The 72,089-nt window shown below is 37.8% G+C and overlaps 1 protein-coding gene and 1 long non-coding RNA gene across 3 annotated transcripts; both read left to right on the top strand.

The window, feature by feature from the left end:
* The first annotated feature begins 9,958 nt into the window (after positions 1-9,958).
* Positions 9,959-13,041, top strand: LOC111900268 (wax ester synthase/diacylglycerol acyltransferase 5). 2 transcript variants are annotated; one of them, XM_023896151.3, is made up of 6 exons: positions 9,965-10,907; positions 11,586-11,658; positions 11,759-11,826; positions 11,904-12,116; positions 12,502-12,639; positions 12,736-13,041. In XM_023896151.3, exons 1-6 carry the CDS (start codon positions 10,167-10,169, stop codon positions 12,880-12,882), a joined length of 1,380 nt encoding a protein of 459 aa, XP_023751919.1. In that variant the 5' UTR covers positions 9,965-10,166; the 3' UTR covers positions 12,883-13,041. The 2 variants fall into 2 exon arrangements, with proteins under 2 accessions (XP_023751928.1, XP_023751919.1); XM_023896160.3 differs by lacking the exon at positions 12,736-13,041 and having other exon boundaries at positions 9,959-10,907; positions 12,490-12,627.
* A 19,843-nt stretch (positions 13,042-32,884) lies between these two features.
* Positions 32,885-67,652, top strand: LOC128127058 (uncharacterized). The gene is made up of 3 exons (XR_008225103.1): positions 32,885-33,115; positions 36,376-36,451; positions 67,442-67,652. It is a non-coding gene; the product is annotated as an uncharacterized LOC128127058 (long non-coding RNA).
* Positions 67,653-72,089: the final 4,437 nt, after the last annotated feature.

The following is a 72,089-nucleotide window of genomic DNA, read 5'->3' as shown; positions in this document are numbered from 1 at the left end:
GCAAGATGCAGCCGTTAGACATTCCAGTGTGGAAATGGGAAGACATCACCATGGATTTCATCACGAAGCTTCCCAGGACTGCGCGTGGAGTAGATTCTATATGGGTTATACTGGATCGGTTGACGAAGAGTGCTCATTTTATACCGATCCTGGAGAGTATATCAGCAGAGAAGTTAGCCGATATTTATGTGAGAGAGGTGGTGGCACGGCATGGAGTGCCTATTTCAGTGGTGCCAGACCGAGATGTCCGTTTTACTTCCAGATTCTGGAAGCGGTTTCACGACGAGATAGGTACTCGTCTCCATTTCAGCACCGCTTTCCATCCTCAGATGGACGGGCAGAGTGAGAGAACGATTTAGACTCTCGAGGACATGCTGCGGGCATGTGTTCTAGACTTTGGTGGCAGTTGGGATACGTATCTTCCGTCAGTAGAATTTTCGTATAACAAAAGCTACCACACGAGTATTGATCAACCTCCTTTCGAGATGCTCTATGGGAGGAAGTGCAGGACCCCGATTTGCTGGGGCGAGGTCGGTCAGCGAGTCATTGGGAGCACCAAAGTGGTGCTCAAGACGACAGAGTTCATCCAACAGGTTCGTGGCAGACTGCAGACTGCGCAGAGTCGGCAGAAGAGTTACGCCGATAGGAGGCGTTCAGATTTGGAGTTCCAGGTGGGCGACATGGTCCTCCTGAAACTATCGCCCTGGAAGGGTGTTATCAGGTTTTGGAAGAGGGGAAAGTTGGGCCCCAGGTTCATTGGTCCTTTTAGGGTTTTGGCTCGGGTGGGTCGGGTTGCTTATTGATTGGATCTTCCGGCAGAGCTTAGCCAAATCCACAACACTTTCCATGTTTCTCAGTTGAGGAAGTGTTTGGTGGATGAGTCGGCAATTGTACCCATTGAGGATATTCAGGTGGATAGCATCCTGAATTATGTCGAGAGACCAGTTGCGATCTTAGATCGGAAGGTGAAAACCTTGAGGAACCAGGCGATTCAGTTAGTGAAGGTGCAGTGCCAGCACAGGAAGGTTCAGAGTGGACGTGGGAGTCCGAGGAGGAGATGCGGGGGCATTACCCAGAGTTGTTTCCAGATTCATCGGCAGCAGACTTCGAGGACGAAGTCTAAGACAAGTGGGGGAGAGTTGTAACGCCCCAATTCTGATATATTATTTAAATAATTATTTTTCAAGTTTTCAGAAGGAACTCGACGAGTCAGTAGCCAGACTCGTCGAGTTGAGTTGGGACTTTGAGCACGTGTAAGTTGGCAACTCGACGAGTCCATATTCCGGACTCGGCAAGTCCGCCAGTCTGGATGAAACCCTAATTTCAAGGGTTTTCACCCTATTTAAACAACTTTTGGGGCCTCAAGTCAGCCCCCATCACCCCTCAGAGCACCATACTCGAAACCCTAGAACCCTTTTAGCATTTTGTGTGATTTGTTCGGTTTCTTTGAAGATTTTGAGAGAAGAAGGATGGTAGATCAAGAGGAGAAGAAGGGGATTCAGGATCTTTGTGGTATTTCAGAGAATAGTGAGGTATAACTTGTCCCTTTTCTATTTTCATGCTTTAATTCCCTTTGGAAAGCCATTAAAGCTATTCTTGAACCATTTCTTGGCTTGGTAATAGTATAGAGGACTCATTGTGATGAATAGCCTTCGGATCTAGCTAGGTTTGAGTTCCAGAAGCTTAGATCTAGTACCTTTTTGGAGCCATTTTGCATGAAAGCTCTAGATCTACTTTTATAGTGTGCTTTGAACCCTAAAACCATCATTTGATGTTATTTACACGTAAAGTTGGAAACTGTACATGTTAATCAAGCCCCAAGAACCCAGATCTATGAATGGAATGGACTGGTTTCAAGCAGAATCGAGTATATAGTGTTTGCATGCATGTGACTCGGTGAGTCGTTCTTCAGACTCGGCGAGTCGAGTCGCGAGTCCCCTGTTTTCCCCGTTTCGAGTTATGCCGAGTGGAACCAGTGAGTGAGAGAAGGACTCGGTGAGCTAGAGGATTAAACTCATTCGTGGAAGAACTCAGCGAGTCAATACCCTAACTCGGCGAGTCCAAGGCAATCTTCATGCCTCAAGAACAGACTCGACGAGTTGTTCATACAACTCAGCGAGTCACAGCTAGTGTGTTCATCTGATGAAGGAGAACTCGACGAGTTGTTCATACAACTCGGCGAGCCGGATGCAGATTGTCGGAGTGTTAGTAACAAAGAGGAACTCGTCGAGTTGGTGCCAAAACTCGACGAGTAGTAGCGAGTAGAAGCATAAAGTGAGAGTAAGGACTCGACGAGTTGGTGACCCAACTCGACGAGTCAGGTCAACTGAATGTTGACTTTGACCTTGGCCATGGGTAAGATAGTCATTTTACCCTCAGTGTTATTATCAGTGTTTGATTGATGGTACTTATGGAAATTATAGCCGGGGTGAAACCGGAGCAGCAACAGACAGATTCCGGAGCAGTTTTTCCAGTAGCTAGGCTACGAGGTGAGTTCCCTTCCAGTAGGAATGGGTCTAAGGCCACAATGCTGGCCCGTTTAGCTAGCAGTAGTTTCTGGACCTCGGTCCGATGCAGTAGTTAGTATTTTTGGTGCCTTCGTGGCACAGACAGGATTTATGTGATTGGGTGTTCCGGGCCACGATCTGATGTAGTATGCAGTTATGTGCTAGTTGATATGTTTATGTTATGCTATGTTATGTCAGTTTCCGGACTTCGGTCCGATGCAGAGGGCAAGGCCCTGGTTAGTTCCGGACTTCGGTCTGATGCAGTTAGTTCCGGGCTTCGGTTCGATGCAGGGGATGCGGTCCCAGTCACTTCCGGACTTCGATCCGATGCAGTTTCCGAGCTGCAGTTCGATGCAGAGGGCAAGACCCTGGATAGTTCCGGACTTCGGTCCGATGTAGTTTCCGGACTTCGGTCCGATGCAGTAGGCAAGGGCCCAGTATGTGTTTTATGTTATTGTATGGTATGTGGTAGTTTGGGGGGAGCTCACTAAGCTTTGTGCTTACAGTTTCAGTTTTGGTTCCAGGTACTTCCGCAAGTAAAGGGAAGAGCTCGGGATGATGGCATTGCACACACCACAGCTTCAGTCTTATTCCTGGGAGTTGTTGATTCATAGTTTGATTTGACACAAATGTTCATGACATTTTATTATGGGTTGAGATATTTGACACATGGTTTTATGATGTGACGATCAGTATATGATTTTTATTATTATTAAAACAAAAATTTTTGGGTCGTATTTTTGGTTGTTACAGTAAGAGTGTGATAAAACAAAATATAACACAATGTCCATTAGATTGTTTCGTTCATCCTGCTTCAACGGTTTCCTGAGAATACAAGTTATTTTGAAAACGGTCAACATATATAATGTTGGTGAGCTCATAAGCATGTTTGTGAAAATGATTTGTATAACTTTAAAACCACCGGAAAATCCGATATTTTCTACAAACTGTTTAGTATGTTTGTGTCAGATCTTGTATTAATGCATGTGTGTTTTTGTTTATTTGACTAAAAGGGTAAATAGAATGTAGAGAGAATGTAATGAGCATGTAAAGAGAATGTTCCCAGACAACCCGATGTTGTATGTAAAAGAGAAAGCTTCCATACCAACCCCCGATGTTGAATACCAGTACGATAATGTTTCCGAGTCGTCATAACCATACTAAATAAAAACAATTTCGTCTGTCTTGGCGTTGTTGGACGCCGGCATTGATTTTTGATTTTTGATTATAAGGTTTTCGTCACCCTAGACTAAGTTAGTCTAACTGTAGCGAACAGCTCAGGTGTGGGGTGTCATCCCCGTATAGATCTATACACAAATCGTCGCTCTCCCTCCAAGAGACTTTGGTTATAACTACAGGCTACGATCGTACACTTAATAGATGCCAACCGACAAAACCCACTAGATCCTTAATCGAATTTACACGAAGAAATGTATAATCTTATTCCAGGCCCAATGAACCATGTAAGTGAACCACTAAGGCATCGCTAAACATGTAAATCATTTAAAGGCCAAAATTGGAATGAAATTATATAACATGGGCCCGAAATATATATATATATATATATATATATATATATATATATATATATATATATATATATATATATATATATATATATATATATATATATATATATGAAAGGACAACTAAGGCCCATTTCACATGTAAGGTATTTACAAGTCTAAATAGCACACAAATAGTATCCAAGGTCCGTCGCACATGTTAATGGGTCAATGAGACCCAATAAACATATAAATAATATACAGGACCTATCACACATAAAAATGGGCCACTAGGGCCCAATAACCTAGAAAAATGATCAAATTAATATGTTTGTTAGTTATCGTTGGTATTGGTTTACGTATTCACTAAAATAGCATAAAAGCCCATTTTTTGTAAAAATGACGTTCTTGGCCCAATAAGCCAAAAATTTACAATTAAAGCCCAATTTTTGTAAGAAATACACTTTAGTCTCCATTTTGTTCAAAACTTGTGTTGATGACTAGTTTGTGGTAAAAATAACATTTTAAAACCCATTTTTGTCAAAAATATCATTCTTGGCTTGATTTTCGAGAAAATAAACATTTTCTGGTTTTTGAGCATTTCCGACCTAGTTGTTGTAAAATTTGTAGAAAAATCATCGTAAGTCAAAATTTGGATTCGTAAATTCTGGAAGTTTGGAAATTTTATCTACTTTGTTCACAATTTTTCTCATAATTGTTGATGGCCTAAAACTAGTGTGAAATTACTAACATTCACAGGTTGTTCCGAAATTATTTCAAATATGATAGGCAGTTTTGTAAAATTCGCCAAAAATTATAGAACAATCGTATGAAAATGTGAGAGTAGTCATTTTAAAGGTGTAAATCTGAAATTTATCCATGTAAAACAGTTTTGAAAAATACTTCCATTAAGAGGGTCAAAACAGTTCGAGATTGGGCTAAAACTTTCCTGTCAAAAGCTGATTTTTGAGTATAAGGTATAGATCTTTGAGCACAACACTCATTTTTGCTATTTTAAGTGTATAATTCTAGATCTTCAAGTTTACATGTAATATATGTGATAAAACATACTTTTCTCAAGGTTCTTATGAAGATCCAAGTGATAAACTTCAAGTTCTTAACATATTTTTAGATTAATGAAGTAATCAACACATAACCACCAAATAATTCATGGAAAACACACATAGCCATGCATATACACATAGATCTACACAAATCAACTTGTATTCTCCCCCAAAAACAAGGGGTATGAACTCACCTTGGTGTTTGGATTTTGGTTTTGATGAAGATTAAAGAGAAGAATTCGTCCTTAGCAACTCCTTGAGGGGGTTTTCGAAATCAAGATTGAGGAACTTTGATGAAGTGTTCTTGATCACACACATAAAACTCATGAAATTTGGAAGAGAATTTTGGGAGGATTTCTTTGAGTCTTGAGAGGAAATGTTGGATTTGGAAATGAAGAGTGAGGGTGGAAAGGCCGTATGTCCGTGAGCTTAAAGAGGGGAGAAGGAGAAAGGATTTTCTTATCTAGATACATGAACTTACCTTGTTGTATGGTGGTTATTGTGCATGGATGACCACCATGCAACATTGAGGCGGCAAAGTTAAGATAATTCATCTCTTTTCCTTTTTTTGTATAAATATGAGTTAGGCCGAGATTTGGGCTAGAGTAATAAGAATGAAATTATTTGGGCCCAACCTTGGCCTTTGTTCGAAATTTTGTGAAGCTCCAAGCATTTTTCGGCCCATTGGGCCCTTAAGAAGGTTCACGACCCACTAGGGAAAATGGAACCATTTATGGCCCAACAAGACCTATTAGAGATAAAAATGTTTTATTTTAGGCCTACATGGCCCAAAATGCTAAAGTTTTAGGAATGTGGTCCATTTGGAATCCAATTAGGGTTCCTAGTACCAAAATACTCAAATTGAAAATTTATTGGTCCATTAGGCTCAATAAGGGGATCCTAGTCCATAACAAACTTGAACCGGGATTTTTAGGGTTTACAATCCATATGAGATGTATTGTATTAGGTTTTGACTTTAAATCAAGAGTTTTGAATTCAAACGAATGGTTTTGATTTAAGCATAGAGTATGATTTTTCGCTTAGATTACTTTCCTTACAATAGATGATGTTTTCATGAGAATAGAATTTCCTAGCTAAAATGCTAATTGTGACATCATCCCCCCGTTAGAGGGAATTTCGTCCCGAATTCTTTCGAAAGATAGGATCATGAATGAGAATAGGTGAGGGTACTTCTGCTTCATCTGGTGCTCGCGTTCACATGTGAATTCCGATCCACGCTTGGCGTTCCATCAAACCTTCACAATCGGAATGCGGCTTTGTTTTGTACGCTTTACTTCCCTATCGAATACCTTGACTAGTTCTTCAACGACAGGAGATTCTCGTTTATTTCTATCTCTTCTAAAGGAATGATAAGAGTTTCATCAGATAAGCACTTCTTCAAGTTCGAGGCGTGGAACACGGGGTGTACGCTACTGAGCTCCGAAGGTAGCTACAGCTTATAAGCTATTGGACCAATTCGGGCAAGAATCTCGAACGATCCGATGTATCGCGGGTTCATTTTTTTTCTATTTCCCAAAGCGAATTATTCCTTTCCAGGGAAAGACTTTCAATAGCACCCAACCTCTGATTTGGATTTCCAGAGGTTTTCATCATTTGTCAGCACAATTCTACTGTCTATCTCGTGATGCTCGAAGTCGAATTCTGATTTGGATTATCTTCTCTGTCGTTTTGTGAATGGTTTCCAGTCCCGTGAGAGTACTGGTGAGCGATCTGTATTTTTGACCATAAAGAGCCTCGAAAGGAGCAACCTTGATGCTCATGTAATAGCTGTTATTGTATAAGAATTCAGTATTTATCTAATTTTCATTTATCAGTTGGATGCCTCCAGAAACCCTATCAAGGGTGTAGATAGCCTTCTACACGCTGCATAGAAGAAAACTTGGAGATGGATCTTTAATGATCTACGTATGGCATAGATCTTAAGTACACAGGGCGTACGTGGACAGAGTCCAAACCCTAATTTTGTGAATAGTTTCGCCGTCGAAGAATCGTGTGCGAAGGGGTGGCGGCTGGAGGCTCCATGGTGGCGACTAGAGAGAAGACGAGTTAGGGTTAGGGTTAGGGTATGGGAGTAGTTGCCTTAAAACGGGAGGGAAGATCGTCGGGTTCAAGTCCCATGCTCAATATCAAACTTTCATCCTTTTTAACAAGTTTAGTCCCTCCCCCACCAAGCCTTTCCAACTTGAGTCCAATATTTACCCTTTCTACCCTGGCTTTGGAATTCTTCTTCAAATTAAATCCGAGAATTACCATTTAAACCCTCAGCATTAAAATCCTTTACACCTTAGGTACAAAATTTACCAAACAGCCCCCAATATCTTAATTATGACATAATCAGCCCTTCCACCTCATTTCCTTTTAAATTAAATCCAAATAATTACCACGGAGTCCTTGTCTTCATAAATATTTACAAACTGAGTCCGGAACTCACACGTTTAACCCCTGACTTCTAAAACTGTGACAATTAGCCCTTCGAGACCGTCCTTTGATATATAATTATTTATTTTAGGGCTACCATTTGTTCATTAATTAATTTATTTATCTAATAAATAAATAGGGTGTTACACTTGTAAATTGACAAAATGTGTGAAGGGAAAGCGTGTGTCGTTTAATTCTAAAAGGTAGGGGTTGGGAGAGATTTTTCTTTTAATATTTATAAAATAAAATAAGAGAAAATAATAACAATTATAAATTTGAGGATGAAATAATTACTTTAAACATATTTAATTTTTTTTTCTGTTAATGTTGTTACTTGTAAGGGTGGATTTGGACCTTAATAAAAAGAAAATACAAACCATATGGACCATTTTTGCATTTTTGTCATTTTGACATTTTTTGCCACCTATAATGATCAATTTAAGTATGTTCTCAACAAGCAAAGTTGTTTTGATGTTTTTGCTGATGACCCGCTCTTTTTGCAGATACCCTAATTTTGTTTGTAGATGCCCTATCTATTTTGCAAATGACATTTGCGTAATTGATACACTACCCGACACAATATTATGTTTTTTTACTAATATGAAAACAACCCGATTAAAATAACAAACACCAAAAAGATAATACAAAATAAAATTTTAAGTTATTTAGTTAAAAAATAGATCTTACAAAACATAACAACACGCAAGACTTGACAAATACATGCATTTTTATTGTGTACAACAACAACCATCAAGAATTGAATGTGGACCTAACAAAAACTAAACGTATGCACCGAATCTAGTCTCTAATCTATTAGAATGTTTGAAAAGGTGTTAAATCAAATAAAGTATGTTTGAAAAACCTAGATTGTGACTAGTTACTGAAATAGTAATGATATCAACTGTAGAGTTATTAGTAACATCATTCACAATGATTAAGTATTTTTTAAAAAATTAAATTGTTTCTTATTTTTTATGTCTATAAATATTTCTATCCAATAAAATGATTACAAGTGTCATCATTTCATATTTTTAACTAATTCATTAAGGCTATATTAGAAATATATCAAATAAAATTAAATTGAATGGTGATTTGTCATAATTTTAAGGACTATAAATAATTGTAGGCATAAAAGATAGGAGGTAGTGTAATTTATCTTATTTTTAAAAGCTTATTTTTCCATTTTAAATCAATAAAACAGCTTTTTTTTAAATCCTCTCTAATGCACAAGCTTTTTTGAAAGTTTTTCAATTAATTAAACATTTATTTTCATATATTTAAAATGTTTTATATAACCCCATCTTATAATTGTATGTTTTTAAGCACATAATGTTATTTTATTAAGTTATGTAGTTAAAAAAAACACAATAAAAAAAATATTATGATTATAATTTGTATATCCAATAAATTAGACTAATTAAGTAAAAAATAAAAAAGTAATAAAAATAATATATACTTAAATAAACTATAATATTATTATTAATAAATAATTTTAAAATAAATAATAGAAAAATAAAAACGTTTATATCAATGAAATTTCAATAAGTCATAGATAAGTCCCTCTCTCCCTGAAATGCTTTAAAAGTGTATTGCAATATTTATCTGACAACTTAAAAAATAATATAAAATAAAATAAAAGAACAAACTAATCCAATATTTTTTATTAATAAATGTTTAAAGTTCATATTTAACTAAAAAAACAAATTGAAGATATGTTTAGTAAACTAATTAGGCTGTGGGGTGTGGGTGCGGTCTTTACAGCACCTTTTGCCACATAGGCAGAGGAACACCACTGCGGTTTGGTGCGGTTTAGACCGCAGTGCGGTACTCCCTTGCTGCTGCTGCTCTCTCTCTCTCTCTCTCTCTCTCTCTCTCTCAACTAATCACCACCTTCTTTTTTTTTCTTTTTCTCTCTCTTTACCATAATCTCACTCCCTTGATGTGACATTAAAACCATGCTTGTATGATAAAAAGTGACGTGACGTTTATGTGGCAGGGAAGGGAGTGCGGTTTCGGTGACACCACTCCCTCAAACCTTACAAGTTTAGTTATTATATGAAAACCGTAACTTTTATTTCTATATATATATTTGATAAAATAATTAAAAATGTTTAAAATATATAAAATTATATAAAAGAAAACATTCTTATAAAAATTATATAAAAAGCAATCTTTGTAAAATATAAAATAGATGAAATTTAAAAAAAAAAAAAAAAAGCAATTAAATTAATTTATAAAAATATAAGGAAATCTGTAAGTAAGATTTAAATTTGAAATTGAATTTAAAGTTTTTGTTATAACAAGATGAAAACACTTCTTAATAATAATAGCTAAAAAAGCTTTAAAAAACTGCTTGCTTGTCGATGACACCATAATATATATTAATTATAAAAACGTCAAAATATAGATATTTTGGAAAGGGCAATGATTCACTTATTTTTATCCATCCACAGAAATTTTATTATTAATTGACAAAATTGCCCCTGTGACTTCCCTGTATCTGTGTCACTCATTGGCTTCTTCTTTCCTCGCCGGCAATTCCTTTTCCTACGCCAAACCTTCTCTGTGTGCTGTAAATCCATCCTCACAAAACCGGAAGCAAAAAATCCATCCTCACACATCGATCGATGACCCTCTCCTCTCTCTAAAAAATGAGCATCGAGAACGATGATGAACCATTAACGCCGGCCGGCCGGTTGTTCATTCAGCCGGCGACTCACCAGATCATCAACTGCGCTCTCGGCCTTGAGCGTCCGATTGGATTTGATGAAGTCCTTTCCGTCGTCTCCGATTCTCTCATGATCAAGCACCCTAGATTCACCAGCCTCTTAGTCACCGATAATCACGGCCGTGAATATTGGAGAAAAACCGACCTCCAACTCAACCGCCACATCATCCTACACTCCGATCCCGTCGGAGAAGCTGATAACGATGAGGCCGCGGTCAACGATTACCTCGCCGACCTCGCAGTCTCCACTCCTTTGAGCCACGATAAACCGTTGTGGGAGATTCACATTTTATCGGCTCATAAATCTCTTGTGTTGCGTCTCCACCACGCGCTCGGCGACGGAATCTCTATCATGTCATTGATGTTAACTCTGTGTAGAAAATTAGATGATCCTGAACAAACCCCGACGATCGAACCTCTGATTTCATCCACTAGATCAAGCCCTAGACGATTAAAAACAGGGGAGAAGTTTTTGAAAGTGGTGAAAATGATTTGGTTTACTTTGATTTATCTGTTTGAGTTTTTATCGAGGTGTCTATGGGTGAAAGATAGAAAGACAGTGGTGAGAGGCGGAGAAGGGGTGGAGCTGTGGCCGAGAAAACTCTCCACCGCCACGTTCAGCCTTGAAGACATGAAAACGGTGAAAAACGCCGTCAACAACGCGGTAAGTTTTGAATTTCTGTTACATTTTCCGTTAGATTTAAGCATGCATTAGATATGTTTTTCCATTTTGGTATTCAGTTTCAGTTTTGTTTAACGATTATTCAACGAAGACCTTCCTTATCCGTTAATGGCTGGCCAACCAAACACTACCTAAAACACGGAAAGCTTATTTGTACAGTACAACTCGTCTATGCATCGTATGACAAAATAAGTTCCCAATGTTAGTATTTTCGTAAATTTGCGAATCAAAAAAGAAAGAAAAACAAAACATTATGAAAATAAATATTGGTTCGACTTTTTTTTTTATGTTTATTAAAGAAGAAAGAACTATGCACATGAGCACGTTGAGGCTATGTATCTATTTTAAATGGTCCATGAATAGAAAGCAATTTAAATTGTTAGGTAAAAGATCTGAGTGTTTCTTATTTGTAGGACATGGGCCATAAATGTGAAAGTAACAATGTAGCAAATTATTCAAAAGTTGTAAAAAAAAATTAAACTTTACAAGATAAAAACAAAATCGTAAACAATTGAGATGAACATGTAATCAACGTTGAGCCATATTTGTAACAAAAATTATTTGCGTTAAAATTTGTCACATGGATTTATTATTATTATTATTATTATTATTATTTGGCTTAGGCAAGTTGATTAAATTTCGTAACATATTGTAATGCAGACGATAAACGATGTACTCTTTGGTATAATATCATCAGGGCTATCAAAATATTTAGACAAAAGATCACCAAACTGTAAGATTTTTTTTACGTTTTTTTCTTTAAAATGCAACAAATTAAAATTAAAATTCATATTCAAGTTTATTTTATTTATTCAACCGGTTGTATTTCCTAGCTCTTGAAGAGGGGCTTCAAATCACCGGTGTCGCCTTGGTTAATCTAAGACCATCACCGGGACTTCAGGTAATTATTATATATTTTTATACAAAATTCAAAAATACATGTTTATTAAATTTTATATAATCTTATAATTTTATCAGGATATGAAAGAGTTGATGAAGAAAAATGCAAAATTAGGGTGGGGAAATAAATTCGGTATTATGCTTCTACCAATTTACTACCATAAAAAAGGATCGGATCCTCTTCTGTACTTGAAGAGGGCCAAGAAAATGATTGATCGCAAGAAATTGTCAATTGAGGCATTTTTGTCGTATCAGATTGGAAATTTTGTTATGAGTTGGTTTGGACCAAAGGTGAAATTATATGATTTTTTTTTAATATTTTTATCCACATATTCAAAAAAATACTTTATGATGTGACATTTAAAAATTGAGCATTTTTTATCAAACACAAAATGTCAAAAATAACCACCAATTTCGTTACTAGCCACTTACCAAATTAAAAAAAAAAATGCTTCTAACCACAAAATATCCTTATAACTTCTTTTTAATAAAAGAAACTATTTCATAATTTAAATTTTTTATGTTCTTTTTAATTGTGGTGAGCAATTTTGTATTTCACAACTTGAGAAATTACATTAGTCACTAGTCATTTATAGGAATATCTCTAAGGTTATTACTATTTATAATATAATTTTTGTCAGATATCTAAAATAATACAATTCAGCTGTGTTTGTAGTGGGCAAGTTTGCTTAACAACAGGATAATTTGCAACACTACTTTCACGGTATCAAATGTTGTTGGCCCAAGAGAAGAGTTCACGATTGCTGGCATTCCGGTTACATATCTCCGAACAACATCATCAAGCTTATCACACGTACAAATTCTTATGCTCTATGTACAAACAAAATAAGCACTTGCATTTTTTTTTAAAAAAAAATATGTATTTACGTCGTGTCAAATGGTGATGCAGGCGATCACAATGCATATGTTGAGTTATGCGGGAAAAGCCGATCTACAGATATTAGTTGCAAAAGATTTGATACCCGATCCTGATAATTTAGCAAAATGTTTCGAAGATGCGTTACTTGAAATGAAAGAAGCTGTATTACAAAAATGAGGGGAAAAAACATTTTGAATTCGTACAAGGTTTATAAATTTTACTTTAGTGTATATAAAAGTCAAATTCCACTGTGACTATAGTGACCTTCTATTCCGATTATGGCAAACATTTAATTAACCTACATTATATTCTTAAATGAATTCTCATTTGACTATATATGGTATGTGTATAACTTGATATACTAATAAATGATAAGTCATTTGAGTCTTTCAGAAAGTAAAACATATGATATTATATATATGTAAATGAGGTTTAAAATGGTAATAGTGGAAATTTATTTTAACATGTATGACTTTCATTGATTAAAAAATATAATAACCTTTATATTTATTGTCGTTATTATTGTATAATCATGTGTTATTATTTAGTTGGTTTAACCAATAAAATATGACCGGTTAAACCAGCTAAATTGTTTTGGTTTAATCAATTTAGGTCCCGTTTAATACGCATTTTTCCAGGTCCAAACAGATTTTTATGGTTGAATGGACCGGAAAGACTGTTTGATCTGCACAAAAAATGGGTCTTTCCCGGTAAGATATGTCTTTTACAGAAAGCTCCAAAATCATATCTTTTTGGCTGAATGAGCTGGAAAGACAATTATGCACCAAACCCCGTATCTTTTTTTTTATTGGATTATTAATTTTTTTAAATAACTTTTTTTAAACTTGTTTTTATTTTGTATTACTTTTTTTTCATCATTCAGCACAGTCAATCAGATGTACAATCATTCAACACAGTCAGTCAGAAAACTTTCCCAGACAACACTTTACCAGACAGAACTTTCCCAAACAGAAACTATCAAACGGGACCTTATTCTGATTAAAAATTCCCAGCATATTAATCCAAAAATATATCTATAAAATGAATGTTCACGTATGGCCAAGCTTTCAACATCTTGATAAGACTTAAGAGTATCCAAGTTATATACGAATGCACTTGATTTCTAAGCAAAATGTGTTACGTCTTTTACTAGTTAAATTGTTCTAGTGTTACTATGTGGTCCCTTGACGGCGCACACCAAATCAATCCATATTAACATTTTGTGCAATGTGGCCCATTAAATGGCTCACATGTGTTTCAGTAAACTTATATATAGGCTTCTGTTTATATGATATTTCACTTCCAACTATCACATGCAACATGCAAGTGCTACTCTGTGCAAATCCTATTAAACTTATATAGTCTTCTCTTCATATGATATTTTGCATAAAAGTTCTTATCTTTTTATAAAGAAATTGATTTTGACATTACATTATTGTTTGTTATAATTTAGTTATTATGTTTTTAGTTTTTATAATTTTGATTATTTGATCGGTCAACCTAATTATTTGTTGGCGTGTCGCTCTTTGGCTACATGACATGATGATGTGATACTATTTAGTTATGTGGCGCTGACATGACATGATGTGTTAAAATTGAAAAAAAAAATGATACTAAAGACACTATGTTTTTATTTTTATTTTTTTCAATTTTGACACTCAATTTTTGTGTTCCAAATCAAAATTATCTTTCCTAATTTCATTTTATTGTTGATCATTTTCCTTTTGAAATTGTATAAATATTTTTTTTTACATTTGAAACCATATAATTTTTTTATATATTAAAAACCATGTTTGTTGTATAAATACAATTTTTTTATACATAAAGCATGATGTTATATATAAATATGTATTATATATATTATAACCTTATTTTTCATTAAATATATAACTTTAATTTATAATATGTATTTTTACATATTAATATGTAATTAGGATTTTACCCGCAACGCTTTGCGGCGGCAATAATGTATTTAATAAGTAGCAGAAAGTAAGTTGTTACATGTTGACCAGGAACTTAGGAAGATTTAAATTGACAAAGTATAATAATTTGGGGCGAAAGTCATGCCAAACAAAGATAATCAAAACCATATTATGTGACACGCATATAAAAATAAATAACTAAAGTTTTTTTAAATTAAAAAACAGAAATTCAAATAATTAAAAACGTATTATATGTGTCCCGACTTAGACATAAGAAACATACATAAACATAAGCATGAAAAGGTTAAAAAAAAAAAGTTACGTTGAAACGTAGACAGACTCAAATTTATACCGACATGTATATAAAAAAAAATATTTGTTTTAAATCAACGAACTAAATTTATAAATTTACGCTGAAACAATTTACGTTGAAACGTTGGACACCTCTAATTTATATCCACACATACAAAAGGTTACAAATTAGAGGGGTGATAACCGTAGGAAAATCAGATTATATACATATTATTGGGGATTAAATAAAAATTTAGAAAATAGAAAAGGTGAAATTGACATTTTCCAATGTCTGAATACATCGGTGAATCTACTCTAATAAATAAAAGTTTTTTTTTATCACATGTTCTCTTCTTCTTCATCTGGACACATGATATTTTCTAGATTTTTTAAATTTTCTATTTTCTACTTGTTATTTTATTGTATTTTTCATTTTATTAAATTAAAATTCCACATTTAATATGTAAGGTAATATATATATATATATATATATATATATATATATATATATATATATATATATATATATATATATATATATATATATAGGATATTTATTAGAAAGAGTTTATATAAATAATGTATTTAATATATTAAAACCTCATTAATTTAAATAATTCAAAAAAAAATCTCATTTTTTCTTATAAATTCAAACTTTTCAAATTGTTAAAATTTTATATTTAATTTTTTTAAAATAAACTCATGTAATACATAGGTCTCACACTATACCTAGTATAATAAAAACCAATGAGTTGAAAATGTCTATAAAGAGGGTAGTTAAATTGCCAAAAGTAAAAAAGAGAATGTTAAAGAATTGAAAATAGAAAATAAAAAGAATGGAAGGGAACCGAAAGAAAAAGTAAGGCCGTTGACATTGATTTTAAAGGCACCGGAATCAAAAGTCAAAACCACCCGGATTCAAAACCATTCATAGTAAACTCAATTAAAAAATTATTAAAAATGTATTGTATACTAGTTGTGAAACCTGTATATTATACGGGTTGATTAAAACAAAATGTTAAATAGAAACGATGAGAAGTTTATTTGAATTTGAAATAAATAAAAATTATGAGAAAAAAAAACATGCAAAAATTAAATAAATAAAAATTATTGTTTAGTTATCAGACCCGTAAACTAAACAGGTTAATTATAACAAAATGTTAAACACAAATGTTTAAACTGTAAATTTATTTGAAATTGAAATTGAAATTTAAAATTTAAAATTTGAAATTAATATCATTATGGTATGTTTAATTTATGGAAACTAATTAGTAATATATTAGAAATGGAAAATGAAATAAATGACAAGTGGAAAATAAATATATCTCTAAATTATAACAAAATGACATGTGCCAAATTGAATGAGAGAAGACCATATGGCAAAATCATTCTTATTTATTAGGGTAGATACTAATGATAGATTATATCCGTGTTCACTTTTCAAAATTATTTTTATGTTTTTTTTTAGAATAAATTACAGAAATGGTCATTGAGCTTTCGTCTCATTCACAGTTTTGGTTCCTAAATATAAAAATTAATAGATTACATCCCTATAATTTATGAATATTAAGGTTTTGGTTCTTGTTTCATATAAAAATAATAACTTATTTTTTCTTTTTGTTTTTCATTTTCTTTTAACAAATTATTATTATTATTATTATTATTATTTATTTTTACCTTTATCTATTTATATTTGTTTTTAGGGTTTAAAAATCTATTAATATTTTTGACGTCATATTCAAATATACGATTTAATATATTTTTTTTAAGTTTTGTTTGGTTACATTATATAATGTTTTTTTAATATATTTTGCTCGAATAAACAAATTAAAATAGAACCTCGGATAAGTATCAAACATCAAATATAATTATTTAATTTTTTTATATGTTTTTCGTTTACATAAATACCTTTATAGTCCATCCGAATTTTTCGACTTGTAAAGAGATTGGAATTGTATGCTATTAAACTAATTTTTCCAACCTTTATAAAAGGAGGTCCAACAACGCCGATGCACTAAAAACGTTTTGTATTTTCTCTTAATGTTTGTATTGATATGTCATCTACAAAGTAATCCTTTAGCTTCTAGAAATACATTATTGCATGCGTTCATGCAAGTCATGTCTCCCAATTACACGTGGAAACATGCTTCTATCTATTGTAGATTTTAAACACTCTAGTGCCCAAGTGTACTTGGATTTTGTTTCCTTATGCATGTAGACAAATGCTACGCAAAAGGTCTGATTAGTTGGAGTTACACCAACTATTTCAAGGAGGGGAATCTCGTACCTATTTGTTTTGTATGTCGCATCCATCAACATGACATGTGAGAATGCATGCCACATCTCCAATGATTTGTGGTGAGAAAAAAACAAATATTGAAGCTCGTTGGTTGACTTATCACCACAACTGTAGTAGATATAGCCATTCTCAGCCAAAAAAGACATAACAACTTGCATTTGTGTTTTGCCACTATTCTCCTTCATCCTGAATTTTTGGTGTGCATTATATATAGTTGGATGAATGAATAACTTTCTATATTTTCCTTCTTTAATGTAGATAATATATCTTTTGGTTTCACATTTTTTCTTATCAAATCTTCCACTAATCGGGTTTCATCTTCAGAAAGACGCCTTGGATATGGGTAACCTTCTAAATATAAGGCGGGTTCGTGATTATGTATTTCATATATGGCTTTTAATGACCAACTAATGAATACTCTCCTTTATGTGCAAATAGACAATTTATTTTTCTGGTACCGATATTTTTTGTGGATGGTTTTTTACTTTTGTATGTACCGTTACGATCATATTGAAAACAAATATTTAAGTTAGCACTGGATCTTTTTATTACAATAACGTAACCAAGTCCACGCCCCGTATTTTGCACTTAATTTATTAGTTGTTGACGAGAATTAAATACCTAAAAAATATTTTTTTGATAAGATACAAGTAAACTTATTTATTAATAACCATATTAATAAATCTAAAACTTTATACCATGCTAGTTTCAAAATCTGAATTTTCACTGATGAAGTAAGTATTTTCATTCTTATCATCTTGAGATGCATTATTTGTGTAAATATCATTTGCCTAATCAATACATACAAATATAAATATGTGATATATAAAAACATAAATATATGAGTAATAATAAACGAACATACCTCGTAATTTAACTCGTCAAACGATGACAAATATTTTGGCCAACTTATTTTTTACTTAACCTATCGTCTTTCAAATGTAGGGTATTCATTTACATCATAGTGAAATAAAGATAGAGTATTTATTGTAAATGTAGGGTAAGTTAAATGACCATAAATATAAATATAGCTATATTATTTTGATTTGATCGTAGTGGTATTCATTTACACCACACTAAAATAAAGATAGAGTATTTATTATAAATGCAGGGTAAGTTAAAGGACCATAAATGTAAATATAGTTATATTATTTTGGTTTCATTATAGTGGTATTCATTTACACCCCAAAAGTAAAGATAATGTATTTATTGTAAATGCAGGGTAAGTTAAAAGACCATAAATGTAAATATAGTTATATTATTTTGATTTCATCGTAATGTATTCATTTACACCACATTAAAATAAAGATATGACATTTATTGTAAATATATGGTAAGTTAAAGGACCATAAATGTGAATATAGTAATATTATTTTGATTTGATCGTAATGGTATTCATTTACACGGCACTGATATAACGATAATGTATTTATTGTAAATGTAGGGTAAGTTAAAAGTCCATAAATATAAATATAGTTATTAGTTTTGCCTAATACCAAAAATATCATATTTCATTTGTTTATATTCAAAAAATGAGTGAAAAACATTAAATAAAAAATCCATATATAAATAATTTAGAGAAGAGAGAGGGAGACAAAGGAGTTTAAGAGGGTGGTGGTCAATTGCACGCTGATGAAGATAAATGGAAGGGGTGGGGAGTGTTATTATCTTTTAATTTTATTAATAATTTGTAAATAAAAAATTAATTAAAATAGTTAATAAGGGCATAACAGTCAGGTCGGACTAAATGTGCAACAAAAAGATGTAATAGGAACCGTCCGAGTTAAGAAAAAAAGTTAGGGACCAAACTCATAGATTACCCCAAATCACAGGGACCATTTGTGCAATTTACTTGTATATATATATATATATATATATATATATATATATATATATATATATATATATGTGTGTGTGTGTGTGTGTGTGTGTGTGTCTGTGTCTGTGTGTGAAAGTTGAAACATCAATATATAGTAAATTGAAATAAGAAGGATTGAAAGTAATTTTTTTAAAATATAAAATAATATAAATTGAAAATATGTGCTAACTATAAGGGAAAAAATGTTAAAATTATTTAATCTTTGATAAATTGATTGTTTGACGGGGAGTCAGAGGTTTGAATCTTAGTTTGATTCAATGTAAATTGTGCAATTTTGAACAAGAGACAAGCGAACATATTTTCTTTAACTGTATTTTTTCACAGGAGGTTTGGAGTTGGTTCGGTTCTTGGTGTAAGTTTCCTTACCTATCTCCTCTATAGTTGGCTTGGAAGCCTTGATCATGACATCTCCAGCAAGGGGAGATAAGTTACAACTATAAGGATCGTTATGTTTCTCGTTGCTTTGGGTAATCTGGAAAGAAAGGAATGGGAGAATGTTTTATAACAAGCATTGCACTACTTTGAAACTAACAGAAGAATTTCAAATTCTTACATTTAACTGGATTAAGAATAGAGCCAAAAAGCCTAGTCCGGTGTGGTCTAACTGGTGCTTAGATCCTATTTCCTCCCTCTGTCATAGTGGGGTTTTGCACTTGGGGTGGGGATGGGGATAAGGGTTTATGCGTAGACATTTCATCTTTTGATGTGTGTGTGGGTATTGCAGGGTGTTTTAGTGTGTGTTTGGTGTGTGTTTCACTTGGGTGGGTCAAAGGTACATAACTCTTTAGGTGGGTTGTGTCACAACTGGAAATTTTGTGTCATGTAATCTATACATTCAAGCTAATGTGAATCAAAAACTTCAATCAAATACATCATGCAAGTACTACAAATAGTCATCAAACAATTTGAGACCCTAGAAGTCCTTGTTTAAGTCCATTTTGGACTAGGACTTCCTTATTGGATCCAAAGGGACCAATAAGCTTCCAATTAGACTATCATGGGCTTAGAACCCTAATTGGGCTCTAATTGGACCCACACTAATTTATTTCAACATTTTGGACCACATTGGGCCTAGAATGAAATAAATTAATGACTATGAACCATAATTAACCTAATTTGACCCTAACAAGTCATAAAAATCACCTTTAAATTTATTTGGATCAAAAATCACTCAACTTAACCATGAAAATTGGGCTTAAGTATTTAAGGCCCAAACATTCTCTTTTCCCCCATCATTCTCGGCCCAAATCAAGCCCAAGAGGAGAGTTGACTTTACCATTGCCACCTCATTTTTATCCATTGGACATCCATGCATTATTTCTCATTCTTCCATGCACATCACCTCAAATATCATCTCTTCTTCCTCTCTCTCTCACTCTCGGCCACACCTCAAACACATACACATTTCACAAACTCTCTCAAGAACACTCAAGAAACTCTCTCCTTCCTCTCCTCATAATTTCGAGATTTTTAGAAGCTTTCAAGAGGATCTTTCAAGCTAATCACCATCTTAGGTAAGTATTTACTTATATATATGATCTAGATATTTCATTCCATCAAAAACCTCTTCTAAATCTATTCCAACTTGTGATCATACACCTTAGAAGTCACCAAACTCGAGATCTACCAAGGAAGGGTGCTAAGGCCGAAAATCACTTCATTTTCCTTCCATTTTCTTTGCAAAACCGAACCCCACACCCAAGGTGAGCTTCATACCCCCTATTTTCTGTTTTTATGAGTTTTGTGGGGGGGGGGGGAATACAAGTGAATGTGTAGATCTAGATGTGTATTGTATGCCTTGTATGATTTCCATGCTTATATGTGTGCTTTTGTGTGTTAAAATGTTGGATCTAGCCATAAAACCCCTCAAAACCGAGATATATCTTATGTTAAATGATTTTAGCATCAAATATATTTCTATATACAAAGTGTTTCTAGAAAAATAGCTAAGTGGTTTAGTAACAATTTTCTTTGGGCTAAAAACACAATTTTTGGACCTAAAATGTGAAAAATACAAAATTAAGGGCCCAAATTGACATATCACGAATTCTGAAGGATGAGGTGTGTCAAAACAGTTTCAATAAAACCATTTCTGGAAATATACTCATTTAGAGGATTAAAAACATAAATTTCAAGCTTAATGGGCTAAAAATGACATTTTCGGCCCAATGAGGCCCATTATGCGAGATTTTCTGTTTTGGAGGGCCAAAACTGTGTTTTTCTGTAAAACAGTGGACTATAAGTGTTCCAAGTCCTTTTCAAAGGTTAAAATGCTTTTTAAATGTAAAAAGGACCAAAGTTGCAAAAATTTTACAAATTGGGCCAAAATTGTCAAAATTGCGAAAAATAAGGGTTATAACCGAGAAAACTGGAATTTCAGGGACTTAAACTGTTTTCTATGAAAAATATGCTGAAAAATATTAATTTCAATAATTTTTGGTGTTAAAATGTCAAGAAATTTGACTTAAGGACCAAACCGGAAAGTATTTAAAATAAAGGGTTGAAAAAGTAACTTTTACAAACAATGAGGGGCTGAAAACAGAAAACTTTCAAGGCTAATTCAATACATGCAATTTGATCAAACAATGGCACCGCGACTATCGACGAAATACAATACATTACAATACTAAAAGTCGTTGTTAAACGAATTGGTTCGGTCTCGAACCAATAAAAAAAAATCTGAAACTACTAACACGACGACACTATGACACTATGACACTACGATTCATACAAATAACGTTTGGGAATTCAATATACATGCGAGTGTGCACAGACGTCTACGCACCATCTTTGGGCCCCAAAAGTGTAAAATCTTGCTCGTTGAGCCTAGCTAGCCCAATGACCTGATCTTAAGGCCCGAAGACATTTATCTTACGAAGTGTTGGGTTTTACCGATCTGACACAACGTAAATGGACTTTCAATGGCTTGTATACTACTGGTCCCCAAGGGTCCTTTGGTATTGCTAGTAAAGTCTACATTTCATGCGAGGCGGGTCGGGGACCCCTCGTACATTTTTATCCCCAACCGGTTAATGGAGTCATCGAGGCCTTCGTGTCCTCTTTCTCTTCGGATGTGGGACAACTCATAGTCAGGGCGATTGGATAACGTGGTTAGTACTGACGACGCCTACGGGATCGTTAGTATAGCTATAAACTGGTCGTTTGTGTAATGCGTGTTTGTAGCAACTAATCATGCTCAAAATAATCCAACGTCGCCTGGGACTGACACTACACGCTATGCGATGGTTTCAATGTAACTTCATGGAATTCGAGGAATTAGGAAAACATCGGGTTTTCCTAGGGTTTTTCAATACATACAGATTCGAAATACATACAACTTCAATAAACATTTTTTTCAAGTATAGAAACAAACAGGCATACTTATGGATCTCCACAAACGTTTTCAAAAGCTTCTCTTTTCAGAAAATATCGGATTTTCTGGTGGTTTTCAAACGATACGAAACATTGTTTTTTTTTCAAATACAACTTATGAACTCACCAACATTTCATATGTTGACGTTTTTCAAAATACTTGTATTCTCAGGGAACCAGTGAATCAAAGGAAATCATATTCAGTGATGGCTTGCAGTTTATTCATGTACGAATCGAACGATTTATTTTTGGGAATGTAATGTTAAACAATGTTCTTCATGTAAACTTTACTGGTTGTACTATATTAATGCATGGTGACGAATGTTGTTATGTTTCATATATATTCAATGTTATGGTATTCAATTGAGTCACGACAGCCCCCGGACGTTTCCGCCGTCTGGTTCGGGGGTGTGACAGGTTGGTATCAGAGCTTTGTTTATAGTGAACTAGCATGTCGAGCCACACATTGATATGCAACTATAAACCAAAAGAGGGACTAACATAACTCTAAACAAAACAAGTAAATAAAACACACTTGCTTGCATTAGGAATAAGGACCTAACGCTGAACCAAACACAATAACGCTGGTATCTCGGTTAATTCGAGACTGTTCTTAGTGATACCAAGGAGTGAATGTAGCCTGATCAACTACATTCTCTCCAAAGTAAAACTAACACACGTCTTGATGAGATCGGGATAGCTAGGGAACCTAAAACTATACCCTTTATCACCAAAAAGAGAACGTTTGCTTAGTCTGTACAATAGTCATAGCATCCTAGGAATAATGTTAGCATATTTACATACTCGTGCAGACAGCATGGCTGGTTTTCATCACCCTGGAGACCCCTATTTCCCTAATCAGGGAAATAATGGGTGGCTAGAGGAGGAGGAGGAGCCTGAGGAAGAGCAGTAGGGTATCCAGTTTCATCAGGCTCTAGTAGCTCACGGGATGCTTGAGGACGAACCGGGAGAGAATCCGGAGGAAGCACACCACGTCGGACCCGACGAATATGTAGACACTGACTACGAATTTGGAGAGATCGACGACGACGACGAGGAAGGTCAAGTCGGGGACCAGGACCCCATCCTGTCATGCGAGAACGAGACACAACCAGATCACCCCGCTCCACCAGATCACCCCCCCAAGAGAGAACCGTTCCCTCGAAGCTGAGATCGCCGCACTGCGACAACAGCTGTATGCTATGGAAGCTCGGGCAGTGCGAGCCGAGCATGAGAGGGATGAGGTTATTGGAGACATGGCAGAGATGGCGCAGCTACTGGCGCAACATTTCGGCATATGACTTCGGCACCACCTCCAAACGCAGTTCATCGCGGTTAGGGATAGACTTATCTTAGTAGGTCATTAGGAATTATGCTATGTACTCCGACTCTATGTTTAAGTGACTACACTACTCATGGAGCCGTTATGCTGTCGGACTAGTGTCACTTATGTATGCTCTTACGAGCAAATTTTCTTGTATTAAATGCGGATAATATTAATGAACTTTTGTGTGTTTTGCTATGATATTACCAGTTGATATGTATTGAGACGTTATGATTGTATGCCCGATGGTAGTAATGTTTAGGCTCGTACCATCCACCTAGATAGTAGGATCACAACCTCATAAAAACCACGTACACTCAACATCTTTCCGTTTCGTGACAGAAAGCTGCCTCTCCGACCTACTTGCGGAAACCCAGGACCAACTCCACCCGAGGTTGACTCCACAGCATTCCAGGCAGCCGTGTCTGCTGCGGTCACCGCAGCTATGGCACAACTCCATCAGGGGAATAATGGAGGAGGCAACGGGCAAGGGGCAGGAAGTTCGAACAACGGGATGAATCAAGGACCTACCAAAACATGTACCTACAAAGACTTCACAAACGCCAAACCACGAACTTTCAACGGCACTGGAGGAGTGATCACTCTGAAGCGATGGATCGAGAAGGTAGAGTCGGTATTCGAGATATGCGATTGCCCCGAGCGGATGAAAGTGAAGTTCGCGGCCTGCACTTTCGTGGATCAAGCACTCACTTGGTGGAACGGACACGTGGAAGCTATGACGCTCCCTGTCACCAACTCTATTTCATGGGCAGAAATGAAAGAGATGCTAACGGCTGAGTACTGCCCCCGAGGCGAAATACAAAAGATGGAGCAGGAACTATGGAACCTCACTGTGCAGAATGCGAACATCGATGCCTACATATCGAGATTTAGCGAATTATCTCTGTTGTGCCCGGGTATGATCACATCAGAAGGAAAGAAGATCGAACGATTCATCTGGGGACTGACATCCCCCATTCAAGGGAATGTGATAGCTGCGAACCCTGAAACGTTTGACAGTGCGAAGAGATTGGCAAAGAGGCTATATGATCATAACAACAAGAAGGGCGAGAAGCCAGTGGAGACTGAGAAGAAAAAGGAGGGTGATGGCAAGAAAGGGTGGAACAACAAGAGAAAGGGGTGTCAGGGCCCCGAGACCTCTAAAAAGCAGCAAACAGTGGCAGTTAACGCTGTCACCGCACCGGTTCCAGCCACACCACATGCTCCAGCCTCAGCTGCTTCAAATGCTTCAAGACCCTACTCCAATAATCTTCCCAAATGCAATAAGTGCGGTTTCCACCATCTTGACAAATGCAGAGAATTCCATTGCACCAGTTGCAACCGAAAGGGACACACTGCAAGGTTCTGCAGGGCATACCCTCTTCAGAATCAGAGTCAGGGAAACAATCAGAACAACAACAACAACCACTACCGCAATAACAACAACACCAATGCCGGTGGCAACAATGCAGGGCCTAGCCACACCTGCTTCGGGTGTGGAAGGACGGGGCACTTCCGTCGAGATTGCCCTAACAACAATAACTCAGGAAACAGAGGAGCAGGAAGAATGCTGACTATGGGTCAGAGCGATGCAGTTCAGGACCCCGCAGTTGTGACCGGTACGTTCCTCCTAAACCACACTTATGCATGCATCTTATTTGATACCGGAGCGGAGCGAAGTTTCGTAAGTGAGAAGTTTAAACACTTACTAAAACAACAACCCCAGAAGCTAAATGAAACCTATACGGTGGAAATGGCCAATGGGAAAACCGAATCCACTAGGGAGATCTACATCGGATGTACCCTAACCCTCAACCAACACGTTTTTCGAATAGACCTGATGCCAGTATCAATTAGGAGCTTCGATGTGATAATCGGCATGGATTGGTTAAGCCCCCACCATGCCGAGATTATGTGCCACGAGAAGGCCATTCGCCTTCGTCTCCCAAATTACGAAACCCTAGTAATTTACGGAGACAAACCCAATACGAATCTTCGTCTCATCTCGTGCATCAAAGCACAAAAACATCTGCGAAAGAACAATTTGGCATTCTTGGCTCACATAGTGGACAAGACCAAAGAAGAAACTAACATCCAAGACATTCCGGTAGCATGTGAATTTCCGGACGTGTTTCCTGAAGATCTTCCAGGAGTACCCCCAGAGAGACAGGTTGAGTTCCGAATCGACCTCGTTCCAGGAGCAACTCCTCTCGCTAAATCACCATATCGGTTGGCCCCTGCTGAAATGCAGGAATTATCCAGCCAACTCAGCGAGCTTCTGGACAAGGGATTTATCCGACCTAGCTACTCGCCATGGGGAGCTCCGGTGCTCTTTGTCAAAAAGAAGGACGGATCTTTCAGAATGTGCATTGATTACAAAGAGTTAAAATAAACTCACTGTTAAAAACCGCTACCCACTCCCACGAATCGATGATCTATTCGACCAGCTCCAAGGAGCTAGCTATTTTTCTAAAATAGACCTACGGTCCGGATACCACCAACTCAAAGTCCGAGAAGAGGATATTCCTAAAACCGCTTTCCGAACCCGCTACGGACATTATGAATTCGTCGTAATGCCCTTCGGTCTAACAAATGCACCTGCCGCATTTATGGACCTAATGAATCGAATCTGTCGACCGTTCCTTGACAACTTCGTCATTGTGTTTATCGATGACATCCTCGTCTATTCTCGAAGCAAGGAGGAGCATGGCCAACATCTCCGACAAGTCCTAGAGACTCTGCGAACGGAAAAGCTTTACGCCAAACTCTCCAAGTGCGAGTTCTGGCTCCGGAGTGTGAATTTCCTAGGCCACGTAGTTAGCCAAAACGGAATTCATGTGGATCCCTCTAAGGTCAAAGATGTGGAAGGATGGGCAACTCCGACTACGCCTACAGAAATTCGTCAGTTCTTAGGCCTAGCAGGCTACAACTACCCGCAGAACTAAACGGTGTACACCCCGTGTTTCATGTCTCTAATCTGAAGAAGTGCCTATCAGATGAAACCCTTGTCATTCCTCTTGACGAAATCAAAATCAATGAGAATCTCCTGTTCGTCGAAGAACCCATCGAAATCATGGACAGGGAGGTGAAGCGTACTAAGCAGAGTCGCATCCCGATCGTGAAGGTACGGTGGAACGCAAAGCGTGGGCCAGAATTCACGTGGGAACGCGAAGATCAAATGAAGCAAAAGTACCCTCACCTATTCTAGCATTCTCAAATCTAGCTTTCAAACAGAATTTCGGGACGAAATTCCCTCTAACGGGGGGATGATGTCACAACTGGAAATTTCGTGTCATGTAATCTATACATTCAAGCTAATATGAATCAAAAACTTCAATCAAATACATCATGCAAGTACTACAAATAGTCATCAAACAATTTGAGACCCTAGAAGTCCTTGTTTAAGTCCATTTTGGACTAGGACTTCCTTATTGGATCCAAAGGGACCAATAAGCTTCCAATTAGACTATCATGGGCTTAGAACCCTAATTGGGCTCTAATTGGACCCACACTAATTTATTTCAACATTTTGGACCACATTGGGCCTAGAATGAAATAAATTAATGACTATGAACCATAATTAACCTAATTTGACCCTAACAAGTCATAAAAATCACCTTTAAATTTATTTGGATCAAAAATCACTCAACTTAACCATGAAAATTGGGCTTAAGTATTTAAGGCCCAAACATTCTCTTTTCCCCCATCATTCTCGGCCCAAATCAAGCCCAAGAGGAGAGTTGACTTTACCATTGCCACCTCATTTTTATCCATTGGACATCCATGCATTATTTCTCATTCTTCCATGCACATCACCTCAAATATCATCTCTTCTTCCTCTCTCTCTCACTCTCGGCCACACCTCAAACACATACACATTTCACAAACTCTCTCAAGAACACTCAAGAAACTCTCTCCTTCCTCTCCTCATAATTTCGAGATTTTTAGAAGCTTTCAAGAGGATCTTTCAAGCTAATCACCATCTTAGGTAAGTATTTACTTATATATATGATCTAGATATTTCATTCCATCAAAAACCTCTTCTAAATCTATTCCAACTTGTGATCATACACCTTAGAAGTCACCAAACTCGAGATCTACCAAGGAAGGGTGCTAAGGCCGAAAATCACTTCATTTTCCTTCCATTTTCTTTGCAAAACCGAACCCCCACACCCAAGGTGAGCTTCATACCCCCTATTTTCTGTTTTTATGAGTTTTGTGGGGGGGGGGGGAATACAAGTGAATGTGTAGATCTAGATGTGTATTGTATGCCTTGTATGATTTCCATGCTTATATGTGTGCTTTTGTGTGTTAAAATGTTGGATCTAGCCATAAAACCCCTCAAAACCGAGATATATCTTATGTTAAATGATTTTAGCATCAAATATATTTCTATATACAAAGTGTTTCTAGAAAAATAGCTAAGTGGTTTAGTAACAATTTTCTTTGGGCTAAAAACACAATTTTTGGACCTAAAATGTGAAAAATACAAAATTAAGGGCCCAAATTGACATATCACGAATTCTGAAGGATGAGGTGTGTCAAAACAGTTTCAATAAAACCATTTCTGGAAATATACTCATTTAGAGGATTAAAAACATAAATTTCAAGCTTAATGGGCTAAAAATGACATTTTCGGCCCAATGAGGCCCATTATGCGAGATTTTCTGTTTTGGAGGGCCAAAACTGTGTTTTTCTGTAAAACAGTGGACTATAAGTGTTCCAAGTCCTTTTCAAAGGTTAAAATGCTTTTTAAATGTAAAAAGGACCAAAGTTGCAAAAATTTTACAAATTGGGCCAAAATTGTCAAAATTGCGAAAAATAAGGGTTATAACCGAGAAAACTGGAATTTCAGGGACTTAAACTGTTTTCTATGAAAAATATGCTGAAAAATATTAATTTCAATAATTTTTGGTGTTAAAATGTCAAGAAATTTGACTTAAGGACCAAACCGGAAAGTATTTAAAATAAAGGGTTGAAAAAGTAACTTTTACAAACAATGAGGGGCTGAAAACAGAAAACTTTCAAGGCTAATTCAATACATGCAATTTGATCAAACAATGGCACCGCGACTATCGACGAAATACAATACATTACAATACTAAAAGTCGTTGTTAAACGAATTGGTTCGGTCTCGAACCAATAAAAAAAAATCTGAAACTACTAACACGACGACACTATGACACTATGACACTACGATTCATACAAATAACGTTTGGGAATTCAATATACATGCGAGTGTGCACAGACGTCTACGCACCATCTTTGGGCCCCAAAAGTGTAAAATCTTGCTCGTTGAGCCTAGCTAGCCCAATGACCTGATCTTAAGGCCCGAAGACATTTATCTTACGAAGTGTTGGGTTTTACCGATCTGACACAACGTAAATGGACTTTCAATGGCTTGTATACTACTGGTCCCCAAGGGTCCTTTGGTATTGCTAGTAAAGTCTACATTTCATGCGAGGCGGGTCGGGGACCCCTCGTACATTTTTATCCCCAACCGGTTAATGGAGTCATCGAGGCCTTCGTGTCCTCTTTCTCTTCGGATGTGGGACAACTCATAGTCAGGGCGATTGGATAACGTGGTTAGTACTGACGACGCCTACGGGATCGTTAGTATAGCTATAAACTGGTCGTTTGTGTAATGCGTGTTTGTAGCAACTAATCATGCTCAAAATAATCCAACGTCGCCTGGGACTGACACTACACGCTATGCGATGGTTTCAATGTAACTTCATGGAATTCGAGGAATTAGGAAAACATCGGGTTTTCCTAGGGTTTTTCAATACATACAGATTCGAAATACATACAACTTCAATAAACATTTTTTTCAAGTATAGAAACAAACAGGCATACTTATGGATCTCCACAAACGTTTTCAAAAGCTTCTCTTTTCAGAAAATATCGGATTTTCTGGTGGTTTTCAAACGATACGAAACATTGTTTTTTTTTCAAATACAACTTATGAACTCACCAACATTTCATATGTTGACGTTTTTCAAAATACTTGTATTCTCAGGGAACCAGTGAATCAAAGGAAATCATATTCAGTGATGGCTTGCAGTTTATTCATGTACGAATCGAACGATTTATTTTTGGGAATGTAATGTTAAACAATGTTCTTCATGTAAACTTTACTGGTTGTACTATATTAATGCATGGTGACGAATGTTGTTATGTTTCATATATATTCAATGTTATGGTATTCAATTGAGTCACGACAGCCCCCGGACGAATGTTGTTATGTTTCATATATATTCAATATATGGTTTCTAAATGTAAAATAGATATATTTATCCGAATTCAAAACCAAAAAACAAAACAAAACATACATATGTGTTTCAAGTGAAAATTGGTCAATAATGAAAGAAGCATTTTTGTTCCTTCAATTATGCGCCCGGTTTGCTCAATTACGGTGGAGACTATTGGTCATTTGTTTGTCGACTGCTTGGAGTTGGTAGGTGCCTGGCATAGTGGCATATGATTGTCATTTGGTGGAGTGTTTATATCTCTATGTTTTCACGGGTTCATTCGACTATTTCTTGGATTGATTCCACCTGTTTCATTAAGGGTTAAATGAAAGTGTTTGATGTAGTTGTGGCTACTACTTTTTTGGTCATTTGGAACTTTAGGAATTCTATTGTGTTGGTTTCTAAAAAAATCTCTTACTTTTTATGAGATTGTGGATATATCATTTTTTTAGGTTTTGAATAAGTATAGAAAAGCTAGTTTTTCTTGGGTCAATTGGCTTCATAACTCAGTTCTAGCTTCTTCTAATTTGTAATTCTCATGATGTTTTGCTAGCTTTTAGCTAATGTTTTAATAAAATCTTGTTGTTCCAAAAAAAAAAGCATTTAAAGATAATGAAAAAAAATGAAGTTCGCTTTGAAAAAAATGGAATGTTAAAAACGAAAAAATAAAAATTTAATGTATTTTGTGCATTTTTTTCAATTTTGGGACGTCATTATTGTCATGTCAACGTCACATGACTAAATAGTGATATATCAACATGTCACGTATGCAAATAATTTGGTTGACTAATTAAATGGTCAAAACTGAAAAAAAAAAATTAAAAAACGTAATGAGTAAATTGTACAAAAAAATATTATGTAGCATAAAAATTGAATTTTATAAAAACATAATAAATTTTGTACTTTGAATCTTTATAAAAACGTAATAAATTTTGTATTAAGACTAATACAAAGAAAGTTGGAATTAAGTATTGGTTGGATTAGCTTGGTTTTGGCCTAAAAAAAAGAAGAAGAAAAGAAAAGAGTTTAGGCTTTAGTTCTAAAAAAGCATTAAAGTATGGTTCTTTTTTAGGTTAATGTGTTTTTTTAATATTTCCTTTAGTCTCATATTACTGTCTATTTTTTATATTAAAAAAAAAAAATCTTTCAATTTTAACTTTAAATATTTTTATTTGTGTTATAAATTACTTGATAAAACTTATAACAATAAAAAAACATTTAAAACACGATACATTCATATATTTTGTATCAAGTAATATATATATTTAAGGTTAAAGTTGAAAAAAAAAACTTCATTGTTCATTACCAAAAATATTTAAGGTTAAAGTTGAAAAAAGAAACTTCAAAAGTCAAAAGTGTAGAATAAATATAGGACGAATGTCCAATTAATAAATCATTAGTTCAAAAGTATAGACATTGTATTGTATTGTATCATACTAATAGTAAGAATTCTGGTCGGGAACGATAAGAAACATCATTGTTCAAATGTCAAACCTAAACCTGGACATGACAAATGAAACAAAAGTCATATTCGCAATCCAATTCGGCAGTCAAAATTCATGCCATACCTAACGGACATCTAATATACTATTAGGAGCCTATGCAAACAACATTGAATCCTAGTCTGCACACTTCTCAGAAAGTAGTATTTCTCACTTACAATCCTCCCTTACCATTTTCTTTAGTATACACCATCAAACTTGGCATCAAAGTGTAATCACAGGCCCATCCTAAAACACCGTTGACCATAGCTTTCCATTTGTGATCATAATTTTTAGAGAATTACACCCATTTACTAGGAGATTTATCTCTAGCTTTACTATTATGTACCTCCGTTGGGACTTGTTCGCGTCATTAGCACTATTCGTCGATCGACACATGCAACGACCAACCCTCAACCCTCAAGGAAATATTGTGGAAGCAAAAAAGAATGCCCTAACCCTAGCCACATACAACAAATAGGGATTCCATGTGTATCTTTAACATAAAGGGCCATGTAAATTCATGTTGTCGAGACCATTGAATAAAACAACGTGCAATACAAAAGTGAATTGTAGTAGCGGTAATAGGGATCGAATCTATATGGAATCAAATTTATACATCCATTTTATACAAAACAAAATATAAAATGATATGAGGTTTTCTCATAATGCTTAAATACGATAAAAACTAGCCTATAATAAACGATAAAATAAAAAGGTTCCAATATCGAGTTAAATCGTAAATTCGTTCAATTAGTTGACACTTTCTAATTTGGATATAGCAACTCAAAAGCTTGAGCCACCTAGATTCTTCATAAATAATACGGTGGTTAAAGAAGTTCTTACGCACTTTCTTAATCAAAGTCACAATCAAATAAGCATTTGGTTCATTAAAGTTGAGTAGCATGATTATATATATTAATTTTGGACTAGGCTCATGAATAGTACTCGTATTGAGCTGGCCTCAATACCGCATAGTTTGGAGCTGCTAGCTTGCCACTGGACCTAAGTTCCACCGCTTAAACATTCCAATGAGTTTGATACATGTATGTACCACTTGCCTCCTTCTAGTGCTTCGTTGTACGCCTCTACACACAATTTCTTCGCGTTCCCGTCTTTTTCAAAGACCCCCGAAAGAGTAACTCCTTGATTTCCCGTTTTTCGTCTGCTTCTATGTTTTATTTTCCTTTCCATAAATCCTTGGATTCCTGTCGTCGACTTCCAATCAACAAATCCTGCTACATTCCCACTTATATTCGGTTCCTTGATTTCCCCTCTTTTCCATTTTGATCGTCTGTGGGTTTCTCTCGTATGTTTTTGTATTTCTTTTGTTTGTTTCTAGGTTTTGTGCTATCTATTCGATTAGGGCTACAAAAATTTCATTTAACCGTCGCTTTCCACCTTGCTAATCTCAGCCTTACCAGAGATTGCAGGCGATTTTGATGTGTCTCTTCTTTATTTAATCAAATTCACGATGATGTGATTTATGGAAGAAAGTTTCACAAGTAGACCCAAAGACAAAAACGAGTTAACAACGTTCAACTGGTATTGGGTGCAGGGTTTGCTTCTATCACGTGCTAAGCTTTTGTAGGTTTGTTTCTTTTCATTATCGGTTATTGAACATCATTTTCTTTTTGGTAAACTTTTCCTTTTATTATAAATTTCTTTATTTTTCAGATGACAACATATCGAATTACTAATTCTCCCTTGGTATCCACCATTGCTTTCTAATTTTCCCTTGGTATCCATCAGTTTCAAGATTGACTAATATGGTGTCCTATGTAAGTAAGATTAGTGTAATCTGTAGTTTAAATAGATTAGATGTTGTCAATGTTAGGGTACGACATGCAACTTTGACAAAAATCATTGAATAATGGGGACATAAAGAGGAAAAAGGAGAAGGAAAAAGCAATAGTAAAACCCATTCTAATAGGGTCATCGTCACTAATTTAAAGTTATGACAAATCATGTTTTGTTTCCATCAAAATTTGATTATCTATTAGGCTTAAATGCAAGAAATAGAAACAGACTTTCATTTATCTGTCAATTAAGCATCTTACTTTCATCTTTTCCTTTTACAACATTAAATATTCAAAAATATACTCACCTATAACAATACCATTTAAATACAAAGTAATTTTCATTGCAATAATTAAGAAGTAGATTTTTCATAGTATAATGATATATGTGGTTGGATTTTCAAGAGTGCAACGTTTTAATAACAAGAAAAACAAGAAACACAATGTTGTAATAAAAACAAAAGCAAATGTGATGCTATAATAAGTGTATAATTCAAATACAATGTTATTTCTTGATTTAGCCGGATATAATATGAACATAAAAGACAACATGGAATTCTTTAGATATTTATAGCGCATGTCAGTGCAACATGGAATTGTTAGATTACATAATAAGGTCACATGCAAGATTTAGAAATATTGTAACACCCCGTTTACTAAATAAATAAATTAATGGATGAAGAGTAGCCCTAAAGTCCATAATATTTATCGGGGTGTTGGTTTCGGGGGAGTCGAATGACATGATTTAGAGTTTCGGGGGTTAAAGTGTAAATTCGAGACTTATTTTGTAAAGATTTTTAGAAGACAGTGGGTGTTTTGTATCATGAGGACCTAAATTGAAAAGGTTTTATAGAGGAGGGTTCATTTGGTAACATAAGGACTTCACTTGGAAATAATTTGTAGAGGGAGGGACTGTTAGGTAAATTTTGGTATTGGATTTGAAAGGGATTTTCGAGGTCAGGGTTGAAAGAGTAAAATTATGGCCTTGGTTTGAAAGAAAAAAGGGAAGAGAGGGACTAGAGCCCACATCTACCACCTGTCGTTTCACCGACCGGACGTCGACCGCTCTATCGCCGCCATCTTCTGCTGCTGCTACTATGTTCGTGCTTGCGAAGTGGGTGTATGCGTTGCTCAGTTGGGAATCAAAAGAACCACCGCCACCACCGTGAGGTGGTGGCTGTCATCGTTGCCTTCCGTTCCTACCGCCGTCGTACGCCGCTAGGTCGATGGCTGGATCCACCTTGAAATCAGAAGCATGTATGTGTGTTCATTTCAGTGGAGAGGAGTGTGGGTGTTTATTTGGCCGGAAAGGCCACCACCACCACCATAAGGTGGTGGCTGCCACCACTAGGGTAGCTGTGTGCGTGTGTTTAGCTTAGCTTATGTGTGTGTGTGTGTTATTTGAGATGTTGCATTATAGGATGTAATCGGTAGAGGAATAATGGAAGAAAACTCAAAAACCACCACCGTGAGGTGGTGGCTGCCGCCTCCTGCCGCCACCAACCGTCATGTTGGGCGGTGGTGTGATTAGTTGTGTTTGGATTGCTTTTGGAGTGTTTTTGGACACAATTGGACTAGAACCCTAACCGTCGCCGTGAGCCACCGTTGGCCACCACTACTCGAGGTGGTAGTGGGTGGTGCCCGACTAGCGAAACCCTAATGGGCCTAGTGAAAACCTAATGGGCCTAATGAACCCTAATTGATCAAAAGACCTAGATATTGGGTCTATTGGCTATGATTGGGTTGGAAACCCTAATTAGGGTTTAGAAAACCCTAATTTTGGAATCATGGGCTTGGACTTATCAGGACCCACATTTGGGCCATTGGAATGGAGTTGTGAACTACACCCAATCACACCATATGACTTATCTAGTAGAGTGATGGACTTAATGGATTAAGTCCTTAATGGGTTAAGTGAGAAACACTTAACCCTAATTGTCATTTTATGTGAAACCCTAATTTCACTCGGGCCTTGAGTTGGGCAGTTCTATTGGGCTTTGGTAATTGGGTTATTAATGAGCCATCTAAGAATAATCATATGGTCTAGAATATGTTGATGGGATTTAGAGTAAGGCCCATATGAGGGTTTGGTTCTAATTTGGAAAATTAGGCCATAGATGGGCCATAGTTTGGGCCTTTATGGTTATGAGATATTGGGCCATTAGAAATGCCAAATGTTTTGACTGGACTAAATGGTTGGGCCTTAGAATAAGAGCATGTAAAGGTTTGGTCCCAGTTTAGAGAATTGGGCCATATGTTGGGCTTTAATTCCCAATTTGACTTTTGGGGCCTTTGGATATGGCCTTGGGCTTGAATCAAGCCAAGATGGGGTAATGTATCCTGTTACTCCAAGAACGTATGGTTATGTGTTGGGACCCAATTATTAATTGGGTGATGTTTTAATATTGACATTTCGGGAACATGTCATCCAGCAGCTGGGGTTGTGTCTATGGGACTTCAGCAGTGTGAGGTGAGTTACCTTCCAGTAGAAGTGGGTCTAAGGCCACAATGACGGCCCACTAGTAGGAGTTGTTTGTTAGATAATAGTCTTTGTGATAATTGTATGGTTAGATACTATCTATTATGTTTTATGTGCTAGTATGGTATGATGATTAGGTGATAGTGGTAGTAGGGGAATAGTCCCCGTATCATGTCGAAAGGACCAAAAGGGTAGGTCGGGCACCCCGATATGCCTGATAGTATGTTTATGTTATGTTATGTTATTATGTGGTAGTGGTAGGGGTGAAATAATCTTCGTAACCGGTTTAGATACATTGGAGTGTAGGTCGGGGACCCATATATGCTTGACATGGGGTAGGTCGGGCACATCGGTATGCCTTATAGTGGGGTAGGTCGGGCACCCCGGTATGCCTGATAGTGTGGTAGGTTGAGCACCCTAGTATGCTCTGCAGGGTAGGTCGGGCACCCAGATATGCCTGACAGGGTAGGCCGGACACCCAGATATGCCTGATAGTACATGATTTGTATGGTATATGGTATGATGGAGGAACTCACTAAGCTTCATGCTTACGGTTTACAGTTTTGGTTTCAGGTACCTCGTTTTCTAAGGAAATGAGTCGGTTCAATCGCAGCGCATCACACTATGTTTTCCGCACATGAGATCTTTGGTATTACACTCTGATATGGTTTTATGATAATATTATTTGATTATTGACACTTTGGATTTGACGTGAGATATTATTATGAATGTTTTTATACCGTTGGTTTTATATAATAACTTAATTAAAATGAAATTTTTGTTTTTGAATTTTGGGATGTTACAAGTTGGTATCATAGCCTTGGTTTGAGGGATTCGGGCACACTATCGGGTGTGTATGAAGTCAAACTAAGGACTTGGTATGAAAATTTTCAAAAGTAAAATCATTCTATAAAAAGGAGTTTGAAAAGAATTTGAAAAGAGAAAGGAACTTTGAAAAGAACAAGGTGTGTGATGCGTGCAATTAGCCGAGCTCAAGTAAGTTTTCCCCAAAAATACCCATACGTGTTATGATATGTTATGTTTTGACATGATTATGAGAACTGCATGCTAGATTAGGGCCGAGGATCTAGGAGGATGCCTTATATGCCTATTGTATGTGCTTGTAGACTTGCATGCTAGTACTGATCAGTCAGTGATAGGATAGCCTTTTTAGGTTATGCCTGATTGTATGAGCCTTTGAATTTCATGTACAGATTCATGTTTAGAGGATAGAATGGTTTGATTGGAGTATGATGGTTAGATTTTCCAATGTCTAATGTTGTTTGTTGTGTGCTTTGTGGGACTCTTAGTGATGTGAGTTAGCTACTAAGTGAATATGCCAAGTCACATGGGACACAGGCCGGATAATCTCAGAGTGATGGGCTTGACCCTATTGCGCAGCTCTTGTGTGAGGCCAACCATTCTAGGGATGGGTCTTTTACTCGAAGGATTATCTAGTCTCTATTGCATGTGGCTATATTCATGAGGTAGCTAGTTGACATTGCTAGGAATCTTTCAGCAGCTGATGTTTGGGTGGGTTTGGGAACCTGGGAAAGCCTAGGATATGATTCAGTACGTTAATAGTGAGGTTTTGTGAGACTTGGATGTATTAGTTTGAGGAAGTGACTTGGAGGATTCGTGAGGATTGCTGAGGAAAGTATGGATAGGTGTGGAAGGTAGTATTAGGCTTGTACTACTGAAAGCACATGATTCGTACTCGAATCAGTGAGAGTCTTGGAGAATCTGAGAAGCTTCGGGGAGGAGTTCATGACCCAGTTTGGCGACAGAGGATGTTCCAGTTGTTGCAGCTTAGCCATTGGCAAGTGAGCCAGTGGGCGTGACAGGTGTCAGACCCTGAAGGATATGACTTCCAAGAGTTTGCAAATGCGAGATCAAGTTGGAGCACTTTGAGAAGAGAAGGTCGTGTCAGGTGAATATAGTAGGGGATCCTGGGAAGAGACCCAAGACCTCTGATCATTGGGTAAAATGCCAGCAGGGTCGGAGTCAGTAAAGCACTTGCGAGAAAGTACACAAGGGAGTTTGACATTCCAAGGGTTTAGGTGGCTACAAAGGGTAGCGGGGTTGGTCATGTCAGCAAAAGGTGATCAGGATTCCTCCAAATGTTGTGGGTATGTCATCTTCTACTGCCACTAGATGGATGTTGGGAATATGTATCGTTTTGGAATTGTGAGTGAGTTTGGATAAGTCAGATCTCGGGTCGTTTCTCTGCTATTATCCGGGTTACCAAGGATTATATATGCCATCCTGCATGTTGAAAAGTCCTTGATGAACCCATAGAGGGACGCATCTTGCGGAGTGGGTTCCGCGTGTACCGTTATCATTCCGGATCTTATCGGGATCTATGCAGGAGTATTATTTAGAGGATATTCGGTCAGGTTTAGAGCGATAGTTCTTCAGTGAAGTCAGAGTTTTGTGGTTCAGACATTAGATATCCAAGAGAATCGTTTTTTCGCATGGTTTGTGTTCGGTTAGAGTTCAGTGGTGCTGCGAGAATGGAAGTGGGAACGAGGATTCGTCAGCTAGGGTGAAGATTAAGGCCTCCAGTTGTCAGCATGGGGGATGGATTGAAGTGTCAGACTAGATCGAATTTCAAGAGTATAGCGTCATCATGGTGTATTCAAGACTGAGGAGTAGCACGAGGAGCACCTGAGGGAGGTGTTAGTGACTCTAAGGGGGGAGAGACTTTTTGCAAAGTTCTCCATATGTGAGTTCTGGTTTCTCGAGGTGCAATTTCTTAGGCACCTTGTCAACCAAAAGGGTATTCTGGTCAATCCAGCCAAGATAGAGGTCGTGGTGCAGTGGGAGATTTCTAAGGTCTCCAACTGAGATTCGGAGTTTCCTGGGTCTAGAGGGTTATTACTGAAGATTTATATGAGACTTCTCCGAGATTGCAGCTCCTTTGACCTGACTGCCCAAGAAGTCGGTGGCCTTTCGCTGCGGGCATGAGCAGCATACAACCTTCGAGACTCTCAGACAGCAGGTTTCGGGAACCAGGTTAGAGCTCCAGTTAGGACTCAAGTTCAGTTGTGTGTTAGGTCGAGTGCGTGTTCGATCAGTATGGAAAGTGTTGTAAGACCGTGGGGGTAGCCGTAGCATTCACTAGCGATCAGATAGTATGGAGAGTGTTGTAAGACTGCGGGTGTAGCCGTAGCATTCACTAGCGGTCAGGTAGTGTGGGAAGTGTTGTAAGTCTGTGGGTGTACACGTAGCATTCACAAGTGTTGGCAGATAATGCTATAGTGTTGCAAGTTTGCGGGTGTAGCCGTAGCATTCACTAGGTTGGTAGATAGCATGAGCGCGTTGTTAGGACGCGGAAGGAACAGGAGTACCCACCAGTTCGGGTACAACAGTGAGGGCGTGGCAAATCCACAAACTGGTTTATGGATTTCCCCAGAGGGATTAGATCTGGTTGGGCCAGTGATAAGACTGTAGGAACGTCATTACAGTTATGAGATCAAGGAAGCAAGTGATTGCTTAAGGTCGTTTGTGATATAAGTTTACCGTTGGTCATGTAGCAAGCACTTTTATCCTTGGATTTGGTGACGTCAGGATTTGACGCATGGACCCGATCGATTAGATCAGAAGGTTATTAGAGCCTCAGTGGCATGATAACTAGTGGCAACTAGTTCTAGAGAAGGATTACATTCGGAAGTTGTGTGAGGCGACTAAGTGGGAGTCCTTGGGCTCTGCAGTTGGGTTGAAACCCGATATTTCAGGTGATTGGCGAATGAATGGAGGCCAGCCAGGTCTCGGTATATTTTAGAAAGCAGCCATGTGGCAACATACTGCTTCATGCAATTCAGTGTTCGAGCAGTTTCAGCGTTTGGGCAGTGTTAGTATTTGTGTTTTAGGTTGCAAATACGCACGGAGTAGCCAGTTGATTTGGGAAGTGACAAGTCACTCACATCGGAATTAGTTGAGCCTTGGCCAAGTATAGACGGTCTGTAGGGGTAATTAGGTTTGTGATCATGTGTTATAGTGGGAACCCCAAGCTACTAGAAGTTGAGTAGTCGATTGAGGGATAAACGGACTGGATTCAACGATAATGATTTGGTATGAGTGGTCTGTCAGGGATTCAGACCATCTCGAGACAACAAATTTCAGATGGAGTAGATGTGATCTTGTTGTGAGGAATTCATTCACCTGTGGATTTTAGGGCTTTACGAAGATTGGTCACGGCTACCTTGAGAAGGCTAAGGTGTGCCCAGGATGGTGACCATGTTACTAGAGTGGTTGGGCGTGTAAGGAATGATTTCGAGGACGAAATTTGATTTAAGTGGGGGAGAGTTTTAACACCCCATTTACTAAATAAATAAATAAATAAATTAATGGATGAAGAGTAGCCCTAAAGTCCATAATATTTATCGGGGTGTTGGTTTCGGGGGAGTCGAATGACATGATTTAGAGTTTTGGGGGTTAAAGTGTAAATTCGAGGGACTGTTAAGTAAATTTCGGATTGGATTTGAAAGGGATTTTCGAGGTCAGGGTTGAAAGGGTAAAATTATGGCCTTGGTTTGAAAGAAAAAGGGAAGAGAGGGACTAGACTTGCCATTATGGGGTGAAATTTCAAAGGTTACGGGATATATAACCCGTCCATACCCTAACCCTAATGAAACCATCTATAGCTGCCACCTCTCCATCCTTATGCCTCCCTCACCGGCGCCACCTCTCCACCCTTGTCTCTCCACCACCGTCCCCTCCATAGCCACCGCACTAAACCGCCGCATCTTCCTTGCCGATGACGACCAAGCTGGTGATGAAGTTCGTGACGTCCGTCATTCCCCTTCCTCTCCTGTTTCAGCCGCCGCCATGAAGAGCCCACATCTGCCACCTGTCGTTTCGCCGACCGGACGTCGACCAATCTATCATCGCCATCTTCTTCTACTGCTGCTATTGTGTTCATGCTTGCGAAGTGGGTGTATGTGTTGCTCAGTTGGGAATCAAAAGAACCGCCGCCACCACCGTGAGGTGGTGGCTGTCATCGTCGCCTTCCCGTTCCTGCCGCCGCCGTACGCTGCTAGGTCGATGGTTGGATCCACCTTGAAATTAGAAGCATGAATGTGTGTTCATTTGTGGAGAGGAGTGCAGGTGTTTATTTGGCCGGAAAAGCCACCACCACCACCGTAAGGTGGTGGTTGCCACCACGTGCCACCGCCGGCCACCACTAGGGTGGTTGTGTGTATGTTTAGCTTAGCTTAGTGTGTGTGTGTGTGTTATTTGAGATGTTGCATTGTATGATGTAATCGGTAAAGGAACAATGGAAGAAAACTTAAAAACCACCACCTTGAGGTGGTTGTTGCTGCCTTCTGCCACCACCATGTCGCCGTGTTAGGAGGCGGTGTGATTAGCTGTGTTTGGATTGCTTTTGGAGTGTGTGGATACGATTGGACTAGAACCCTAATCGCCTCCGTGAGCCGTCGTTGGCCACCACTACCCAAGGTGGTAGCGGGTGATTCCCGACTAGCGAAACCCTAATGGTCCTAGTGAAACCCTAATGGGCATAATGAACCCTAATTGATCAAAAGACCTAGCTATTGGGCCTATTGGGCTATGATTGGGTTGGAAATCCTAATTAGGGTTTAGAAAACCCTAATTTTGGAATCATGGTCTTGGACTTATCGGGACCCACATTTGGGCCATTGGAATGGAATTGTGAACTACACCCAATCACACCATATGACTTGTCTAGTAGAGTGATAGAATTAATGGATTAAGTCTTTAATGGGTTAAGTGAAACCCTAATTTCACTTAACCCTAATTGTCATTTTATGTGAAACACTAATTTCACTCGGGCCTTGAGTTGGGCCTTTCCATTGGGCTTTGGTAATTGGGTTATTAATGAGCCATCCAAGAATAATCATATGGTCTAGAATATGTTGATGGGATTTAGAGTAAGGCCCATATGAGGGTTTGGTCCAAATTTGGAAAATTGGGCCATAGATGGGCTATAGTTTGGGCCTTTATGGATATGAGATATTGGGCCATTAGAAATGTCAAATGTTTGGACTGGACTAAATGGTTGGGCCTTAGAATAAGAGCATGTAAATGTTTGTGCCTAATTTGGAGAATTGGGTCGTATGTTGGGCTTTGATTCCTAATTTGACTTTTGGGGCCTTTGGATCGGGCCTTGGGCTTGAATCAAGTTAAGATGGGGTAATGTAGCCTGTTACTCCAAGAACGTATGGTTATCTGTTGGGACCCAATTATTAATTGGGTGATGTTTTGATATTGACAGTCCGGGAACCTGTCATCCAGCAGCTGGGGTTGTGTATGTGGGACTTCAGTGTGAGGTGAGTTACCTTCCAGTAGAAGTTGGTCTAAGGCCACAATGCTGACCCAATAGTAGGAGTTGTTTGTTAGATAATTGTCTTTGTGATAATTGTATGGTTAGACACTATCTTTTATGTTTTATGTGCTAGTATGGTATGATGATTAGGTGATAGTGGCAGTAAGGGGAATAGTCCCTGTATCATGTCGAAAGGACCAAAGGGGTAGGTCGGGCACCCCGATATGTCTGACAGTATGTTAATGTTATGTTATGTTATTATGTGGTAGTGGTATGGGTGAAATAGTCTCCGCAACCGGTTTAGATACATTGGAGTGTAGGTCAGGGACCCATATATGCCTTACATGGGGTAGGTCGGGCACCTCGGTATGCCTGACAGTGGGGTAGGTCGGGTACCCTAGTATGCCTGATAGTGGGGTAGGTTGAGCACCCCAGTATGCTCAGCAGGGTAGATTAGGCACCCAGATATGCCTGACAGGGTAGGCCGGGTACCCAGATATGCCCGACAATACGTGATTTGTATTGTATGTTGTATGATGGGGGAACTCACTAAGCTTCGTGCTTACGGTTTACAGTTTTGGTTTTACGTACCTCGTTTTCTAAGGAAAGGAGTCGGCTCAATCGCAACGCATCACATTATGTTTTCCGCACATGTGATCTTTGGGATTACACTCTGATATGGTTTTATGATAATATGATTTGATTATTGACACTTTGGATTTGACATGAGATATTATTATGAATGTTTTTATACCGTTGGTTTTATATAATAACTTAATTAAAATGAAATTTTTGGTCTTGAATTTTGGGATGTTACAAATACACTTTCATTTTTTGGTTTATTATAGCATCCTACTTTAATTTCTTTATATTACAACATCAAACCTTGAAAAGTCCTCCCAACCATAGCAATGCCATCCATTTACAAAGTAAATAAAATATTTAAGTACAATGTCCTGATAAGAAAAAAAGAAGTTATAATGCTATAATTTGGTGGATTTTTATATGTATAATGGCTTACCTCTTAATAAGAAAAAAATGGAAAGTATAATGCTATAGTAGTAAGAAATGAAAGTACGATGCTATAATACACAAATAAATGAAAGTACATTGTTATTTCCTTCATTTTGTTTTCAACATTTATATGTTACTTGTTTCCAACTTCAAGACACGGATACTTGTACTGGAGAATCAAAGATGAAGTTTCAGGTGTCTACGTGTAACACCGTAAATTTTCATATAAATTTTTCGTTTTAAATTCACTTAAATCACATAATACATTACACAAAAATCCCCAATTATCAAATTAACAAAACACAAATCCATAATTGTTTGATTAATAATCCAGGATCCTCCAAAACATAACTCTTCATCTCGTGTGTACAATCGATCCGTCGCCTTCCCGTGATCCTGAAAAGTACCTGAAACACATAACACATAACACGGTAAGCACGAAGCTTAGTGAGTTCCCCAATATACCACATACAACATATATCAGCCACTCGAGGCTATAACTCTGTGGACCCTCTGGTCCTAACACTATAGACCCTCCGGCCCTAACTTTGTGGACCCTCTGGCCTTAACTCTGTGGACCCTCTGGTCCTAAGCTCGTTGGACCCTCCGGTCCGGTCTGCTTAAGCCTTCCGGCCTCATAAATCGTTGGACCCTTCGGTCCGGTCTATAAACTCCGCATAGCATAAATCCCAAAGACATAATGCATAGCATGTCACGTACAACAGGATAACATAATACTCAATGTATGCACATAAGACCTTCCGGTCACACATAACTACCACTCAAGGTAAAGTATCGTGAGAAGACTCACCTCGGATGGCGAACAGGTCCTATAAATGTTGCAGGTACACTCCGACTTCTATCACTAAGCCAGACCCACAAATAACCCCATTAGGATATAAGACAAACCTTCACATTATTAGGTCTAAATATGGTCCACCAATCCGGTCCATAATAATCCAAGCCCAATGGGCCCACCAAGGCCCAATACCAAATGGGTTCACAATAAGTCCTCTAATGGCCCAATTTTTGAAATTGGGCCCAAACCCTCACACGGGCCTTACCCTAATGCCCATCTAAATATTCTAGTCCACATGACTGCTCTTGGATGGCTCATCAATGGCCCACTCGCCAAAGCCCAATAAAAAGGCTCAACACACGGCCCAAGTAGAAATTAGGGCTTCCACATAAAATGATGATTAGGGTTAAGTGTTTCTCACTTAACCCATTAACGGCTTAACCCATTAAGTCCATGATTCCACCAAGCCATCATACAATAAGATCGTCATGAGTTATAACTCCAGTCCATTGGTCCAAATGCGGGTCCCAATAGGCCCAAACCAACAAACCCAAAATTAGGGTTTCTGGCTCAATCACGAGCCGACTCATCAGAAGGTTAAGTGTCTAGGTCCATTAGGGTTCCACTAGGCAGGGCACCACCCACTGCCACCTTGGGCGGTGGTGATCGGCGGCGGCTCATGGCGGCCGGTGGCGGTAGCCACCATTTCCAATGGTGGTGGTGATAGTTCTTGTCCAAAAATAGAATACACACATCCACAGCACAGCCACCACTTGGCGGCAAGCCTCGCCGGAAAACGCAACAATGGCACAATCAGCCACCTCTTAGGTGACAGTGACGAATCCGACGTCACACCCACAAAAGAACGAGAGGAGGAGCAAGGAGGGGTTACAAGAGGACTTACCACTCAGCTCTGGCGGCTCACGGCTTGCACAACCGACGACACAGATCCATCTTCGTCATCGGCAAAATCCTCGGCGGCTCGCGATGTTGCTGCAAGCGGTTCGTGAGGGCTACGCGTCAATGGCATGGCAGCTAGTGGCGGCCTCATCTAATCGGAGATGCGAGCAAGAGAGACGGCGACTGAGGAGTTCGAAGTGGCGGCTGCAATCGATGCTTAGGGTTTGGGTTAGTCGCGCATACGGGAGGGAAATAAGACACCCCCGCTCCCTTCCAAACTTCCACACGATTTTGTCACATCTACCCCCTCCTTACCATATCTTCTTCAAACTAAGTCCAAAAGTTACCTAATAGCCCCTGCCCTCAGAAATATTTACAATTAAATCCGGAATTTACCATTTAGTCCTTGCTTTCCAAAATCTATTCAAATTAAGCCCTAATAATTCACCAAACAGACCCTGCCTTCATAAATATTTACAAACCACTCTAGAACTTACACTTTTAACCCCCAACTTCTAAAATTGTAACAATTAACCCCCAGGACCAATACCTTGCTATATAAATTGTTGATTTTAGGGCTACTATACACTCATCAATTTATTCATTTATTTATTTAATAAATGGGGTGTTACACTACGGACACATTAGATGCTATGTTAACATCTACGACTTATATCTGTGATCAACAACTCTCAAATGCAGTAAGCTTTATGTTCATTTTATCTACTTAATTACATAAATAGAAAACTCATATTATTATACCAAATAACTCTTAAGTAAAATTCTATTAGGTGAGGTGCTACAAGCAACCAAATTCACGTAATTCTCCCAACTCTCACATTTGGTTTTTGAAATTGGGTTGAATGTAAGAAAAAGAAATGTACTTTCATTGATGTATTTATGAGTTTGTAGAAAGATCTTTCCATGACCTATCAAAGTTTGAACAAAAGTTGAAACAAATGATCTTCACTAAGTTGCTCTTTCTTTGAAGTCTCTATAGTAATACTAGAGTGTCACTGTTTCTATATAGAAAGTTTGCAATAACCGGTTAGAAGTTGTTTCATATTTTGCTTTGATGTTATTTGTACCAAAGATGCTTTTGCATTCAACAATAATTTATATGCAAGATATTATGAATTCCCTATACGTAAGCAACAATTACTTATTGAAAATAGGGTTTAGGTCATTTTTGGTCACTTAACTTTTGGTTTTGTGCTTATTTGGTCACTTAACTCTTTTTAAGTTTTAAAAGGTTATCAAAATTTTGACTTTGAGCTCATTTAGTCACTTAACTTTTGGTTCGGTCACTTAACTTTTAGATTTGTGCTCATTTAGTCACCTAACTTTTAAAATTGTTCTCATTTAGTCACTAAAATTTTGAAAAAATTTAAAAGTTTAGTGACTAAATGAGGACAATTTTAAAAGTTAGGTGACTAAATGTGACCAAACCAAAAGTTAAGTGACTAAATGAGCACAAAGCCAAAAGTTTGATGACCTTTTAAAACTTAAAAAGAGTTAAGTGACCAAATGAACACAAAACCAAAAGTTAAGTGACCAAAAATGACCTAAACCCTTGAAAATAAACAAACCTCGACCCATGCGAAGCATGGGTCCTCATCATCATGCTAGTTATGATTTAAGAATCACAAATCCAAAAGAATCTAAGGCTTTCACTAACATGTTGGAGAATATAATTTAAAAACTTTAAAATGAGATTAAAGCATCCATAAAAATCATTTATTACAAATTATTTTGAAGGTCTAGTACTTAATCAAAAAAAAAACAACTAACTAATATCATGAAATAAAAACAAAAAACTTAGAAATTCAAGTAGAAATTACATTAATATAATACAATCGAATCTTAGACAAAATTACTCATAGTCAATCAAATGTTTCATTGATTCATCCAATATTGGAAATAAAAACTAACTACTTATAATAATAATACCAAAATAACAGAGAGTTATATCAATACATATCAAAAAGAGGATAATCAAAACCTTTTAAAATCGTCATTTCTCGTTATTTCAAAATTTTCATCCCGAGGTTAGTAATATTCGAAAAATATAGAAGAGAACATTCCAAGTTGTTAAGATCAGGATCATACGTAGGATTGTTTATGGGTTACAAGATCGGGATCGGAATCTTAAGATCTCATGAAATAAAACATAATTTTAAAACAAGAAAAATATTTCAAACATTCAATTTTCGTTCAAAAGTTATAAAAACTTCAAAATGTTAGTCATAAGTCGCAACACAAAATGATAAACTGTAAATTGGTAAAGGGTAAAAAGAAAAATAGTTGTAAAAAAAATTCATTTGCAAATAATAATAATAATAATAATAATAATAATAATAATAATAATAATAATAATAATAATAAAATCAAGTGAAGGTAGGATTGGATCGGATGATACCCCAAATACGAACCGTTTACAAATATACTTGTTTTTTATACTTAGGATCGTATGATCCTACGATTAGCATCGTGATTTTGACAACTATAAATCAAATGATAGAGATGACACCAAAAGTTGCATTGTCACCCTCTTTTTCCTCTCTTCCTGTTTAGCATGTAGTTGTCCAATAAAACAAGGGTAAATTACACGGATGGTCCTTGTGGTTTAGGGTAATCTGCGTGTTTGGTCCCTAACAATTTTTTTAACTCGGACGGTCCCTACTTTATATTTTTGTTGCACGCTTAGTCCCTATCCGTTCTAAAAAGACTAATTTACCCTTACTGATTTCTTTTACCATTTTTTAAAATATTCGTTATTAAAAACAAATATTAATATATATGAAAAAAAATATATTAATTAGATATGTGGGCCCACTTCCTCATCCCCTCCCATAAAACCCCACCCTCCACCTCCATCGTTTTCGTGTCCTTCTCAAACGAACCAGCAACACCACCACTTCTATATTCTCCGGCGAGCCACCACCACCAATCAGATGCAATATTAAATAAAAAAGAACCTACGTCGAAAGTCGGTGTTTCTTTGGCAAACATAAACTATAAATCGCACAACCTGGTAAGGGATCTTGGGTTTTCACACCTCGTTCTCTCGTTATTATATGTCAGAAATTATAGAAAGCTCAACCATGGCAGCCGACGATGGGAACTAGGGTTTCTGAAGCACCAATTTTTGTTCCTGTTCGTGGGAAAAAACTTTGGCAACGGTGAAGATGGATTCTTAGGTTTCTAAAGATCGGTAGGGTTGTTATTTGTTCCCCCCTTTATTCAGTTTTGAACCCACTGAATCCCCCTTTCTCTCACATGGAACAAAAAACGATTTGGTTTATCATTTATATTATCGGTCTCTAGACTGGATTTTTGGGTTTCAAATGTCGATTTCCCATCATCGATCTTCTTTATTTTCACTGATTTTCGAGACCACAGTTATTTCTAGGATTCCTCATCGATTGGATAGGCGTTAAGCGGTGAAGGCATCAAAAGGTGTTCTTCTGCTATTGACAAAAGGGTAGGGGGATTCACCTGAATCTGGTTTTCTTCTAGGATTCATCATCATTTTCTAGTTTTATTTTGGTGTTGAATTTGAGTTACAAGTTTGGCTTTAGATGTAGATTCAGATTTAGTGTTGAACGTTAGATGGCTTTATGTTGATTTTTGGGTAACTTTTGTGGTATGGATCTTTGGCCGGAGATGATGACCGGATTTGGTGTCGGTGACTGGAGGTGGTGGTAAGAACTGTGGAGGATTAAGTTGGAATCAATAATTTTTCCAACATTATATTAATAATTTAATTTATTAATAATAACTGGAATAATATAAAAAGAACTAACAAAATAAAAATAGTCATTGAGGGCAAAATAGTCTTTTTAGGTTAGATAGGGACTAAGCGTGCAACAAAAATATAAAGTAGGGACGGTCCGAGTTAAAAAAAAGTTGTTAGGGACCAAACATGCAGATTACCCTAAACCACAGGGACCATCCGTGTAATTTACCCATAAAACAAATGTGTGTTGTTTATTAACTGATGCCCTAGCCCCTAGTATGGATGAAAGTGGGTCCAAACCCGGACCGGATGGACCCGGACCCGGAAAACCCGGAACCGGCTATCAGGATTTTATAGAACCGAAAACCGGACCGGTATATAGGAACCGGTTCCGGTTCGGTTCCAGGTATGGTTCCGGGTAAAGTGGGTCTAGAACCGGAAAACCCGGAAACATCAAAGTGGGTAGGTTGGAACTGGATAAAGTGAGTTTAGAACCGAAAAACCCGGAAAACCGGAATTTTTTGGTAATTACTTACTACTTAGTGGGTTGAACTTTGAAAATTTTCATATTGATATTCCGACTTTGGGGGACTGTAACTCATTGAATACGAAACCAAAATTAACAAAATTATAGTCTAAAATCATATACAAACTCTAAAATACACTATGGAAAAACTCGCATGTCAATCCAATTTTAAACGAATGAGATATGCTTGTGTTAATATTTTCACATAATACAAAGTACAAAAACAAATAGCTGAAAAATTGAAAATTTTCAGTTTTGATATCCCGACTTCGGAGGACTGTAAATCATTAAATATTAAACCAAAAATGACAAAATTATAGTCTAAACTCATGTACAAACTGTAAACTAGAAGTTGGAAAAAACCACATGTCAATCCGACTTCAAACGAATTAGATATGTATTTTTTAAAACTTTCACCGAATACAAAAAAACTGAAAAACTAAAAACTTCCAGCTTTGATATCTCGACTTTGGAGGACTGTAAGTCAATGAATATAAAACAAAAAATGACAAATTTATAGTCTAAACTCATGTACAAACTCTAAACTACATGTTGGAAAAAAAATCGTATGTCAATTAGAGTTGAAACGAATAAGATATGCATCTTTTAAACGTTTCACAAAAACCGGTTCCGGCCCTAAAAGTGGTTCCGGTTCCAAAAACCGGTTCCGGTTATTATATTTTTCCTTTTTCCTTATGGGCTGTTGGACAGCAATCTGCATTGATTTTTAGGAGGCCAAAAACCAGACCAAACAACGTTCAAATCTATTCATTTTCGGTCACATCCAAGATCAATGAGTTGGGAAGATACCCGTAAAATTTCAATACAATCGGACAAAGTTTGCCCATTCATATGATGGCTTGAATAAGATCATGACATGCTGCCAAAAATCCAAAAAAAAATCTTTTATATCGCTTTATTTTTCTTTTCGCTCACGAATTTTGATGTGGGTTTCAGTCATGGGAGAAAACCGAAAGGTTTTCGATGTGGCTTTAACGATGCTCAAAAATATTATCTCGTTCATATAAATCTACTTGAAATTAGCTTACACAAGTAAAAATATTAAAAACAATAAATCTAAAGATTTAATACAAAAAGAATATTAAAAATGTTAAAACTAAAATAAAATGGATGCTAAAATAAATACAAAAAAAATCAAGTTATTGGTATTTATCTAAAGGGATAATGACTTAAAAGGGTAACATATTATTCGATTTGTACACATTTGGTCACTGAGTTTTTTTTTCGTCCACATTTACCCCTTAAACTTGTTAAACTGTACATATTTAGTCCTTATGACCTGTTACTCCAGGTTAGCCGGGAAAAATAACTTGATAGGGTAAAATATTTTTCATTTTGTACACATTTAGTCCTTAATATTTTTGTACATATTTAGTCCTTAACATTTTTTTGTTTCAAAATAAGTCCTTTTTTTGTACTCATTCAGTACTTATGAATGATTTCTTTAGGTTTTTTTTCACAACATCTCACGTGAGACAATCATTGATGAGGTGCTTGGGTTGTTGATACTTATGTCCAATGCGATCTCGACTGCTTGGTTGCGTAAGTCTTGTGGTTTGGCTTAGTTCTTGTATTTTGAACATCGTAACTTCTTCATACGATATCAGATTTTAAGGATCTTTATCCACGTGTTCATTTTTTTAGTCTACTACAACTTTCATTAAGATTACTCCCGTTAAAATGTAATATTTTTTTACTAACAATTTTATAAAAAAAAACATACATACATCCATTCATAAAAAAACGTATGGACAGAGGAAGACGCAGTAATACATAGTAGGTGTTGTCGATACATGGAAAATATGTATAAACATAAAAAAAAAACGAAAGATTTTCCACCGCGAACAAAAAAAAAACAGGTGTTGTCGGTGCAACATCGGGACCATACTAAATCCGTCACCGCGTATGGATATAAAAATTGTAAGTAAAAATATTTTTTAATGGGAGTAATCTAAATGAAAGTTAATACGAACGCATGGATATAAAGATCGTTAAAATCCGAGATTATATGAAGAAGTTATGACGTTCAGAACACATAACCTAAGTAACCAAGTAGTCGAGATCGCGATGGATATAAGCATCAAAAGCCTCATACACTTCATTAATGAATGTACCACGTAAGATTTCGTGAGAAAAAAACTAAAAAATCATTTATAAATATTGAATGAGTACAAAAAAATAACTTATTTTGCAAAAAAAAAAAAAAAAAAAAAAGTACAAAAATATTAAGGACTAAATGTGTACAAAGTGAGAAATATATTACCCTATTAAGTCATTTTTACCGGGTAACCTGGAGTAGCCGGTCATAAGGACTGAATGTATACAGTTTAACAAGTTGAAGGGGTAAATGTAGACGAAAAAAAAATTCAGTAACCAAATGTGTACAAATCAAAAAATATATTATCCTTTATCTAAAAGATCAAACTCGCGGCAAGGAACCCAGCCACACTTGCATTTGCATCCATAATACAAATTAGGGATGAGCAAAAGGACCGAACCGGCCGGAACCGGGAACCGGCTTCGGCCAAAATCAAGAACCGAACCGGCCCGGCGGTTCTACCGGTTCCCGGTTCCTACCGGTTCTTGTCGTGTTTTCAAATGTTGGAACCGGTATTCGAAAAATAGCATCATACGGTTCCGGTTTTTGCCAGTTCTACCGGTTCCGGTTATATCGGTTCCGATTCCTACCGGTTCCCGGTTCCAAAAATCCACAAAAATAACGTCCCGGTCCCGGCCCGACCAGTTCCATCGGGTCCCGGTTCCGGTTCCGGCCGGTTCCCCGGTCCATATGCTCATCCCTAATACAAATTGTCCCGCCAACAAAAGCTTATATGTTCTTCCCCATAGATATCAAGATATACAATTTATCCTATTAACACGTTTGCCAAATATAATTTTTGAGAAACGCTAAAAATACAATGAGTTCAATGTTTAAAGTACTTAATATGACATACATACTTTTTTTTTGTTTGACTTAGTTTCGACATAATAGCTTAATAGATTAAGCTAAGAATTATGGCTTAGTGTGTATTAAGACACATTCTATTTACATATGTTTTTTTTATCAACTCTTCTCATATTGTAGTTAATGAATATTGTAAAAAAATTTGGAATGTAAGAATTTAATAGTTGTTTTTTTTTTCATATTCGATATTTTCAGTCTGAAATTAATAAAATTTGCATATTAAAAATATATACAAAAGCCAAATTCTCATGTGTCTAGATTTATAGATTTACTATAGCTAAAAGTGCCTATTTCTATGCACAATGTACAAGTTATCATAACAACCAATTTTTTGATCTCCAAAATCGAATTCTCATATGTTTATAGATTTACTGTAGCTAAATTGCTTATTTGTATGCACGGTGTACAAGTTATCAAAACAGTCAACTTTTTTTATCCCCATTTACTATGTCGACTTCTTCGGCCTACTTTATTAAAATAATTTATAAATTTGACTAATTTCTACATTATATAAAAATATAAATTTCATCGTACTTAGAATGTAGACATGCAAATTAATAAAAGAAAATTTACTACACATATTCTATATTGTATATAAGAAATACTCTAAAATCTTTGACTTTTTTCATTATAAAAAATTGAAATATACATAGATCATGTAAGATTAAAACAATGTGGTGACCATTTCTTATATCTATAACAATTGAAGAAAGTGTGATATTTAATCAATTATAACTCCAAATACACAAAAATATAAGGGATATATACAATAAAGTCTCAATATTTTCATCGATTTGACAAGAAAGTCCTAAACTTTATTTTTTTGATAATAAAGTCCAAATTACCGGTAGTTTTTGACACTTTTACCCTTTTTTCCCGGTTAGCCGGTAATTAGGACTTTTTTGTCAACAAAATAAAGTTTAGGACTTTCTTGTAAAATCGTCAATTAGGACTTTACTGTAAAAAAAAAAAAAAAAAAAAAAAAAAAAAAAAAAAAAAAAAAAAAAGTTTAAGATTTTTTTGTCAAATCGTTGAAAATATTGGGACTTTAGTGTATATATAATTTTTTTGGTTAGAAATTTAATGGTATGATACTCTTTAAGCATAAGAGTTATTGAAATCTTCTCTAATTAGCTAGATCCTATTGAAATCTTTTACATTTGCTTCTTGTTAAATCGTTTTTTTAATCTCAACAAACAGACATTGAAAAAAATTGAGATAATCAAGAAAGAAAGAAAGAAAGAAAGAACCAGGGTTGTGTTGACTTTTTGCAGTATCAAAAATGGAGAAATTAGAAACCTAAACAAACAAAATTGTCCTGGTTTATACAAACACAAACAACACATGCCTAGTCAAAAGGGTGTGAATGTGGAGAAGGGAAAGAAGGGCAATTTCGTTTTTTTTTTTTTTGGTTTCTTATTTCTCCATTTTTTGGGTTGCAAAAAATCAACACAACCCTGGTTCTTTTTTTCTTTCTTTCTTGATTATCTTAATTTTTTTCAATATCGGTTTGTTGATATTAAAAAAACGATTTAACAATAAGCAAATGTTAAATATTTCAATACGATCTAGCAGATTAATGAAGGTTTCAATAACGCTTATGCTTAAAGAGTATCATACCATTAAATTTCTAACCAAAAAAAAATTATATATACACTAAAGTCTCAATATTTTCAACGATTTGACAAAAAAGTCCTAAACTTTATTTTTTTACAGTAAAGTCCTAATTGACGATTTGACAAGAAAGTCATAAACTTTATTTTATTGACAAAAAAGTCCTAATTACCGTCTAACCGGGAAAAAATGGTAAAAGTGTCAAAAATTGTCGGTAATTTAGACTTTACTGTCAAAAAAATAAAGTTTAGGATTTTCTTGTCAAATCGATGAAAATATTGGGACTTTACTATATATATCCCAAAATATAACACGTAACAATCAACGGCAACCAACGGCAACGCAAAGGCTCAATTACAAGTTTAACACATTATACAAACCTTGCACCATTATCTGTTGCTTCATCTATCATATATGACTTAATGTGTTTGTCTGATGTTCCATATAAGTTTAATGATATGTATCAATTTAAAGTCTGACTTATATATAAAAAATTTTGACTTATATATGTTATTTATGTCACGTTAAACATTAAATTTTATGTTTGATTTTTATTAATGTTATTATTTGTGAGACATGGTGGCTTAGTAAATGTTTCGTTATTGTTATTTGTTATCATTTTTATTAGAGTCTAAGAACATCATATTGACAAAGAATATGTTAATTAGTTGTGAACCTGAAAGATGTGAACAGTTACCGACTAATGAAAATGTAGTTGTCACTAAATATGCCTTTGTAACATGTTTTATAGTTGTGGGAATTTTATTTTTTATTCTATTGGTTAAATAGAGAATTTTTTTTTGTAAAATCTCATTTTCACAAAGATTTTTATTATATGGTTTTAAAACATTTCATGCTGCATAATCATGTTTTGCAAAAATATGTTCCTACAAAAAACCATTTGTTAAAATGTTTATACCTCGAGGGTATTTTTAAATTCATATCAAACTTAAACCATGACAAACAATAAGAATTAAACAAATATCATAACAATGAGTCAATGATAAAACTCCACTTCAACTATCTTCCAGAATACTTCCGACATGTCAGCATATTTCTTCGAAGTGTTGAGTAGAACTTGAGATATATATATAAAATGAAAACATCTTATGAGATACATGGGTTTATACATGAACAAACTTTCAAAATCTTTTATAAAACTCTCTTCGCTTTATATTCAAAATTTATACATAATTAATTATTTACTATTCTTTCAAAATCCTTTACAAACTCTTTGCTATACTTTCATTAGCTTTTACAAATCCTTTATTATGTTTTCGAAAACTTTTACAAACTATTTTTATGCTTTCAAAAGTTTTACAAATCCTTTATTATGTTTTCAAAAGCTTTTACAAACTTTTTACTATACTTTCAGAATCATGAAAATAACATGTATGCAATGTGTGATCTAAGTATAGTGCTTTTCTTGCTGCCACTGCTGACTCTATTTACCGGTTATTTACTGCTTTTGGATTTTATATTGAGGGGTTGATCACATTTAGTAGGTGTGGAAAAATTCAAAAAGACACGACAAAAATACACAACACGAAAAGAAATTGAGACGAAGTCGAATTTTGCATTTGTGCTTGTACCGTGTTCGTGTCATATATAAGAAACACGATATCGTGATCATGTTCAAAAGTTGTGTATATTTAGTTGTAGCACCCGGTTCCTGGTATGAATGATTTATCTGAGTATTTTACATTTTTAGCCTTGGAGTCGGCGAGTCGTAGGCTAGACTCGCCGAGTAGGGACGAAATTTTGAGCACGTTTAAGTTGACGACTCGGCGAGTCCATCAGTCTGGAAGAAACCCTAATTTCAGGGGTTTGCACCCTATTTAAACCCCCTTATGCGCCCCAAGTTAGCCTCCTTCACCCTCAGAGCATCATATATCGAACCCTAACCCTTTCCTTGTGATTTGAAGTGTTCTTGTGCTTGTTCCTTGAAGATTGAAGAAGAGAAGGAAGGAAAGACCAAAAGAGAAGGTGAAGAGCAAGGATCTAGGACCTAATTCAGAGTTCTTTGAGGTACAATTCAGATCTATTCTGTTTTTATGCTCAAATCCCCATTAGAACACCATAAAGCTATCTTTGGACCATTTCCAAGCTTGTTAGTAGTATATGGATCTTAATGGGTTGAATAGCTGCTAGATCTGGCTATGTTCGAGTTCCAGAAGCCTAGATCTAATACCTTTATGGGGCCATATTGCATGAAAGTCCTAGATCTACCCCTTCTAGTGTGTTTTGAGCCCTAGAATCACTATTGATGATTATATACACATAAAGTTGGAAACTTTACGTGTTAATCGAGCCCTAGAAACCCAGATCTATGAATGGAGTGCACTAGATTCACGCAGAATCGAGTGTAGAGAGATTGCATGTATACGACTTGACGAGTTGTTCTTTGGACTAACGAGTCTAGTCGCGAGTCCCTGATTTTTCTCCTTTTTGAGTATGCGAGTAGAGTAGTGAGCCATAGGTGGACTCAGTGAGTCGGAAGTCGGACCCATTAATGGAGGGACTCGGCGAGTCAATGCCCTGACTCAGCAGACCCAAGGCAATCTTCATGGACCTCGACGAGTTGTTCATCAACTCGGCGAGTCGAGGACAGGACGTGTTCATCGGATGAAGCTTAACTCGGCGAGTTGGATGAAGGACCATTGAGTATTCAGTTAGGAAGTGAACTCGTCGAGTCAATGCCTAACTCGACGAGTAGAGACGGGAGTAAGGGCAATCGACTAGATATGGACTCGACGAGTTGGCAAGCCAACTCGGCGAGTCGGGTCAACTGGAAGATGACTTTGACTCTTACTTGACTTGGTTGGGGGTAAAATGGTCATTTTACCCTAAGTATAGAGATCAGTTTCTAACTGAGTATTTGTGGGGTTTGTAGCCGGAGGATTTCCGGAGCAGCAGCAGACGGAGGTTTCCCGCACAGATTAACAACAGCTACTTGTACGAGGTGAGTTACCTTCCAGTAGGGGTGGGTCTAAGGCCACAATGTCGGCCCACCAATGAGGAGTATTTAGAAGATGATTGTCTTTGTGATAATTATCTTGGCCTGGTACTTGTTTGGTTATGAGTTATATATGTATGATATGTTATGTGCATGATATGGATAGTTTCCCTGATAGTGGTCATTAGGACCAAGGGGTAGGTCAGTACCCGGATATGCCTGACTGTATGCTTATATCTTGTTATTGTATGCTAGTGTTTAGGGGTAGAATAGTTCCCAGTTATCGGTTGAAAGATACCGATGACGATTACCGGTTGGAAGATACCGATGACGATTACCGGTTGAAAGATACCGATGATGATTATCGGTTGAAAGATATCGATGGTATTGTATGGTATGTGGTATGATGGGGGAACTCACTAAGCTTCATGCTTACGGTTTTAGTTTTTTGGTTTCAGGTACCTCTTCGTCTAAGGGGAAGGAGCCGGTGGCGTAGCATGGCATCACACACACATCTGATTTTCCGCATGATGTTTTCTGGGATTTTACTCTGATATGATATTTGTTTATGTTGTGGGTTTCAAACACGATACTTGATTTTATGAGATGAAGTGTTATATAATATTTTCTAGTGAATGTTTTATGAGTTAATTAATTAAAAAGGAAATTTTTGGACTTGAATTTTGGGACGTTACAAGTTGGTATCAGAGTCCTGGTTTGAGGGATTCGGACACACCCTCGGGGGTGTCTGGACTCAAACTAAGGGGCTAAAAGATTTTTACAATAAAATGGTTTCTAAAAATCTAAACGAAAGGATTTTAAGAAAGACAAGGTGTGTGATGCATGCGACCGGTCGGGCTCAAGTAAGTTTTCCCCAAGATACCCATACTTGTTATGTTATGCTATATGGCTTTGATTCAGAATTGCATGCTAGAATAGGACTAAGGATATAGGAGGATGCCTTGTGTGCCTGATATATGATTCTGTGAATTGCATGCTAGTTAGGGCTAAGGATTTAGGAGGATGCCGTATATGCATGTTGTATGAGCTGTATGCTAGGACTGTTTAGTCAGCTGTAGGATGGCCTATGTAGGTTATGCCTGGTTTGGTTACTCAATGCACGAATGCTACATGCTTGTGCCATGGGGGTTCTGACCAACTTTGACTAACTAGTTAACAGATATGTAACAGTATCCGCACACTAGTTAGGGGGACGCGGTAAGGACTCCTAATGCAGCTGATGGCGGGGAGTATGTCGAAGAGTGCCCTAGGGAGACCTAGGATATGATCAGTGGGAAGAGCATCGGTAAAAAGGGACTTGGTGAAGTCAAGGCAATCCTTGAGGAAAGTACGGATAGATGTGGAAGGTAGTATGGGCCCGTACTACAGAAAGCAGAGGATTCGTACTCGATTCAAGGAGGGCCAAGATGGAACCTAGAAACTTGAAGAGTGTGTGAGACCTTTCGGGGTATATGTGATCCTGACAGTTGTGTTATTATTTTCAGAATGGTGGTCACAGGTCATGGAGTAGGGGGATCAAGATTGGGTTCGGGAGCGGGAGCAGGATCCGAGCATGTTGATGATAGGTTACGCGAGTTCATTGCGTCTGAGATTACGAGAGGTATCCTTGAGGCGACCCCGGTCATTTTTGGGTCGATCAAGGAAGGGATCATCGAGCTGATGGAGGATCGCCTCCGGGTATTCAGGAGTGATCTGGCGTCTAGCCAGGTAGGTACACACGCACTGTCCTTTAAGGACTTCCGTGGGAGTGGTGCGCCGGATTTTCATGGGGTGAAGGACCCCATTGCTACTAGGAGATGGATCGCAGACATCGAGTCTGCGCAGCTGACGAGCTTCTGCCCGGAAGGGTCGAAGGTTCATTTCGCTGCAGGTTGTTTGAGGGATAGAGCAAGATATTGGTGGGAGTTGACTGGAGATACGTTGGGAGCCCCAGCCATTGAGGCTATGTCATGGTCAGATTTCGTGACCCGATTCAGGGCTGAGTTTGCACCAGCTGTGGAGCTTCAGCAGCTGGCCAGAGAATTCTTGGATATGAGACAGACTACGGATACTGTGGCGGAGATCACCGCTAAGTTCCGGGAGAGGGCCTTGTTGGTACCCCATTATGCAGGGGATGAGGATATGAAGAGGACCCGATACCATGACATGCTACGGGCTGATATACGGGAGCATTTTAGTTTCTCTACTTGCCCTACCCTGGAGTCTATGGTTGCCAGGGTTAGGGAGAGAGAGATTGATTTGGAGCACATATGGAAGAGGAAGGCCGTTGAGGGGCAGGTGATGGGGGCTTCGGGAAAGAAGCCCAAGGGACCCAATGGTAGGCCGAAAGGCCAGACGGGGCAGGACCGTTGTGGGAAATGCGGTCGGGCACATGAGGGAGTTTGTCGCACTGGGTCGGGTTCAGGCTGCTATAAGTGTGGCAAGGTTGGGCATTTTGGCAGAGATTGTACTACCTCTGCTTCCGCGATTCAAACATAAGACCTGATTTGCTTCCATTGCAATCAAAGGGGCCATAAAAAGGCCAATTGTCCCAGGTTGACAGCAGCAGCAGCAGCGGCGGCAGTGACGCCAGCGTCAGCGACAACACGGGTTGCGGATGGCCGGAAGGTCAAGTCGGAGGCTCCAGTGGTTCGGAGTCGAGCATTTCAGCTGACAGCCGAGGAGGCATGCGCTACACCCGATGTGGTGATGGGTATGATTCTTTCCCTTTGACTTATTTGTATGATGTTATAATATTGATATGTGCCCCGTGTATATGTGTTTAGGATCGTTCCATGTGAACGATATCCCAGTTCAGGTATTGTTTGATTCGGGTGGTACCCGATCATTTGTCTCTCTTGCGCTTAGCAAGAAGTTTCATGAGTCTTCGAGAATGTTGGACTACCCTCTAGAGGTCAAGATTGCAGACGAACGATCAGTGCGAGCATCGGAGGTCTACCGAGATTGTGTTTTGAGGCTGTTCGAGGAATGTTACCTGGTAGACTTGGTTCCCATACCGTTGCGGGGGAACAAGGTTATTATAGACATGGATTGGTTGAGCCCCAATGGGGCAGTGATAGATTGTGCACATCAGCTGGTACGGATCAGGACCCCAAGTGGGGGAGAGTTGGTAGTTCAGGGCGAGAGGCCACAACGAGGACCAGTTGTATGTTCGGCAGCGAGAGCTAGGCGCTACCTTTAGCAGGGTTGCGCAGGATATATCGCGTATGTTATGGACACCCGGGAGGCGGGTAAGGCGACAGTGGGTGATGTACCCGTGGTGCAGGAGTTTATGGATGTATTCCCCAAGGAGTTGCCTGGGATACCTCCGGAGAGGCCGGTGGAGTTTAGGATCGACCTGGTCCCTGGCGCGGCACCGATAGCCAAGGCGCCGTATCGGTTGGCTCCTCCTGAGATGCAAGAATTGTCTACACAGCTGCAGGAGCTGTTAGACAAGGGATTCATTAGACCGAGCAGTTCACCCTAGAGAGCCCCGATTCTGTTTGTGAAGAAGAAGGACGGGTCGCATCAGATGTGCATAGACTACCGGGAGCTGAACAAGGTAACAGTGAAGAACCGTTCCCCACTCCCGAGGATCGATGACCTCTTCGACCAGCTTCAGGGAGCATCTTGGTTCTCCAAGATTGATATGCGATCAGGGTATCATCAGATGAGGGTCAGGGAGGAGGATGTGCAGAAAACTTCTTTTCGTACACGCTATGGTCATTACAAGTTTGTGGTGATGCCTTTCGGGCTCACCAATGCTCCTGCCGCGTTCATGGATCTCATGAATCGCGTGTGCCGACTGATCTTGGATCGGTCTGTCACACCCCCAAACCAGACGGCGGAAACGTCCGGGGGTGGAGGACTTCATTTGTAGTATCACAACACATGCATCATAGTAATCAAAGTACAAACAACCATTGTATTTAAAAGTATAATATTTACATGTGTTCAATCATTGTATATTGAAACCAAAATAGTTATACAAAAGAAGAAGATAAGACTCATAATGGCTCCATCTTCTCAAAAAGCTCGGGGAGTACCTGTTATTATTTCCCTGAGAATACAAGTAATTCGAAAAGAGAGTATCAACAATAAGTTATGTGAGTACATAAGTCTTTATGTTTGAATGGGTGAATATGAAAACTGTTCTAGAAAATCTCATATTTTATGTGGTATGTGAAAAGTAGTTTTAATCCCATAAAACCGTTCTATTTGTAAACCAATGTATTTGTAAAACTTGTAACTGAGAGTGTGTCTGGCTTCACCAGCTGTTATTGAAAACTGTAGTATCCCATTGTACTTTGTATTTTGTAAACCGGTACTTTAAAGATGTACTTACGTTTAGTTGTTTATACACTAACGTGTTGTTAATATCTTTTTAATGAGTTATTATAACCATACTAAGACATGGACGCCTGAAACAAACGCCTTGTGAGCGTTTAAACTGTTGATAACAATTGCCACTCATTGGCGTGTATGTCTGACTGTAGCTAGCAGCCTGAGTGCGGGGTTGTTAATCCCGATATAGATCTACACACAACTTGTTTTGATCCCCTGACTGGAGATTTTGGTTATAATGTCAGGGCTTTACCTTGGTTGTCTAAAATGAATTAAAACAACCTGAATTGAATGTCTCATAAAAAGCATATAAACGTTACATGTATATCAGTTATGAAAACTCAATCATTCTGAAATAAATGATTGACAATATGTTCTTGAATTAGTATTCCGAACATGTATTTGACAAGTGTAAACCCTTGATTTGTTCTGAATCAAAAACCCTTGTTTCATGTAAAACAGTGTATTCTTGTATACTTAAATCATGAATTATTGTTCTATGTATCATAAATAATACCTATTATAATTTATATGTACTTTATGACTTGGTAAATAACTATTTTTGCATGTAATCCTTTGCTCAACATGTTACAAAGGGTAATTAAACTTAACGAAATAACTTTTATATTTATATACATATACAATTTTGTATATAAGTAAAAGTTAAACGACCTTCGGACAAATAACCAGTACTATAAGTCCACATCCAAACAAGGAAAAGGACCTAGAATGAGTTATTAGTCCTAAGCCTTTTAAATCTTATTTATATTAATATATATATATATATATATATATATATATATATATATATATATATATATATATATATATATATATATATATATATATATATATATATATATATATATGCAATTATGAATATTTGGGAAAAATATAAGTTTATAAAAGAGTTCAATATTTGGAGTATTTTTGATGTTTTAAAATCGTTTTATTGTGCGTTGAAATCATTTATTTATAACACAAAGTTATTGTGTTATACTTGTATTCCCCCCCCCCCCCCTAAAACAGTAGAAATTATGAAAATACGGGGGTATAAACTCACATGATAGGTGGTAATTCGGACAGAGTTTCGTTTCACGAAAAAGGAGTTTATTTGTCGAGAAACCGGCTCAAATCGGGCAGAGTTTTGACAGGAGAGAGGTTACTTCTCGGGAATTTCGAGGCTTCAAGGCTTGCTTCGGGCTCGAGTCTTGATACCGGGGCTTTAGGGGTTGTATATGAGCTTAGGGGAGTGGAGAATGTGAAAGAGGGTGAAATTTAGGGTGAAAAAGTGTAAAATAGTCGGAACCCTCGCATGCTATATATAGTCCGAAGGTTCGGACCCGAAGCTGCGCAAGGGTGACACGCGTCTGACAGGTGGCGAGGCGAGGGGGCTTCTTCGGACCGGAGGCTCGCTGCTAGCTGGCTCGGATTGGACCAACCCTCGGTCCAATGGAAAGAAGACACGTGCGAAGGAGCGAGTGCGAGGGGCGTGCGAGGGGTGTCTCCGGTGTGTCTCATGTGAGGCTGTCCGGTTCTAAGTGGACCTCGGTTGCGGTCCAATCAGGAGGTGCCACGTATGGGTTCGGTCCACTCAACAGCTGACACGTGGAGGCCTCGCATGCGAGGGGTGACGTGGCATTACTGTTCATGCGAAAATTCCCGGTTTTTTCTATTTTTCTTTATTTTTGTGCCAAAAACTTGTAAAATTCATAACTTTTGCATACGAACTCCGTTTTTGACGTTCTTTATATGCACGCGTAGGTAAAATTATACTCTACGACTTTCATTTAGACTTCGTCGGCTAATTTTGATTTATTTTTAAAATTATTATTTTAAACAGACCGGGACGGGAATCCGTTATAAATTCATAACTTCTTCATACGACGTCCGTCTTTGTCTGTCTTTTTACCGTTGTACTACTAATGATGAGACCTTCAATTCTCGTTTAGGTTGTGTCGGATAAAAACCACTCGATCTTTATTTCGAGTTTTTAGCTGTACACTGTTATACTGAAACTTAGAAAAATCATAACTTCCTCATACGAAGTCAGATTTTGGCGTTCTTTTTATGAAAGTTCTCGGTTTAACATAAACTACAACTTTCATTTAGATTGTTAAGGCTAAAAAGCCTTTTATTAAAAATTCAGTTTTTACACTGAACAACGTTTTGCCGGTTTTGTCGCGGATTTTCGATTGGTCATAACTTCTTCGTTATAACTCGGATTTTAGTGTTCTTTATATTTTTGGAAACCTTGTTACAATATCTATCACTTGGTTCATCCCAATTGAGATTATTTAATAATTTATTTTTGAGGGTTAATTATGTAAATATACACAGTATGCCAAAATTTCTCTTTATTAATTTAAAAAGAAGTACAAATTGACCTACACTATTACATAGGTTTGAAATAACGGTTTGTTACACGGTCTGTGATTTTTTTCATTAACGATATCTTGGTTTATTCCAAGACGCGATAGCAGCATGAAGAGCACTTGCATGAGGTTTTGAGTACTTTGAGGAGGGAGAGCTTATATGCTAAGTTTTCCAAGTGTGAGTTCTGGTTGCGCGATGTGCAGTTTCTGGGGCACCTTGGCAACCAGGACAGGATATCAGTAGATCCGGCCAAGGTGGAGGTCGTGATGAGATGGGAGGTCCCGAGGTCTCCATCCGAGATTCGGAGCTTCCTAGGATTGGCAGACTACTATCGGAGATTTATTCAGGACTTCTCCAAGATAGTCGTACCTCCAACCAGGCTGACGAGGAAAGCCGTGGTTTTTCGTTGGGGGCCCGAGCAGCAGGGCGCATTCGATACATTGAGACAGAGATTGTGCAAGGCACCAATATTAGCCCTGCCATAGGGCATGGAGGATTTTGTTGTGTACTGAGATGCGTCCATCTCGGGTTTGGGCGCAGTGTTGATGCAGAGAGGGCACGTTATTGCTTACGCTTCGAGGCAGCTGAAGCCTCACGAGGCGAACTACCCGACGCATGATTTGGAGTCGGGGCTGTTGTGTTCGCCCTCAAGATTTGGCATCATTACCTCTATGGGGTTCGTTGTGCCATTTACACGGACCACAAGAGCCTGAGGTATATTATGGACCAGCCGAATCTGATCATGAGGCAGCATCGGTGGCTCGACGTGGTGAAGGATTATGATTGTGAGATCCTTTACCATCCGGGGAAAGCCAATGTGGTGGATGACGCGCTTAGCCGCAAGGCAGCACCGATCTGAGATATTTGCCTGAGGATGACAGTGGTGACTCCGCTTCTGGAGCGGATTCGAGAGGCCCAGCAGGAGGCTATGAAGGAGGAACATCGAAAGAGTGAGCGGATTATGGGGCAGGTTTCCTCCTTCGACTATGATAGTCGAGGGTTGTTGACTCTTCACCGTAGGGTGTGGGTCCCTTATCATGGAGGTGTGCATCAGGTTATGATGGAGGAGGCGCACAAATCCCGGTTCTCCATTCATCCCGGGGCGACGAAGATGTATATGGATCTTCGTCTGGACTATTGGTGGCCATGCATGAAGCGGGATGTGGCATGACACGTGGAGCGGTGCTTGACCTGCAGGAAGGTCAAGGCCGAGCATCAGAGACCGCACGACAAGATGCAGCCGTTGGATATTCCGCTATGGAAATGGGAAGACATCACGATGGATTTTATCACCAAGCTTCCCAGGACCACGCGGGGAATGGATTCGATCTGGGTCATCGTCGATCGATTGACCAAGAGCGCCCACTTTATCCCGATTTAGGAGAGCATCTCGACTGAGAAGTTGGTTGATATCTATATCAGGGAGGTGGTGGCGCGGCACGGAGTTCCAGTTATGGTGATTTCGGACAGAGATGTGCGGTTTACTTCCAGGTTCTGGAAGAAGTTCCATGACGAGCTGGGTACTCGTCTGCATTTTAGCACTGCTTTTCACCCGCAGACAGATGGTTAGAGTGAGAGGACCATCCATACTCTGGAGGATATGTTGCGGGCATGCATGCTAGACTTCGGTGGTAGCTGGGATACCTATATTCCTTTGGCTGAGTTCTCATACAACAACAGCTACCACACGAGTATTGACTGTCCTCCTTTCAGGATGTTATACGGAAGGAGGTGCAGGACCCTGATATGTTGCGGTGAGGTAGGCCAAAGGGTCATGGGGAGCACCGAAGTGGTGCTCAGGACGACCGAGAGGATTCAACAAGTTCGGAGCAGGCTTCAGACTGCTCATAGTCGGCAGAAGAGTTACGCCGACAAGCGCCATTCAGACCTGGAATTCCAGGTCGGGGATATGGTTCTCCTGAAGGTGTCCCCATGGAAGGGTGTCATCCGATTCAGGAAACGGGGCAAGTTGGCCCCATATACATTGGACCTTTCAGGGTTTTGGCCCGGGTGGGCAAGGTGGCGTATAGGCTGGATCTGCCAGCCGAACTCTGTCAGATACACAACACTTTCCATGTTTCTCAGTTGCGAAAGTGTCTGGTGTATGACTCAGCGGTGGTACCCCTGGAGGATATTCAGGTCGATGGCAGCCCTGAATTACATTGAGCGACCAGTGGCAATCCTCGACCAAAAGTCGAGGGATCTGAAGAACAAGAGGGTGGAACTTGTGAAGGTGCAATGGCAACACCGGAAGGGTTCAGACTGGACTTGGGAGTCGGTGAAGGAAATGATGGAGCATTACTCCGAGCTGTTTCAGGATCGAGCAACAGACTTCGAGGACGAAGTCTAAAATAAGCGGGGGAGATTTGTAGCACCTGGTTCATGGTATGAATGATTTATCTGAGTATTTTACATTTTTAGCCTTGGACTCGGCGAGTCGTAGGCTAGACTCGCCGAGTAGGGACGGGATTTTGAGCACGTTTAAGTTGGCGAATCGACGAGTCCATATTCTGGACTCGACGAGTCCATCAGTCTGGAAGAAACCCTAATTTCAGGGGTTTGCACCCTATTTAAACCCCCTTATGCGCCCCAAGTTAGCCTCCTTCACCCTCAGAGCACCATATACCGAACCCTAACCCTTTCCTTGTGATTTGAAGTGTTCTTGTGCTTGTTCCTTGAATTTTGAAGAAGAGAAGGAAGGAACGACCAAAAGAGAAGGTGAAGAGCAAGGATCTAGGACCTAATTCAGAGTTCTTTGAGGTACAATTCGGATCTATTCTGTTTTTATGCTCAAATCCCCATTAGAACACCATAAAGCTATCTTTGGACCATTTCCAAGCTTGTTAGTAGTATATGGATCTAAATGGGTTGAATAGCTGCTAGATCTGGCTATGTTCGAGTTCCAGAAGCCTAGATCTAATACCTTTATGAGGCCATATTGCATGAAAGTCCTAGATCTACCCCTTCTAGTGTGTTTTGAGCCCTAGAATCCCCATTGATAATTATATACACGTAAGGTTGGAAACTTTACGTGTTAATCGAGCCCAAGGAACCCAGATCTATGAATGGAATGCACTGGATTCAAGCAGAATCGAGTGTAGAGAGATTGCATGTATACGACTCGACGAGTTGTTCTTTGGACTCAACGAGTCTAGTCGCGAGTCCCTGATTTTTCTCCTTTTTGAGTCTGTGAGTAGAGCAGTGAGCCATAGGTGGACTCAGTGAGTCAAAAGCCGAACTCATTAATGGAGGGACTCGGCGAGTCAATGCCCTGAATCGGCGGGCCCAAGGCAATCTTCATGGAGCTCGACGAGTTGTTCATCAACTCGGCGAGTCGAGGACAGGACGTGTTCATCGGATGAAGCTTAACTCGACGAGTTGTTCATACAAATCGGCGAGTTGGATGAAGGACCATTGAGTATTCAGTTAGGAAGTGAACTCGTCGAGTCAATGCCTAACTCGACGAGTAGAGATGGGAGTAAGGGCAATCGACTAGATATGGACTCGACGAGTTGGCAAGCCAACTCGGCGAGTCGGGTCAACTGGAAGTTGAATTTGACTCTTACTTGACTTGGTTGGGGGTAAAATGGTTATTTTACCCTAAGTATAGAGATCAGTTTCTAGCTGAGTGTTTGTGGGGTTTGTAGCCGGAGGATTTCCGGAGCAGCAGCGGACGAAGGTTTCCCGCACAATGTCGGCCCACCATTGAGGAGTATTTAGAAGATGATTGTCTTTGTGATAATTATCTTGGTCTGGTATGTGTTTGGTTATGAGTTATATCTGTATGATATGTTACGTGCATGATAGGGATAGTTTCCCTGATAGTGGTCATTAGGATCAAGGGGTAGGTCAGTACCCAAATATGCCTAACTGTATGCTTATATCTTGTTATTGTATGCTAGTGTTTAGGGGTGGAATAGTCCCCAGTTACCGGTTGAAAGATACCGATGATGATTACCGGTTGAAAGATACCGATGATGATTACTGGTTGAAAGATACCGATGGTATTGTATGGTATGTGGTATGATGGGGGAACTCACTAAGCTTCGTGCTTACGGTTTCAGATTTTTGGTTTCAGGTACCTCTTCGTCTAAGGGGAAGGAGTCGGTGGCGTAGCATGGCATCACACACACATCTGGTTTTCCGCACGATGTTTTCTGGGATTGTACTCTGATATGATATTTGTTTATGTTGTGGGTTTCAAACATGATACTTGATTTTATGAGATGACGTGTTATACAATATTTTCTAGTGAATGTTTTATGAGTTAATTAATTAAAAAGGAAATTTTTGACTTGAATTTTGGGACGTTACATTAGTAGCATTCTATGTTGTTATATGTTATTTTTTTTCGTATCACTCGTGTTTGTTGTATGTAAATTATATTTTTACAAGAATTTACGTATGACATTATGCAAATTGTTAACTTTTGTTATTATTTGTGGTGTTATCATGTTTTTCACTTTTGTCGTGTTTTTGCTGTGTCATGTTCGTGTTAATGAACAACAACACGATATCGTGTCGTGTCATATTCGGGTTAAGAAAAAGTAATATGTCGGTCATGTCGTGTTAAGCAAAAACACAGAAGGACTGTCTGATTTGTCACCCCTAACATTAAGTAATACACCAAATCTAGACCGAAATTAGAAGAGCATATCAACCCATCTTGGCCCTCTTGCAATAAGACATCAACCTCGCGACATAAGGTACCATTCCAATATAGTTTTTGTCCCGTTACTTAGGGCACGTCTAGAATTTACTTGACACTTATGTAACTACATTCGACATATCTATGAGCACCACTTTTTCTTTTATGCAAGTCAATCATACATAAGTGTCATGATATGTGTCACACCCCAAAACCGGAAAGGCGGAAACGTTTTGGGGTGGAGGACGTCATGTCAAGTATCACAACATATGCAATATAGTAATCAAAGTACAAAAACCATTGCATTAATAGTAATAATTTTTACATAGGTTACACTTCATAGCAACATCAAAGTAAATATAAAACATAACATAGATGCAGCTCGGTTCTATGCTGACTTCGCAAAAGCTCCCGGGATGTACCTGTCTATCGATAACCTGAGAATACAAGTTATTTTGAAAGCGAGTATCAGCATTTTTATAATGCTGGTGAATTCATAAGTATTTAGTGTCATTTGTATAATTACACATTTTTATTCAAAATAACTTTATGAAAGATAGTAGTCTAGAATCTACGGTCTATTAGCGTTCTTTCCAGAAAATCCTATATTTTCTAAATAAAAGCATTCTTCTACCAAGACCCGACAGATTTATGTTTTAAGGAGTAATTTTCCCCAACATACTATCATTACCAAATATAGTTTTGACTTTAAAGGAATTATGAGAAAATCACAAGTAAAAATACCAGGGGAAAATAACATATACCTCAGCAGTAATATTGCTGACTAAAGCAAAGGAAAACATAGACTCCAGTAGAGTATCAAATGAATGATACGCCTGGATCAGTCTAACACAAGGAAATACAAACTTCAGACAGTATCGAATGAACGATACAGCTACCAAAGTCTAAAACAAAGAAATACAGACTCCAGATAGTATCGAATGAACGATACAGCTAGCAAAGTCCAAAACAAGGAAATACAGACTCCAGACGGTATCGAATGAACGATACAGCTAGCAAAGTCTAAAACATCCGGTAATCCTAAGTGGGTTGGTTTAAACGTTTATAACGTGACCTAGTATATAACTAGGAAAATAGGTTAAGATGGTTTCAAAATACCCTGATAATTCTTGTTACCTTAAAGCCATGAATTATAAGGTAAACACAAAGATACTCGTAAACATACTGATTGACAATCAAATACTTGACGACATGTTGGCGTCGGAATGAATGTGACATTTGTCACCCCTTGGCTTGGTTGGCCGGGACTGTATCTAGCAGTCAGGGTGTGGAAGTGTCTGTCCCGTATAGATCTATACACACAATGCCCGCTCTCCCTCCAGGAGACTCTGGTTACCAACTTAACAACGGTGGAATCCGTGTCTTGAGGATGTATCTCGTATTTCGAATTCTATTATAAGTATTGGAATAATGATATAGACTCACGAATGAACTGACTCCTTTGGAATTCTTCGTACTAGAAAGAGTAAATAGAATCTCCTAACTATTCCTATAATAGTTACTAATGTTTCAGGTATATGATTGATGAATGGAAGGATGCCCTTGCTACCCAAGGGAAACAAACTGGTCGATGGAAACCTTTATGTCTATACATGTATACATGATATATAACTAATATTTAAACGACCTTCGGACGGATAACCGATACCCACCAGACCACATCCCAATGAGGAAAAGGAAATAGGGCGAACTAGCCGTTTTAAGTCCTTTAAACATTATTTATATAACTATACAAATGTAGGCATGCATTTAACGAAATGAAAGCATAGAAGAAAACTCTGGTAAAACCTTTGGAAAATCTCTACAAATAAGAATTTACGACTTGATGTCATTTTATAAAACAAGCTTTGAAAACCCTGGGAAAACCTTTGGAAAACCTTTCGAATACTTTTGATAATCTAAAAGAGAAGTTCATACTTTAACAAGATTTGAAAATGAGATTTGGAAAACCTTTTGTTAGATGAAGCAGTTTAACATGTAAAAATCCATTTGTTATATAGTTATTAATCACATGTGATTTATCTAATAACTGTATAGTTCAACTTGTATTCCCCCCCCCATAAAACAGTTAAAATCATTTAAAAGGTTGATTTAGGGGTATGAACTCACCTGTCGTGGGTGATTCAGAAGAACGGACGGTATAGGATGCTCAGTCTCAAGTGAGGACTTGACCACACACTCAGATCCTATTTAACAAGTAATGATACATTTAAGTATCTAATTAGTCATGTAACAACCAATTAAGCATGTAAGGACATCCTAAAGCATGGAAACACTTTACCATAAGTGATAGGAGTACCGAGGGTTGCATATAAAGGGAGTATAGTCTCACTTTGGAGTTTATTCCTCAAATAGTAGTACCTAGGGGTGTTTACGGCTTCAATACCACTTCCCCCATGAGTTTACGGTCATAAACTCATGGAAGTGGTGCCATTGGGTGCTCAAAAGTCTAATACCACTCAAGGATTTAAGCTAGACTCGAATCTAGGGCATAGGAAGTGATTTGGGGCTCCAAATAGACCTTTGGAGGGTTTTGAGCAATACATCATTCCTATGGTGTACATGCAAACCCTAATAACTTTTGGATCTTGTTTGTCTAATGAACATGAAATTGAATATCCAAAGCTATAAACCCTAGATCTAACATATAATAAACTGAATTAGGGTTTAGAGAATTAACTTTGATTGTTATATTGCAATAACAATCAATTCCTTGCTTTGATTGGCCTCAGAAAGCTTAGCGCCTCAAGTGTTGCACCTCTAATGGAGTCACAAACACCATATGCAACTTGGATGAAGAGGAAAAGAAAGGAGGTTGCCCAAAACGACTAGAAACCCTAGAGAATCAGCTGTATCCGTTTTTGGGGCATAGGGGCCCTTTATATACATGTAGGCTATTAGGGTTTTCAACTAGGAAACCCTAATCTGACTGCATAAGCCCTAAGCAGCCCATGGACTCCTTTAACATATCCCTTGAATGATTTCTAATGGGCTTCCCATAGAATTCGTCCAACCTATATATTATTAGGTGATCCATAGCCCAATTATAATTATCTTATAATTACAACTTCAGTCCCCCTAAGTTTAATTAACCTCTTTTAGCCACAAAATCAATTATCAATTAATTCTTTGACTAATATTAATTAAACAATATGATTTCTTCTTTAATATATTATTCTCATAACATAGTAATAAATCATAATTAAACCTTTCTCTCCTTAATTCATCCTACATATTGCTATGGTGAAGGCAACCCAAAAGGACCATGCTCATAATCGGGTCAAGTACATACCAAAATAGTTATGGACTTAGACACTAATCCAACAGTCTCCCACTTGGATAAGTCTAATAACTATTTTCCATATAACTTCAGAACCTGATCAACAATCGTAGCTTTCAAAAGCCGCTGGCAACTCTGATCTTATCAGATAGCGTGTCCTTTAGATAAGGGATTATATATTCCTCCATTCTCAAGATATCGTACAGACATAAGTCATGAATTTTAATCATTCTCTTTATACAGTTTCCCGACTTCTGATTTACGACGACTGACAACAGACTACAATTGAACACATCAACTTAGTCCCAGCTTGGCCAAGCACTTAGGTGTCATCACTAAATCATCGAGAGGCCCACAGATATTGCTTTTATCCCACTTTGGGTAAAAGGAATGGATAAACTTCGACTCATATGCTTGCTTGCATTCACTGATCGAATCACACACAACAATAAGTTTTATAACACCAAGTTACTGGTGCGTTTACTTATCATCAATGTGCAACCGACCAACAAATAACAACTCACACGTCTCGGTTTCAAGAATATACAATATTATCATCTCACTAATCACTCGTGACAAAACCATGAAGCGATCCAAGTGAGCGTGGGTTTAATCCAATACTCTAATCTTATCAAAGCACTCATGAACTCAGCAACAAACTTGTGCTATGTCTAAACCTTTCAGACAATCTACAGACTCTTCATGACAGTCTTCCTTCATACTTACTTCCAACGTATGACCGACTGTGGATGTTTGAATAACCTAGTTATTCTGGAA

Source organism: Lactuca sativa, chromosome 7 (genome assembly GCF_002870075.4).
Source record: "Lactuca sativa cultivar Salinas chromosome 7, Lsat_Salinas_v11, whole genome shotgun sequence".
Classification (NCBI taxonomy): Eukaryota; Viridiplantae; Streptophyta; class Magnoliopsida; order Asterales; family Asteraceae; genus Lactuca; species Lactuca sativa.
This window is presented reverse-complemented; position numbering and strand designations above follow the sequence as displayed.

Bases quoted from the DNA above. Each gene is read 5' to 3' on its own strand.
- LOC111900268 (XM_023896151.3), top strand. From the start codon at position 10,167: ATGAGCATCGAGAACGATGATGAACCATTAACGCCGGCCGGCCGGTTG. The intron at 10,908-11,585 runs GTAAGTTTTGAA...ATTGTAATGCAG, and splicing joins AAAACGCCGTCAACAACGCG to ACGATAAACGATGTACTCTT. The intron at 12,117-12,501 runs GTGAAATTATAT...CTGTGTTTGTAG, and splicing joins TGAGTTGGTTTGGACCAAAG to TGGGCAAGTTTGCTTAACAA.